Genomic DNA, 54,669 nt, shown 5'->3' with positions numbered 1-54,669 from the left:
TCTGGTTGTAAGTGAGGCTCCTTGTCGTCATCGAAGGACTTTTGGGTGTTGTTTATACAATTGTTGCTTTGACAGATGAAGCTGTGGAAGTGGGGGAACTTGATTCTCCCAGAAGAAGTGAAGCTGATTTCTTCAGAGTCTGCACTGGCAAAACGATTATTTTTTGCATTTTTATGGTCAACGCCACGTGGCTAACCGTCCTTGACTCTTTATCTCTTATTTTGATGAGATCACAAGGTGCAACAAGTATATTGGAGATTCTAAAAGGATATCAAACATTTACACATGCATGTGCTAGTTCTTGCACAAGAACTGGAATCCAAATTTGAAAGTGGTGAGATTGTTGAGCCAGTAAATCAGTAATGGATGAAGAATTAGAAGGGAAGTGCTCGAGATATATGAAGATGGACAAAAACAGTATCTACGATATCTTATTTATCTTGGATTAATGAGAATTTTTAAAATTCAATAATTACTAGTAGATTTTATCTATTTGATGTAATCTTCTTCCTGCGCTACCATCTAATACTATTTAAAACTTGAGGTGAATTTCTTTTAACCCAAGGCAATACAGAAGGATTTGTTGAATTTTTTTATTATTTTAAATAAATTATCATTTTAAATAATTTTTAGATTTTGTAATAATTATAATATTTTTGATAATTTTTATCTTTTATATTTTAAAATTTTGAATCGGTTTAAAATTTAAAATATGTTAAGATTTTTTTTCTATTTCTTTTGCATTTTAAAATTGTAAATCTATTTAAATAATTATTTAGTCGATATTTAAGATTATATATTTTTTAGATTAATAATATTTTCAATAATATCATTTATTTTTTTATTTTTTGATATTTTCTTAAATCAATAGATTTTAAAAAATTTATTTTGATATTTAATCAGTCAATATTACTCATAAAATAATTACTATTTTATCTAACATCAATATATGCATTCATTTGTGAGGATTGGCAACTTGTGTCGATGTGTCTGGTCACTGTGAAATCATATAAAATGATGTAAGTCTTTAAAGTTTCATCGTCAAGCCAGAGTTTGGAGTTGTATACTTCAACCATATCCTACAATAACACTCAGTCGCGTTCATCTTGGATATACAAAGTTAACTTAGATATGATTTTTATGCACTGTTATTGAGAAGAAACATGCTTAATATTTATACAGAAAAGCCTCCCATAGCTAACCAATGATTACTTTTTGAACTTATCTAGCTAGTCGATTGAAATCTTCTTATATGCTAACTCAAATTCAAATAAAATAATCATTATTGCCTTGTATCATCAATTCAGTCGACTTAATAAAATTTTAATTGACTCAAATCATATCCAGTCGACTAAACTCCTTGTTCAGTAATTCAAACCCAACATAGTTTACCCTATTTGCGAGTAGAGTAGTTTGCATCTGATTCAACACCTCAATCAATTATATCAACACCAATTGACTCTCATCTGCTCGAAGATTTCAACTTATTTATGCGTTCGTAGGTCAAAATCTTTAATTCTTCGTTCAAGCAATGTTTAATCTTACATAAATAATCTCATTCACAGCTTACTGTCTTCTAGACAAATTCACCAATTTGCCCAATAATCAATATCTTCAGTACTCCTTACACAAGCTGCACTTTCATGTCTCCCAAGGTTGCACTTTAAGAGTTCCTCTGTTTGCCCCAAAACCATGCTTCTAGGACTTCACATCCATTGAATGCCCTCTATCATCCTTCATGTTATCAACCAAACTTTAAACACAACCTTTGAGTCCTTAGAAAGTGCAGACAAATCATTAATTTAAACTTTTTTCTACACATCCAGGTATGTGATGCCAAGTAGGGAAGATTATATTGCTTGATGAAATGATATTGATGATGGTGGTAGTGGTATAGAAGAATAAGATGCAAGTTGCTGACCCAAATAGTTAGACTTATATTGCTCAACGACATACTGTTTATGAAGAGATACGATCTAAAGATAAGATTAGTTTAATTTAACATACTATTTAATGGTGATATAATAGACCAAAGATGGTTGGAGCTTATACTCCTTGATGGCGTGGTTCCGATTTGCATGGGCTTGTAGTGAGTTGAGAAATAAGATCTATGTAATTGATCCATAATAGTGAATGGAGTTGAGGGATGAGATCTATGTGATCGACTTATAATAGTCTAAACTTATATTGTTTGATGGTGGTGGCGATATATGTTTTATAGTATAATAACGGAGCTAGATAAGACGACTGAGATAATCTCCAACAGCCAGAAGTTATGCTGCTTGATGATCATCATGATGGTGGTGGAGGTCCCCATGTTGTCCTCCATGGCTTGGAAAAAAACTTGGTATCCTCCGAAGGAATCACCATGACGATAGAGATGAGCGTGCTTAGAGATCACGATTCATCAGGATGACATCAAGTAAACAAAAGGTTACAGTTTATTCACAGAGATATATCCCAGTTCGTCACATCCTGCTTCCGTGCACTGTTGCAGTGGTGTACCCGCCTCATTGACATTTGGGTCCATTACTTATCGCCGGGCCGCCAGCCATTTTTGGTGATCTTGGGTGGCATTGCTGGTCGATTACTAGAGCAGAGTTCTAAACAAGTATTCAATAGAGTTTCCACTAATGCTGCATACAGATGGCAATTGCTCACAGGTAGCTAGGGACAGCTACCATCCCCTTTACTTTTTAGTAGTCACTGTTGACACTGAACCTATTGAAGCTTCAACTGCTGCATGAGGTTATGAATGGTGGTGGAGGTTACAGATGCCTTTATTATGCTTTTGCTGTAGCAGTTGTACCCTGAACGAGAGAGGAATTGAAGTTGTATATTTGAAGCAAGTGAATCTTTGCTCTTTCCAGCTTCCCCCGCCTAAACAGGGTCTCTATTGCTTCAGGACCTCCACTACTGTTACTGCATGGCCCTGTCAACAGTCAGAGAGGTAGTCTAGCTAGTACTGTAGGATTGTCTTGCAAATGCAAACTCGGTCCGCTCTAGCTCGTTCCACTTCTTTGGTTGTAATTTCGAAAGTTCACCGGGAATTCCGCAGATATGTTTTAGCTTATTGGGTCTCATTGGACAATACTTCACATCATTCTCAAAAAATAAGAATAAAAAAACATATGAAGCATTCATTTAACATATACAGTTGTTTTGATAAACATTATGAAGTTTAAATTCTGGTCCCGGCTAGTTGTTGGGCAATGATTTGTTTGTTCTTGCACTTTATATGGTACGTAATACACGTGCTTTAAGTTTGAAAGGATGAAAATCAACATCTTGTTTTTTTAAAAAAAATATTCATCGTTATATACATTGTAATAATTATGATTATAACTGAACTATAAATATTTAATTTATATATAATAAGAAAATTTTATCCTAAGTTAGAAATCCTTATAAAGTTTGTTTGCGATGCTTGATCTGATTAATTACGTGCCCTAACTTAGCATATATCTCTCTTTCCTGCTGCAGTCTTTTCTACTGATCTGTAATTTCTACAAGGATGTTGTTTGGAAGTTGTCTTTGTCCCACACTGGCATGCTTTTTGGAAGTTGTTATCATAACGCATCGGATGAATCCAATGGCGTTCCCAAGACCAATGATCAATTTGCTTGCTTAATCAGTTTTACATCCTCTGCGACGACCGACTGCTATCTAAAAGATGATGGAGCTTCGCTGAACCCTTCAATGGCCGGCACGCTCGACAGTTGAGCACTGAAAAAAAGGAAGAAAGAAAGAAAGAAAGAAAGAAAAAGCTAATGGCGACCGATCGTCGACCTGAAGCATGAAAAACGAACTTTCTGCAGGGCCGGTTTTACTTTTACCGTGAGGTAAATAGAAACTTAATTGTCTTGTTTCTGGTGATGCCATTACTTTGGTTCATGTGGTACGTGGCTCGGGACAGGCAACGAGCAAGCAACAGAAGCACTGCACGTCGACGTGTTGCGTTTGTCTTGGCATGGGCGAGATAGGTTCCCTCCTCTCCTCTCACCCAGCCCCTTCCCTTGTCTGCGTGAGTGTCAGTGTCAGTCTCATTAATTTATACTAACGCAAGGCGTCAGGAAAACAGAGGGAAGGAGGAGGTGTCTCTTTCCGGATTCTGCTGGAACCTTGTGGCACTGAAAATGTGGCCATGCTCGATTTATGATGGCTCGAGACTGGAGCGGAATCAGTCAACAGATTTTCGTACGCGTTATCATGAAAACAAGGGAACGAGAAGGAGAATGCTGTCTCAGTCTCTGTCTCCTGTACACATTTTAAATTTCAGCGTGGCCTCTTTTTGGTGTTTTCATGTCACTCAGTTTCTTGGACAATCATTTTTTATAAGAGAAACAGAATCTTCTTAACTTATTATCAATACATATTTATTTATTTATTTATGAAATTGTATTTTGGCTTGAGAGTTCCTTTTGCAAAATGTCTACTTAATTAAGTTCTAAATTGCTGTAGATATTTTAGCAAAATTACATGTATTCTCATAAATTTATGTATGTGTTACGTGAAGTTTGCAAATTATAGTTTTGGAAGTGTGTCGTAGTAAAATTTAAAATCTAATTTTTTTTCTTCTCTATTGCAATATTAGAGAAATGGTTGTAGCTCGCTATTTTTGGCTTTTAAATGCCTTAAACTTTGATAAATATCAATGATTTTTACTAAGTATATATTTCTTCAATATATATATATATATATATATATAATATTTTAAAATTTCCCCTATGTGAATACGAACATGTGACTAAGTGAATAATTGAAGAAAAGTTTAATTTAAATTAATGTTATTTATGAGATATTTATAGATAAAGAAGGATATATATATGTAATATTAAATTTTATGATCGAACTAGGCCATTTTAAAATTTCATTATTTTCGAAAGGGTATAGTACATGTATTTGCCCCAAATATTTTTTTTTATTTACAAAATGCCTCATTTTTTTTAGTTTTGTCAAAGTACCTCACAAATGTTATAGACCCTAGTAATTATATAAGTCATCACATCTAAGATTTTGTAAAGTATCAAAGAGTGTTATTTAATAAACAATAAACTTTAGGACAATGTATTTTGAAAACAAAAGATAAACAGAATGCATTTTACGACGAAAATCCATTCTTTCAAAAGTAACTTATCTCGTAGCCTCCTTTCCCATCCGAAGAGTTTATTGTCAATTTATCATATCATCACTACCATTTTTCTATATCATGCACTATATATCATTCTTGTCATATATATTGGAGTATTGATCATAATTGTAATTTTGAGCCTCATATGTTCACAACAAGTTTTGATTGCACTACCATGTTAAAGCAGTATCCAGTACTAATGCATGCTAAAGAGTACTGTTATGGGAAGTTTAGAGATGATTTAAATATAATTAGGCTTTGGCATGGAGGACTTCACGTAATTAAACCTAAAAACAATGTTTATGTTGTCACGATAGTCAATTTGCCTTTAAGTGACATCTAGTGAATTCGAGTCTTTTAGGTTTCAAATATTCAAGGAGTGTGAGAAGCTCTAGCTATCAAAGATTCATTTAAGGAGTGCCAAATGTGCATTAGAAGTTAATTATATCTTGTGAATTGAGGAGTGAATTCCAGTTAGTTTGAAGGATTGAGGAAAGTTAGCTAGTTTGAAGTTTGGAAGATGAAGGAAATGTTATATATTTTATTAGAAATTAATTAGTTTGAAGTTTTCACTTTTCATTTAATGTTTACTTGTTGGTTTATTTTCTAAGAATGCATTAGAGTTACATTGAACTAATTAACTAACTATTGTTTCTCTACTTTTTTTTTCAATTTGTATATATGCATTAGAATTGCATGCTAATCCTATCTCACCTAAATGTCTTAACCCTATGACATTCATGAGTGTCAAATTAGGGTTCATTATGGAGACTTTAGGACTCATAATAAGACCTTCAAGTGTTAAATTATAATAATTTTATATATATATAGCCCATCATATAATTAAAAAACACCATTAAAGTAACATAAATACAAGAACCAAGAACTTTAATTACCAGTCACTTACCAATCTACTTGATTTATAGATGGAAGAAGACTGTCGATTTCAGTTCATCCAATTAATCAATTAGTGTCGTGATTGGAGTTCGTGGACGGCCACTGATTCCTACACGAATGGCACGTGATTTGGAGAAGCACCGACGCGATCCTCTTCTTCGCGTGCTCCCTCAACACGTAGGCGTTCTCCAGCTCCGCCCGCGCCTGCTGCCGGATCCGCTTCGCGTCGGCGAACTCCTTCTCCGCCGTCGCCGCTTCTTCGTCTCTCGCTTCCGCCGCCGCATTAGTGTCTCCCGGAGGCCCGATCGATAGCTGCAGCTCCGTGGAGGTCGCCGCTTCTTCGTCGGGCGGGATGGAGACGCGAGGTGCTCGGCGGAGGAAGCTGTTGTAGGAGGTGGCGGGGAGCAGCTGGAGCTCGAGGTTGTGGTGGTGGCGCACGCGGTGGTCATTCGGAATAATTATTGGTGGCGGCGGCGGCGGCCGCATGAACATTGGCAGAAATGGCGGCGCTGATGCGGCTGCGTTTGGAGCCGTAGCTGCGGCGGCGGTGGAGGCGGCGGCGGTGGAGAGGGCGAGTGGAGGCCGCGCTGGGGATTGGCTGCTCGGCCGTCCTGCTCGGCTGGCGTTGCACGAATCTTGGTGCTCTATGAAACTCTCTACTCTGCATGCAGTACATGTATATATATTAAGAATCAAAGATCGATCTGGAAAAAAAAAGTCTATGGTGTTTGAATCAGATTCAATGTTTTGACGATGAACATGTAAATTCCTGTTTGATCACAACAATATCTTTAAAATCAGAATATTACTTGATTCAATTGATAAGTAAGGAACTGGAAGTGATCATTTGATATATATATATATATATATATATATACTGAAACTTTGATATAAAATGGTAAAAAAAAATGGAACCTTTAGTGCAGAAAAGTGTTTTTGTTTCAATTTTCCTTTTAAACTAAGATTTGTCAATGATTTATATATACATGTCATCTAATATATATATATAAATGCCATCTAAAATATTAAGATAATATCTATTAATTAGTGTCTTAATATTAATATATATGTTATTTTGGAGTTTGGATAATACTTTGGGATTGGAGAAAGGATAGTGGGAAAAAGGGTCTCCAATTAAATTCTGGGATTAATGTGGGCATTTAATGGCATTGCAGATAAATTTAAGCATGAAAGGATCCAACGAGTATAATTAGAATTGGGAATTGTGTAGCTTGTGAGTGCACATGATCAAATTAATTTGTCAGAACAAATTCATTAATAATCTCCATTACAAACTCCATTTGAAAAATCTTAACTAGATCTTCCACAAATCTAGCATGCCTTTGGTAAAAGACATCCCTGTTAAACTAGATCTTCACATGGGGAATGCATGCATCTTATGACTAAGCCTCCTTTAATTTAGAATGATAACACTCTTCGAATTTGCAAAGTGATCTTTAATCAAGGATCTAGATCTTCTGTTTTAGTTTTCACTGATTTGGAACGTTTTAGAGTGCTCCAAAGAAAAGCAAAATGATGTGAGATTTGCCAGAAATAGAAAGGGAAAAGATAGATTTTGTTTTTGGAGATTTGAGTGATTAAGGAGGGAGGGAGGAGATATAAAATGGAGTTTTGATAAAGTTGTAAAATTAATGAATTAAATGTGTGGCGGCGTTATACCTGGAGAAGACGCGGCCGCAGTCGCAGGAGTGGCCGCGGGTGCCGCAGGTCTTGAGGTGGGCCTTGTAGTCGGAGTGGACGGCATAGGCCTTGCCGCACCGGGCGCAGGCCCACTGTCGGTGGTTGCTGTGCTTCCGGCGGAAGTGCTTCTTGATGCCGACGAGGTCGCCGAGCGCGTGCCGCGGGTCGTGGTGCAGGCAGCTCGCCTCGGGGCACACGAACACGCGCTTGGTATTCCTCCCCGACGCCTCGCCTCCCTGCTGGCGCCGCACCAGCTTCCACGGCACCTTGTGCCGCCGCCGGTGCATCTGCAGGTTCTGCTCCCTCTGGAACCCCTGCCCGCAGATCTCGCACACGTACCGGTCCGCCTCCAGCAGCGTCCGCGGCGACAGCGACACCACCTCTGCGTCCGGATCTGCACTAGTACTCAAACCCCACGTCAGTAACCTGTCCGACGAAATGCCCCTGTGAGTTTTTCCAATTTTTATGCTATAAAATTCTCATATCCATACCTGGAGTCCCTGCAGGCCTTCTCTTTCTCTTGCCTCCGTTGATCTGATCCATAGAAGCTATCGTAGTACTGTTCTTGGGAGGAAGGGCAGCAAACTTGGCAGGGTTAGAAGAGCTTAGCATTTGTGCGCTCTATGTTTGGAATTTGGAATTGGATAATAGACACAAATCCAATGCGTGTTAGGAATTCGGATATTGGGCGAGATTAAAAAACACTTGTAGTGGACTAGTAGTGCGGGAATAATAGAAAAAGACTTAGACAGCTAGCGGAGAAAGAGAAAAGAGATGAGCAAATAAATAGAGATATGAACAGCAGCTACACAGAGATTTGGGGGAGGAATTTGATCAAAAGATGGTCTTCCTTTAGGTGAGGTCAGTGAACCAGTCTCAAACACCTAAAGTAGAAGCTCAAATCTAGCTCTTTCTGGGCTTACTCATGGGCTTAATTACTCAGTTGAGATGAGTAGGATAATCTTGAGGAGAAACTAGGGAGGTTAAAGAGTGTGTGTGTGTGTGTGTGTGTGTGTGTGTGTGTGTGTGTGTGAGAGAGAGAGAGAGAGAGAGAGAGAGAGAGAGAGAGAGAGGTCACACAAAGCTTGAAATTTGAGCCCACCGATATCAGAATTGGGTGGTGGTGACAGCAACATACTAGGCAAAGAAACAAAAGCACATACATATAATTTCGTCTCATTATTACTCTGCCCATAAGTTTTAATTATTTTCATGAATAAATATCTGTACTTGGAATTCCAAAGTCATTGAATCCAGCAGTTCAAATTAATCTTGCTGGTGTTACTGAGCTAGCTGTTGTCTTGCATATGGCCATAGAATCACTACAAGAACAAAATGACACTGGAAACAATCCATCAACACATTGGCATATGTTAAGCAGTACGTTTAGGCCTTATAAACTCTGGTTCAGTAAACTTAGAATCTTGTTTAAGGTTATTTATCAGTATTATTTATTCCAAAAAAACTGCACAAGGACCCACTACGGCAACCAAAATATAGCTGGATTAGCTTAAACTTGAGCACTGCTATTTCTCAGCAGAATTAATAGGACCAGTTGAGAGCAGTGATGATTACTGGTAAATACTAGTCGTAGTAGCTTAGTGAAGGCTGAAAGGTGGTCCTAATCATTGTTTAGTTAAGAGAACAGGTGACTGGATTAATTAACCCTAGCCAGATACATATCTGACACAAAAGTTTTCGGCACACAACATACAATATAGGGAGAATCATGTGGGTGTTCTAGTGATGCATTCATTTGCCACAGTTGAAATCTTGGAGATTCCATTTTGAATGAAAAGGAAATTAAAGGTGTCTTTGCGTTATTATTATTATTATTTTCTTATATTTTTTGGTCGAAGCCTTTGAAAAGTTTTGAAGTGTATTTTAGTAATAAAAGAGTTGTACAAATACGATAAGGTTTGAAGATAAATTGCAAATTGATTTTTCCAACATCCAGTTATGTATGATACTGATTACTCAACTATAAAGTTTGATCTTTTGGAGGCTTTATTTTTGTCCTCTCACTCTCATTTGGAGTCTGTCATTCAATGTAGTTGATTTAAGGCTTTGAATGCAATGAGTTGTTTATTTTATTATTATTATTTTTACATCTAGGGAAATTATTTTTGTGAGGATTGAAGATATATAGAAAGCAACTTAAGAAGTGGAAACTTTTAGCATTTAGTTAGACATAATTGATATCTTTTATGTCATTACATGAAGATCATGCAAATAAATTGAAAGAATTCACATATCTTTCCACACATACAGATGAATGCTAAACTAGTCAAAGAGAGTTTATCCAAAATGAAAGATATTGCACATTTGATAACACTAGTTTGCTGTTGTATTTAATAATCAGTCTAATAGTGATCATTTTTGTTATTGTGGTGTATGGATAATTTAATTTCGGATGAAAGTTTCACATAAATGAACAAAACTAAAATTCCAAGAGGCAATCCTTTAAAAAATATTAAGGATCCTTTGATATCAAATATGCATGCTAGAGATTCAGTTATAGAGAAGTTGGACTACACGATATTTAATTTTACTAGTATATATATTTTACAGTCAATCAATCCAAATCTAGTGAATGCTCCTTTTTTGCATGATATACAAATATTTTAATATGATGTAAAAATTATAAATTAAATAAAGGGATCTGGTTAAGCTAAATGAAAGTACCCTGTTAAACTAAATAAAGAATTATGGGTGAGATTAGTCTCCTATAGCCATTATATTAGTTTTACAAAATATACACACAAATTTTATTCTCATTGAAAATGAAGTAGAAATTATGACTGATAATCCCAAAATATCTGATTTTTGACCATGCACTGCAATGAATTTTGATTCCCTTAATCTTCAAAATCATACAAAATATGAAGTTTTTATATGTGTTTTATGTCATTGAGCACCTAAAAGCAACAAAATCATGGCTTAACTGAAAGGCATAAAATTATGGTTTAACGAACTATGATGAGTTGCCTTTCAAGTACCCCAAATGATCTAAAATCACATGGACACAATGATACGATGAGAAATAAAGTCACTTTATAATTTTAAGATTTCTTAGCCATTTGGAAATCACATAATTATGGTAATGAACAAGGCACACGAGAGTGGGAAATAATGGAACGTATCACAACATTTAGAACATGATATATCTAACAAACAAAGGAGTCGAAATTATTAACAAATACAAATTCATGTGTTAAAATCCTGATCTTTTTATCCTTATAAACTAATACAAATATTTATTAACATATGTTTATGTTTGTCTTTTGAATTTACTGTAACTTTAATTGAACCAACTGTTTGTGATAAGTCAACTAATTTATTAAACAGTTCTTATTGAACAAATTAGACTTGCAACAGAATCAACTAAAAAATTACACTGATAAAAGAAATTTAATGAAATAATTAAACAAATTGAAGAGGAAAAAAGTAGGATCACACGTGCGAGCCTACTTGGAATTCCATGATTGCTGCACCAAGTGGCCACCCACAATCTCTCCATATATATATATATATATATATATATATATATATATATAGGCTACATGCTAGAATCATATGCTTTTGCAATTTTCAGATTGCCTTTGCGAGTACGAAGTATGGTATAATATCAACTCTTACGATAGCCTTGTATTTGGTAAGACGAATCAAATTAAATCTCAAGTGATGCCACATGATTCGATCCTATTGGATAGACTATTTGTTCAAAGTTTGGTGAGTCGAATGTTAATAGTTGCTTGTGTTACTCAAATGAAAAATAGACATAGCAACCATGACAAGTGTTCATATACTAGCAATAGTTGCCACTCAACATCATCATATTATAAAGGAGGATCATAATGTAAAAGTAGTGAGTAATGTGAAGAAACATTTCACATCGAACTGATGGAGACTGGACTCATAAGGATGGTTATCGAACTGTTTCTTGAGCCGAACAATGGAATAAAGCCATTGCCATTTTCCATCAAATGCTTGAGCTTGGATCCCACTTGAGCTCGAGTACTGTTTACTCCACAATGATTCGTTAGGACAGGTCAACAACAAGGGTCAAAAGGCAGCTGAAACCATGACATAGGGATAGTCACAGTGGATGATGCTCCAGTTCCTCTTGCTTTCTCCCTTAGCTATATATGCCTTTGGTGCTCTCCGGGCTCTACTTTTTGGCTGACAAGTCCCTTTAGCTCGAGGGGAAGAGGATCCCTCATTCCATGTGCTCCCATCCCTCTCCCCTCCTCCCTCTTGGTGCTGCATCACATCACATGAAAGACAAAAAATAATTGGAACAAAAAGTGATCCGATTTATTTATGCACTCAGAGGTAAAGTAAGTGTGTCAGTAACACTGGAAAGAAATAACTGACGAGAAGAAAAAGTGCCACAAACAGCACAAAAGCAGGTCCATGCTCAGCAAAGACAAACAAAGGTGCTCTGGAGGAAAATCATAAAGATAAGAGAAGGATCTAAAAAGGATATGTGTCTTTTTGTGGTACATTGTTTCACATAATAATGTCTTCTCTCCTTCACCCACTTTAAGCAAAGGTACGCCAAATCATTCAAATTGGCATAAAGCTTATGGGGGGTGGGGGCTTTGTTGTCTTGCTTTATGGCCAAGGCCACTTAGAAAAAGGCACAAAAGGAACCAAACAGGCCATGTGACCCCTGCATGATGTTAAATGCAAAAAGTCAAAACCATGGAATCTTTGCCATGGTTACCACATCCCCCTGTAAATGGCAAGCTGTTAAACTCCTTTTTAGCTTGCAGCAAAGATTTTTAGATACAGAAAGTGAGCACAGGCTGCCTCTTTAAGTAGATTCATTAGTCACATCACAAGGAATTTGTGCTGTGCAAGATGCTTCAGATAGCTTTTGCTCATGTTACTTCCAGAAATGTTTAGCCATTGGCCAAGTTGGTGCATGCTTCACATACTTCATCTTAGGATGGAATCTTGTGGCTTTCAAAATCAGTTAGATGTTGAGGCTTGAGAGCTTCTGAAGATGGAACTGAGGATGTGCACTAAATCAAGTTGAGATTGAAGTACTTCAAATCAAGTTAAGAGCTTCATGTTTGTGAATTCCAATTAAGGCTCCAGGGCATGCCAAGTTATCTTAATCAGTTAAGGAGAGAATATCTGCAAAAGTAGGGAGAAAAGGGAAATTATGTTCACGATTTAGTCTCTAATTGTCACTGAATATAAGAACAAGTGATCAGCCAAAACAAGGGGAAAGAAGAGGATTTGTATCAGCCCCAGGACAGCAATGAGGTTATCATGAATGCGCCTTCATGGAAAAAAGCTAAAGTGGTATGGTGAGATTCTCTCACAAACTTCTGAAATATTTATGAATTCTTTGAACTTGCGCCAACCACTTCCCTATGTGAATTTAATGGCGCTCATGTAAACACACAAGAGATAAAAAAAAAAGGTGTGGACTATCCATTGGTGTACTATGGCTTCAGACAAGTTTTGAACAATGGTGAAATTATAAGCTTCACAAAAATGTCATCAATGATAAGCCATAAGCAATATGGTGGTTGTCTTCTTCAGATCATTTTCCTTGTCCAACTGGTACATGAATATGACTTTCCATGACAGAACACTAACCAAAGGATGTTTTGCCTGACAGTGTAAGTGTCCTTGACTGAGTAAGCTCTAAGTAATACATCTTATATTGATTCAGAGTATACCAAACCTTTGCACTAGCAAGAACCTCCGAGTTGTAGAATTGTTTTTCAAACCAACTTCAGATGTTGATGAACCCTACTAAAAAAATGTTCCAATATTGGAAACTCGTTTACTCCAAAACATAGCAAGTAGCTTAACCAAAATTTTGATTTTATATAAAAACAATATTATGTACTAGTTCCAAGATGATCTGCTTCACATTATGAACTTTCTAGTTCATAAAATATTTCTCAAGTCAAATTGGAAATAAAGGAATAATCCCATTCTAGCACAGTAGGAGCATCCCATTAGAACAAAATAAGATTCTATTTGAAGCTTCAATGAATAATTAACAATAATTTGCAGCTATATGAATTCCTGTTCAGCCAAGCTCTTTGTTAGAGGACACAAACAACCTTCACAACTGACGATGGGAGCGACGAATGATCTAAGTGAACCAGAGATCTATTTGGAAACTCAATGGAAAGCTGAATCAAGCGAGTGAACCACAAAAGCCATCATAGAGCTACAAGAAAAGTAATGCCAGATAAACCTGAGGACAAAGATGAAAGGTTGAACTTGATAGAAAGAGTGATGCCGAGTCTGCAGCTCTATTGTAAATACCAATTGATGGTTTTGAAACAGCCATAATCATACTGTACATTGATTGACAATGTTCTTCTTATCAGTCAATACTTGAGCGAAACCCATCTGAAGCGCACTCTTTACTATCGAAGAAACCTCTTCAGATTCTTGGCATCTTTGGTCCATCTCTTCAATATGTAACACTACAGAAGGGAGCAGACATCAACTGTTAAGTAATAATATCCTCATTGTTGGTGACATTAAACTTGCAGATAACACCATCTTCTATTTTATCAACAAAATAACTGAGTGATACCACAAATTCCTCCTGAATACATCAAATATTGTTCTTGTGTACACATCCGCCACTTATTTCAGCATGTTTGACGGTGTACTCAGAATTGGCCTAGTATATGATGAAGCTAGATCTTCTAATGCCTCCCTTTCAAACGAACCTGCCATAGTTTGTTCAAGCAAAGAAGCAAGCAGTAGCAAGGATGTTTTCGTGTTGAAGTACTTCTCAAAAAATTTGATGAGGCTTTCAGGTTTATGGGTTACTGAAACTTCTGCAGTAATGCATCTTTCACATAAGCAGGGACCCATTTTTGCCTAATGTCAAACAGAAGTTGCAGCCATGAATTTTCACCAAGGTCGTACTTCTTGATTAATGTCAACCAACATGACTCAAATTTATCAGTTGTTCCAGATTCATTGACACACTTTTCAAATTCCTGTTTGAAAGTATTTCGAGACATATAAACATCAGACAACCTTTCATTGCATTTATTTAAGATATGCCATTTACAAATTCTATGGCATTTCCCAAGGAACACCCTAGAAATTGCTGATCCTAAAGCCTCATGGTAGTCAGTGCTTAGAGAAACCGGATGGCGTCCACACATTGCTATGATCCAATTCTCTAAAAGCCAAATAAATGAAGCTTCCAACTCATCTGTAAGCAAATCAAATCCAAAATTTACAGTCTGCACATGATTATTTACACCAGTAAAGGTGACAAAAGGAACCATGTTCGTATTCTCCATTATGATGTGTCGACTGTTACAGCATCACCAAAACAGTAGTATTCCATTTTAGCTCGCACGCAACTTGAAGTGTATAATAGTATGCAGGATTTTCTGCTTGCATTCTCTTTAAGCACTCCAAAAAATTTTGTGTCATCCAACCCAAACATGGATGGTACCACATCTCGTACCTCAGTTCTGAAATCATTGTCATTTGAAGGAACATCACTGAACTCCCCAAATTTTCTATTATGTGTTTTTGAGCTAGGAGCTGCTGGCTTTTTATGATTAAGCGTGCCACTTAAGAACAACTGCTTCTCACTTGATTAAGCGTGCACTTTGCTTGGTTGCACGCTTTCTCTTTTTCTTACCATCATCAAATTTCCCTTTTTTTCAAATGGAAACCCTCTTTAGAGAACACAAAGCACCGCATAATGATGGATTCATCATTTCTTGATAGTTGAGACTTGCTAATACGTACAGAGAAACCCACATGACTAGCATTTGCCATATAAAACAATTTTGCATACTCTTCTGATTCAAATTCCATACCAACAGAAGGTTCAGAATTCCTTGAGTTATGCGGATGAGAGGAAAAGAGATTGTTTGCATCATGCCAACTGATTACTGACATCAAATGACATATGTTGATCTATGTTATCATCATTGAGATCCACATCGTTATCCTTAATTAAGTGACTCATCATCCTCACTTGAGGTAGTTTCCATGTGTAAAAATTATGGCCTGAAATCAGAAAACAAAAATCAATCAGAGTGGTGCACATGCCTTTAATATGACAACTTCAACCAACATAATGATGAAGAAAACAAGCTTTCAAGACCATAAAGATAATCATGAGTGTAGAGTCTGAGGATTTTTCTGTCAATGTTTCCCTTGTATGGTTAACCATTTCACAAAAAATATAGACAGTGGCAGACCATGGCCAAAAAATTTGTGTCATATAACGTACAACACAATAAATAATTCACTCAGTTGATAGATACTGCCCTTAAATCTTAACTGAACAAATGGATATGTAACTCTTATGTGCAAAAAGTTGCTAGCGAAAATTCAGAATACAACATGCCAAAATGAAGTTTTACTTATATATAAGAAAGAGAACTAACAAACTAGCCTTATTTAATCACCTTACGCCTGGATATGTCTACCGCAATGTATAAACACTACAGTAAGATTGTAACTTATTTTCCATGGCTTAGAGATAAGAAAAAAAGAGAAGTTTCTCATGTTTGTGCAAAAATTAACTCCATCCACCTTCTAGTTTCTCTGCAATTAATACAATTTCGAGGGCTTATTGACAACACAAAAAACCACAAATATGATGGTAAGGTAAGATAGATGTTAAGTAAAATCCCACAAAGTGAAAACTAACATTACAATAACTATAAAGCCCCAAACCAAAACATTCTTAGGTCACATTTTTGTGTCTAACAATCATTCTATGTGAAAGTCATGATCCTATTTTCCTAACAGACAGGCTTTGACATTGCAAGAGGCCATCAGCCCTAGTTTTGAAGTAAATTCGGTAAACGTAAAAAAAGAAAGAAACGAGATTCAACAGGCTTATTGTGATTGGAAGAAAAGCTTCGCTAGTTTCCCCTCAACATCGAAAAAAGAGTGAAGATGTACATGGATTTGCAGAACCCGTAGAATCCCCTCCCAGCTAACTCTCTCTTCCACACTCTTACCTCCTTGGTCGGAGCGCAATCTCAAACGACGACCTAGGACGCCGAGACGAAGATAATAAGCTGATAAAAAGGAGAAGAGGAAGCGAGCACACCGGCCACGAGGACCAGATGCCCGCGACATCGAGGAATCTCCAGAGATCAGCAAGCACCGCTGCCGCCGGTACCGGAGAAAGGGCGAGCCCTAGAGCAGTGAAAGTAGGAGACTGTCCTAACTCCTAACCAGGTACAAACTAGCAATGGAGCTCCGGGGCGTTAGCAATTAGCATCTGCCCGAGCGAAGACCGTTAGGCCGATTCTAATTTTAAATAAAAAATCATTTTTCATATGCAAATACCACTACAGCATATTATCGATAAATTTGTATAAAATTTTCATATTTTAAAAATAAAATTATATTTTACTCAAAACAGTGATTTATTTCAACTTTAGGATTTAGTTATGTTTTTGTTTAGGATTTAAAGTTTAGGGATTTAACGATCGACCATTGATTTTAAAATTGAACGGTCTAGATTTCTATCACAAAAACTATTGCACAGAAACTATTGCACAGAAATTATTGCGATTGGTCCCAACTGTTTTTCATATGCACATACCACTACAGCATATTATTGATATTTATAAAATTTTCATATTAAAAAAATAAAGTTATATTTTAATCAAAACATAACTTTTTTCATGGTTATGTTTACGTCACAATAGCTTATTAATAGGGCTATAAATTAATGAAATTATCGTGAATAAATTTAATATCGAGTTGATAAAATTTTATTTTTATTTATTCAGTACATAGATAAATTAAATTAATAAATTTAAATAATTCATTAAACTAAATAAATAAATTTAAATATATACATATTCAGTTCGTTAATATTCGTGAACATCATTCATAAACAATATTTATGAACAACGTTTGTGAACAATATTTATAAATTATGTTCATCAATAAACTCTTATAAATATATTAAATAAATAAAAAATTTTAAAATAAATAAATAAATTTATATTTTCAAACTTAATAATTAATAAATAAATTTAAAATATAAAAATTTTAAACAATCAAATAAATTTATATTGAAAACTTAATAACAATTAAATGAATCAAATTTAAATTCAAAAAAAATAAAATTAAATTTTAACGATCATTTTAATAATTTAGTTTATTTTAAATTTAATTTAATTTAACTTAATTATTTTATCAAATTTAAATATTATATAACTTGATTGTAGCCCTAATAAAATATAATTACTTTTCAATAAAATATAATTGTTATAAAAAATCTGTGTAAAAATTAGGAACGTTATTAAATAAAGGATGCGGGAAACTAACGCATATTTCTATGGTATAAAATTATGTTTAACTTAAAATATAATTATAACTTATGTATTTCTTTATAATTTTTTTTTACCTTTACCTTTACATTTAGATATAACTTATGGATAATATTTATCTACAAGTCCTGTTTTGTTTTCTCAGTGAGAAACTGCAGGCATTTCTCATTACCATTCACAATTGTCACTGAGAAAAAGATAGAGAAAAAGGAAAAAGACTTTCAAAGTTAAGGTGAGTATTCCATTAAAATCAAATTAAATTTAATCGAATTTTTACTCACCTCTATCCACACTTACCTTTCGAATTCATTTGCAGATGAACAACATGCAAATTTATTTTCTTAGCTTAGAGAAATACAAGGAAGCAACTTACCTCGATGGAACGCTGGTTCTACCTCATAAAACAAAAGGATCTTACGTCATCTTGATCAGAGTTTAGTAAACAAGTCACTAGAAATCATTGAGTAAGATGACCAGAAATGAATATGGTCTTAACTTGAAACAAAATAACAGAAACAAGAAGGCTCACTAGAAAATGACATTGCATTTGTTTTAATAGACATTAATGCCTCTTGGAATAATATTGAACGTCCAGAATAATCAACAAAAGTAGAAGACAAAACATATGTATATACATAGCACTATGTTTAATCCAAGAAGATGGAATCGACAACTCTTTATATATAATTTCAACACTTTAGAAGGTAAAATGCAGAAACTTAAAAGCTCAAGTTAAAAAAAAGACAGTAGCGCTACACAGTACTCGGAAGCCAATACCTAACCGAAGAGTAGCATAATGTGTACATAGTATGAAAAAGATATTTTTCTTCCCAAGTTACATAACCTGTCTAACATAAGACAGCTAAACTAACGATTCTGTTATCATTATAATTATATTGATAATGTAAAAGCTGCTAAGGAAAAAAAACATTCGACAAATAATCCTGAGTAAAGGGGTGGATACAGTTTTCCTCCTTCCTTTTAAGTGTGCAGTGGAAACTACAGAATCCTAATTCCTCCCAGCCTTCCAGGCTCCACATTGGAATCCCTCGATCCAAAAGTTCAAAAATGCCACAAAGTTTCCCTCTTGGAGCTTTTATTATCTGTGCAGCTACTGCACATGAGCATATTTTCACTAACAGATTAATGGGGCAATACAATAAAGCTTCGCATGTTCCTGCAAATTAGCAAAACCTTAATAAAGCAGTGTGCAGGTGCAAACCATAGAGGGGAAAAAAACTTCTTTAGAACTGTCTTTCGAACCTAGTCCCTCCCTCTAGGCACCACATCCAAATCCCTCAATTGAAAACTCAAAAAATGCCCCATAGCTTCCCTCTCAGAGCTTTATCCTATGCAGTTATTGCACATGAGCATATTTTCACTAATAGATTCATGAAGCAATACTATAAAGTTTTAAATGAATTCAACAAATTAGCAAAACCTTAATCAAGCTGTGTGCAAGTGCAAACCAGATATTGATTCTGTGAAGAAGAAAAAAAATCTTTAGGACTGTATCAGATGTTTGGTATCCTAGCTATTTATCGAATCTTTATCAAAATAACAGAACTTCATATGTAAATAGGAACATTGTTTGCAAAGACAGTAAAGTCCAAAGTGATCAAGCAATAATACATATTACCAAGATCTTGAGTAACAAAGGGGCTCATAGAATAAAAGACAACTGCTAGTCCAAAATGACAAAATAAATGTCATATTCCCAAGGCTTTAAATTTTGATTGGGAAAGAATTTACATTCCTGGTTTAACCAAGATTTCTCTACAAGACCACTGGTGTGTTCCAACCAAAATCTAAAAGCAGCAAAGTTAGTCATGATGCATAGTGCCTTCTTGGTTAAGAGCCAAAACCACAATTTCATTTAGAAATTACCAATCCTGGTGCAATAATACAGTTGCAAATATTTTAAACTCTCACTATGTTTATCAAATGGGAGACATCTATGATCTGCCTTAGAAACAATTTCTATTACACGGAGAAAGTCAAGCAACTATACCACTGTATAAAAGAAGAAAATAAGGCATAATCACCTACTTCAAAACAAGCAAGTGATTTTACATTATTTGTCACTTTCCATAAACTAGATGCTGCCAGCACCAAGTGCACAAAGTAAAGACTACCTGCACTTCATAGCAAACGTAACTATCATAACTATCACCACAGGTCAAACAGCAGAAAACACACATATAACAAACTAGATCACAACGAGGAAGAAGAAAGTGAACTGTTATGCATTAGATAAAAAAGTCATTTAATTAAGACAACATTCTTTTGATTGAAACTACAAGTTTTGTTGAGAAGGAAAGAAACTAAGGTACCCATAACCTGAGTGTTGGAACCCCAATAACCATTTCAGGTTGCTAAAACAGAAAACAACGCTCTAGCTATTCCAGAGAACCTTTGCATTGAACAGACAAACATTCACCAAGGAGAGATCCAATGCAAAGGACTGATGAAGCCGCCCAACCTTTTAACCGTTACCTGATAGTGACAAACTTATTGGTACCATGTTTGGCCCAGAATGTTCTCAAGTCGATGGGATTAGAAAGGTTGTATCCTTCTCCAGCAAGCTTCTCCAGGACCTTCTTAAATGCACCGTGACTCATCTTTCGACCAGCTATTCGTGCTCCACGCCTCTTGGTATTCATGGGGAGGGGGTACATTGAAATGCTAGTGGTGCAGCAAGCCGATTGCCACCCTCCAACACCCCACCGGTAGCACTGTTGTGGCTTTCCAGTGCAAGAGCAAACTGGAGTTGGAATCCTTGAAATATCAAAATCAATCCCATTAATGACCATTCCTGTGCTCTTCTTTGCAACCTTCCCATGTGAAAGTGAGCCATTTGGAAGCTCATTGTTTGGTGTTGTGGCTTTTTTAGGCTTCTTTGATTTTGGAGATTTAGGTTGGCGACCCCTTGACCTTTTCTTTGTAGGAGACTCATTTTTACTACAAATGATCCCCTTAACTGCTGAAACCTTATCATCCGTTGGCTGCGGATCCTGATGCTGAAGCATTTGAAGATTGTGCGTGGTGGGTGGTTCAGGAGGGAAGCCAAAACTAGGGTGGTGCAGGTGACTCATTGGCAAAATGTGAAAATTTTTGCCATTGTCATTACCATGGTGAAACCATCCATCTCTCACAACATCGTTCTTGCTGGCTTCGCTGCCATGAGGATTCCATCCGTCTCTCAAAAGTTCGTTCTTGCTAATGTCGCAGCTATGATGATTCCATCCATCTCTCAAAATGTCATTCTTACTGTTGTCAAAGTTATGATAATTCCATCCATCTCTCACAAAATCCATTTGGAGTGATGGCTCAGGAGTGGCGCAGTGCCGACGAATAAACCCACTATTTCCCATCAGGGGCTTCACATCGCGCTCCACCACCGACGGCATGAGCCGAAGACCAAGATTTCCCTTTAAAGAAGGTTCATAGTAGCCCCAATTCCGGATGCCTAATCCATCTTCGTCGTCCATTTGAGCCGATAGAAGTGACCAAGGAGGAAGGAGAATGTTGGGAGAATGGGAAAAAGGCCTTTTTTTCACTTATTTCGATCAGACATCTGATACATTGCCATCATCTCACGAATGCCGTCTTCTGTGTAAATCCAACAAAATAAAAATGATCGCTACCGGGTGCACTAACAATAAGCAACAAAAAAGCGGCATCTTCGAAGAAACCCAGTCGTTTAAACCCGATCGAAAGACATCAAAAAGATTAAAAGATCGATCAGATCCCGCCGTGAACAAATCCAAGCCCTGTTCTCCCACATGCATACGGAAAGGTTGAAGTTTTAAATTTCCAAGCCGAGATCTCGCAATGAAGATGCTGAAGCTAGGCAAAATCTAAAATGCGATGGAAGGAAAAAAGAGAGAGAGAGAGAGAGAGAGAGAGAGAATGCAGCATAAAGTTTGAGAAAACAAACAGTGCAAAAGAGGCGAAAAATTCAAAAACTTACCTGAGATTCAAGAGAGAGAAGACAGACAGGACCGCCCTTGCAAGAGAATCTAGGGTTCTTTGCGTGCGGGAAAAAAGGGAAAAGGGGCGGAGATGGATTTTTGACGGATGCTTCCACGATAAATGAATAATAATGAAGGAAAGACATTTGAATAGACATAACAGTAAGACAAGTTATACACGTGATTTCATGACAGAGCCAAAATCAAACAGAAGTTCAAAGGACACTTTTCATTTTCAAAACATTAAGTTATTTCATTCAGAATATTCTATCATAAATATTATATTATATATATATATATAATAATTTAAAAGTATTTACTATAAAGCATTTTTGTTTTCTTTTATATAAAATTATAAAATGCATTTTTAATATTTTAAAGAAAAAGGCAATTAAGAGAAGTGTTACTTCCACGCTAATCTGATTTCTTCAATTTTTTAAAAAATATTTTTTAAATCATATAGAAAATAATTATTGTAAATTAAATTAATATTGAATCACCTAAACTTCATATTCTTTTCAATACATTTAATATTTCGTGAATTAAATTATATTATATTCATTTAGTTCAGCTTAATCGACTAGATTAATTAATTTAAAAATATTTTATTATCTATATATTTTGTACAATCGATTGTTAACTTTTCTGTTTGTTATAATAGTGAATTAAGTTGATTATTTATCGATTGTTGTTGCTAGTCGAGTGAATAATTACTTATTTTTTATTTATTAATTAGTGACTATTTATTATTTATATAAGAGTTGAATTTATAAATAAATTATAAATATAGTTTGTATGTCTGAGTTTTAGACTTTTTACTGATAAATTTAATAATTTTCTTTTTGAAAGTTAATTCATAAATTTGTCATAATCATTATTATATCTGTTATAATATTTAAAATTATTCAAATCTATCACAGTGATTAGATTTAAGTGGGAACATATTTGCCACATTAAACTAGTGTTTACTGACTATCAACAACACCATTGACTATCACTTATTAATGACAACTGATAAAGATTTAATTTTATCATTTCTATCCTAAAAAAATATATCTCACAATAAACCGCCGCGGTTAAAGATAAGAAAATTTATATAAACTATATTTATAAAAATTAATTAGCTTAATTTAACTTGCTGTTACATTATATTAAAAAGAAAATGTTAATTAAATAGTTGGCATACTTTGTGCACCTGCCACGATACTAATTAAAACCTGAAATAAATTATATTTTATTAATAAATCAAATAAACTCGTACGGTCATACTGAATACTGAATGTCACTATATATCATATCATGAATTTTATTGTGCTCTTAAAAATATCAAAGAAATGAGTCAAGGCCATTTAATAAACATTTGAAAATGACAAATATAAATGTTATATATATATAGACAAAATTAGATGATAGATCTTCCAATCATTTCAAATCAAAATTAAGATGTTCATATAAATTTCTTTAATGTATCTATCATGAATCCACAGCATAAATTTCTTTATGAAAGCTGTGAAATGAATAATATTAAAATTTTCTTAGTAAAATTCCATTTTTAATTATCATGATAAAAAGTCATTTTTTAATAAGATATGCCATGTTAATGACATCACTTGCAAATGCCATTTTCATGCATATTAATAATGTCATATTATTAATAATATCAACTGGCAAAACAGAATATCATCGTCTACCTTCGGATTATAATTGTATACTTAGTTATGTATAAAACTCACTCTCACTGTAGCTATCATAAATAAGCCATAGTGAAGCGTGAATGTAAAGTTGCAGAAAGCTATAGAGTATTATGTTCATGAAGGCTTGTTGATCTTTCAATACTACTGTAATCGTCTTTCTCAGATAAAGTACTTCTTTCCGAGTGAAACCTTTCCGAGAAGAAGCTTCTCAGCGAGTTAAAACTCCTGAGGACCTCAACATTGACAGTGAAGGTTCCTCGCACTGGCCGATGGTCGGAGAGCTTGGACTCGCACCGATCATATCGTTCTTGCTTAATTCCTTCACCAATATGCCAGAGAATTCTATCACACCTATACAACACCAAAGTTAATGTTGTGAAATAACATAATATCATCGGCATATATAGACGACTGACCATGCCGGAGCTCGTCTTTTATCGCCTTTTTGGCCTTGAATGCATCCGTAGTAGTTATCGGAGTTTGGGTAGTATTTATATGTAGGGGAAAATGTTATGCCACCTTCTTGCCAATCTTCAAACGCCCTTCCTTTGGAGACCTCTGCTCTGAGCTGTAAGCATTTGTTTGAAGGTAAAAAGAAAGAAAGAAAGAAAAATTAGACTTCGGTGTCAACAGAGTAGCAACGATTTCAACCAAGAGTGAGTATACCTCATCTTTCTGAAGCAGCGTGCTCCACTGCTCATCCTCTACCAAGGATCTCGTCATGGCCTCAGGCAAAGAGATTCTATAATTCAAATCACCAAACAAGACCACTCGTCTGCATGCATTCAGTACCACAAGAACCAAATTATTGGTTTCGTTGATTTGCAAGTATATATGAAGGAGCTTGAACAAGATGATCAATTTGCTGCCTAGATTAGGGGATCCTAGTTGTGTTTTTATTTCAAAAAGTAATATAAAATCTATTTTCTTCGTGTGTTTTTGTTTTCTATTAATTTTCTGAGGGAACTTCACTTCAAATTGCATGATGATGATCGGTTTAAACTTACTCATGATCTAATATCTTTTGTGGCAAATCAAGGGAGGGACCTCGAGGGAAGCTGGTCCTTGAGAGAATCTGCATGGCGTCTGAGTTCCTGTTCATCTTGTCTCCTTCCTTTCCCCCTGAAGCCAGATGACAACACACGAAGCAGAAGCTCGTCTCATGCAAGCAAAACCTCACTGAGATAGCGCCCTGCGTGCGAAAATTGTTAATTTTGTCATGATCTGTCTAAATGAGGAGCTTGAAAGACATGGAATACCTTGTTTCCAAGGCATCCCATGATGCCACATCCAATGCAAGAGACCCCTGGGTGGCGAAGGTAGCACTGCAGCTCACGGCGCACCCACACTGACACCAGAATGCCCACCATCTGCTTACTTATAATGCAGCGAAAATCCCTCACAAATCCGCACTTGGAGCTGCCTTCCTTGACCGGGTGCACCTTTTGCTTCTCCCCTGCCTTCCCTTCTCTTCCTCCTTCAAGCCCAAGGCCACATGAAGTCCTGTTCAACGTCCTCCTTATCAGCGAGTTCCACTGCACAAGGATCCTCCTCTTCTCTTTGCCCAGCACATTCTTCGCGCTGAGTGGCACGACTTCTTGAAATCTGCAACCAAATTTTAATCAACTTGTTCAGTTCAGATTGCAATCAGATGAGGAGATATTGACTAAATCAATTCGATAATCACCCCAACACGTAGATATCATAGTAGTTGTTTATGTCCAGCCAATCCTCCAAGTTCACATCCTCTGTAGGCAGAATTCCGCCAACATTCCAAGTGCTAACAAATAGTCTAGAACAAGAAGTACTGCTGGCATTAGAGTTGTCCAAAAAAAAAATGACAGATATAGAGATTTCTGATCATTTACTTGTATTTCCTAGTGTCCTTTTGAGCACCATGTAGCTTCTTTGGGATCGCCAGTTGGTCGAAATCGATGAACTTGAACGGTGTCTGGGAGCATGGGATGTCTGTATCAAATGAGTTACCACCGACAGGCCGCCTCAGCAGCTTGTTTGCCACCAATCTAGGCCACATAACCTGCTCACGATGGCATATGAACTTTTTGATTGGTGTTGCAAGCAAATTGCAGTGGGGAAGAGTTGAGTGCCTACCTCTCCTTGGTTTTCTTTCTCTGGCATGATTTGGTGTTTGCAGAAATGACAGAGGAGAGGAAATAAAGCTTACGGCTGTGACCCAGGAGCAGAAGCTTCAAAGGGATGAAAAAGGCAGTTTAAATAGATAAACCAGAAAGAAAGTCTTCTGAATTATTGAATACTACGAGAGCATGTGTACACATACATTGCACGCCAATGCATGCAAACTGATGAGAATCATTTCAGAGAGAAATAAGTCTACTAAGGAGAGACAAAGGAGGGACTGGGGACCATGTCCATGGCCTCACCGAAAGATGTTGCTGCTGGCTTCATGTGGAAAGAACTTTGTTTAAGCTGAGATAGTCTTACAGCATAGGTTGGAGACAACTAGCTCGAATCCTGCAACTTGTTCTTAAATAATCTCTTCAACTTGGGCAAGCTAGCCAACTTGTATCTCTGAAACATGTAGTGATTGGTATACAAGTATAATAATCTTGTTTCTGTATTTCTATATCAAATTTCAAATTAAAAAAAATACTTAAAATAATAATCGGTGTCTGGCATTTGACTAAACGATGGTGAGGTTGTGGTGATGCCAAGTTGTGAGAAGGCAACCATACTTACGCAGTCAGGAGCATTGGCCAAGAAGAAGAGAACAGAAAGTGGAGATGAAACGTATGCATATTTGATGTGTACGTATACTGAATCTTGTGGATTTTAATCAAGAAACAGCATATTCCCCCACAACATTAGATCTTCCAAAGAACAAGATAATAACAGAGTAATTTATCTAGTAGAATAATGGCAATGAATAAGATTATCAAGTACCAAAGTTTGTATGACTAAATTTTGAGTTAGAAGCACTATGCACTTCAATATTAGCAATAATACCAATTTTTTTATGAGGTATGAGAGTATCTATAGGAGGAAAAGGATATTTGAGTATTGGAATGATAACAGGAGAAGATTAATGAAACATGTTGGCCGGTAGAGCACCAATAATTATGCAGAAATAATGTTTGAAGAAATTCAGAATGGTAGATGTCGGTCTGTATAAAACACTATTAGAAAAATGTCCTACGATCTAGCCGATAAAACTTCTGATCTCACACCTGCAATAGACCAAATCAATCAGTTTTGGTTGAAAGATTGTTCAATTGCTTTTATGATTCAAACCGAGGGCGCAAGAGATAAAGATAGATTCATTAGTTAAGTGTCTAGTTGCAAGTGATGATGCAGGAGAAAGATCTTCCCTGAATGGTCGCCAATTGATTTAATAAAAGAATCCTTAGCTTGCTCTCGTCTTATCTGTGTGTCTTAAGTGAAATTTGCAGCTGATGCATCACGTAAAGAATAATATTAGGGTTGACCTCGAGGCCGTAATATTGTAATGACCATGAACTTCAGCTTGCAGACTATATGACAATTAGATTAAAGGATCTGTATGTGTTCATCAAATTGGAACTTTGTGAGATAGCATCTCTGACTGTTAAACTGAGTTACAGAGCAAATTAGCTACCAACGTCGGAACACTAGGAAATTAAACAATAAAATACAGTTGATTTAGCGAGAAAAGGTGAATACAAGCTGATGTAACAGCTGACAAAATCTCCCCAAACAACCGCAAACATCAGGAAATTTAATTGGAGATTTTATCACTCATAGAGATCCTTATATATTACTCCTAGCTGATGCATTGCCATTGAAAATCAATGGTCTTTTCAACATTCATAGTAGAAACAACCAAAGTAACTCCTCTTAAATGATTAAAAAGTACTATTGTAACATACTCAAAAATACCAAGTAATTATATTCAAAACTATGTCAATATTGATTAAAACTAATCTAACTTAATTGTTAGAGTAGTTTTATTAAAATTGTTATAATTTCAGTAGTTTTAACTAGAACGGTTAAAAATGAAAATTCAAGCTACTTTGAACAGTTTTAATAAAAAATATTTTTAAAATATGAAACACATTTTTAAATAGAATATTTTTTAAATATAATAAGAACAATGGGCGCTTTTTAATTTTGCCCAAGTTTTATTCCTCATGGCGGGCCAAATTTATCAAACCCGGCCCATTCCAACCCGTAAAGAAGAGATTGGCGCGCCAGGTTGCCAACAGCCAATAAGATTGAAACAGGACCATCCATGCAATCCCTCTGTAACTGTAAGGCCGTTACTCGTTGTTCCTCTACGCTTCTGTCGTTTCGAATTATTCTTTTCTTCGTTTAAGTTCGTTTTACTAAATTGATTAAAAAAAGAAATTCAGAAAAATGTAATTAAATGCGGCATCCGACGAAGATATTTCATCCCGCTACAAAGTTCCGTTATAACAGGACCTGGAAAAATGTTATTTTGTCGGCCTTGAGGAGCGGCACAGCGCGATCTGCATCGGCCCGTTAACCAATCAAACTCATAACGGCACGAGGGATCGGTGGGCAACGTAGTGTGACGGGCGTGATCCGGTCGGAGTAACATCTGTGTCACGCAAAAGGGCAACCCAACAATAGTGGTAGTACAGCCAGGCAGCGTGTCGCCGTCCCCATCGCCCCTGTGGGCCCCATTCTGCTTCCCCACCCCGCTCCATGTGCTCTCAAAACTCTCGCGTCTCTCTCTCTCTCTTCTCTCTCTCCGCGTATTCTTCCACACCATGCTGCTCCTCGAATGCCCACTGAAACCCTAGAGCTTCCCTGACCATGGAGGATTTCCCGCCGCCCCGCCTCCCGGCGACACTCCTCCATTTTGTGGCTTGCGCCGCCGTTTTAATTCTCCTCGCCCTAGCGTCCGGCACCACCGGCGCTGAGACCGACCCCGGTGATCTGGCGGCAATGCAGGCTCTCGCCTCCGCTCTGGGCGCCGACCGCGCCCTCTCTTGGTCCCCCTCCTCCGATCCCTGCTCCTCTTGGAGCGGCGTCGTATGCTCCGGCGTCCGTGTCACTGCCATCCAGGTTGGTAATAAGAACCTCGCCGGGTCACTCCCCCCCGACGTACGCAACCTTACTCATCTCGTCCGCCTCGAGCTCCAGCAAAACCGCCTCTCTGGGAAGCTACCTTCGCTAGCGGGGCTATCCTCGTTGCAGTTCCTCCTCCTCCACAGCAACCGGTTCTCCTCCATCCCTGATGACTTCTTCTCCGGGCTTTCTTCTCTCCAGTCCGCTTTCCTTGATGACAACCCCTTCGCCCCTTGGAATCTCCCCGCATCCCTTGGCGATGCCGTTGCTCTTGTGAACTTCTCCGCCAACTCCGCTAATATCACTGGCTCCCTCCCTGACTTCTTCGCTACTTCCTTCCCTGGGCTTGATCACCTTGGTCTTGCCTACAACCTGCTCTCCGGTCCCGTCCCTGCAGCTTTTGTTGGCGCCCCTTTACGTTCGCTCTGGCTCAACAACCAGAAGGGCTCTGCCCGTCTGTCGGGCGGGATCGCCTTCATAGAGAACATGACCGCCCTCGAGGTGCTATGGCTCCAATCTAACGACTTCTCCGGGCCTCTTCCCGACTTTTCTAGGCTCACTAATTTGGCCGTTCTTGAGCTCCGAGATAACCAGTTTTCCGGCACTGTGCCCAGTTCTCTGACTGAGCTCAAGTCGCTGACTAAGGTCACGCTCACCAATAACTTGCTGCAGGGCCCTTTGCCAGTCTTCCCTGCTTCTGTGAATCTGGACCTCAAGCCTGAAAGCGAGAGTTTTTGTCTCACGAAACTAGGGAGGTGCGATGACCGTGTCAATCTCTTGCTGTCTGTCGCCAAAAATTTTGACTACCCGGTTCGTTTTGCGCACAACTGGAAGGGGAATGACCCTTGCGGGTGGGAGGCGATCACCTGCGACGGCAATGGCGACATCACTGTGATCAATTTTCAAAAGATGGGCCTTAATGGTACAATCTCACCGGATTTTGGTTTGTTCACCTCATTGCAGAAGCTGCTGTTATCAAGTAACAATCTCACCGGGACAATCCCCTCCACGCTCACCAATTTGATGGCGCTTAAGGAATTGGATGTGTCCAATAACTCTCTTTGGGGGAAAATGCCCAGATTTAGTCAGAATGTACTCGTGAGGACTGATGGAAATGTACATATAGGGCAGGATACTGTTGCTCCTCCAGGATTGCAACCTGGTACCATTCACAACGGAAGCAATCCAAACCCGAAAGTCTCTGCTGATGGGAATAGCAGCGGCAGTGGGAAGTCATCTTCTGGGCCTGTAGGTGTTATTGCGGGTTCAGTGATTGTCATGGTTGTTGTCGTCAGCCTTATTGCACTGTCAGGCTTTTGCTATTACAGAAGGAAGCAGCAGAATTTTGGTAGAGTTCAGAGTCCAAACACAACAGTGATACACCCGCGATATTCAGGGTCTGATGATTTGGTTAAGATCTCAGTTGTGGATTCAATTGCCAATGGAGGCACAAATGCAAGTGAGTCTTACAGCCGGACAAGTAGTGGTCCTAGTGATGTTCATGTAGTTGATGCAGGAAACATGGTGATCTCAATTCAGGTTCTTAGGAATGTCACCAACAATTTTAGTGAAAAGAACATATTGGGTCGTGGTGGTTTTGGTACAGTCTACAAGGGTGAGCTCCATGATGGTACCAAGATCGCAGTCAAAAGGATGGAAGCTGGCATCCTGGGGACAAAAGGCTTGAATGAGTTTAAATCTGAGATTGCAGTCCTCACCAAAGTTAGGCACCGGAATTTGGTTTCACTTCTTGGTTACTGCTTGGATGGGAATGAAAGGCTCTTGGTCTATGAATACATGCCCCAAGGAACATTGAGTCGACATCTTTTGGACTGGAAGGAAGAAGGACTAAAGCCTTTGGAATGGAAGAAAAGGCTAAGCATTGCACTGGATGTGGCAAGAGGTGTGGAGTATTTGCACAATTTGGCACATCAAAGTTTCATCCACAGGGATCTTAAACCTTCAAACATCCTCATTGGGGATGATATGAAAGCTAAAGTTGCAGATTTTGGCCTTGTACGCCTTGCTCCAGATGGAAAAGGTTGTTCTGTTGAAACAAGGCTAGCTGGTACATTTGGTTATCTTGCTCCAGAATATGCCGGTAATCCTGCCACCCAACTCTGAAATATTATATGATATGAACCTGCATGCTCAGAATTTCCCTTGGTCTATTCTGTAATATACAATCCTGATTAGTACCTCAATTCCCTATCTCTCCTACAATTAGTCATGCAACTAAGATGGTTTATAATCTTTGAATTCAGTCTTTATCCTATATATATTAGTGTTGATGTCAATGGTTACTGCTAGCATGCAACTAAAATGCTCATAGCCCTTGAATTATATGTTAATTCTATATTATTGCTATTATTTTCGTTCTAGTGTGCACCTGAATTACTGCACATTAACTAACTTTTCCATTCCTCCATTTTGAGAAAGCTAGTCAAGGAATTGCATGCTTAGTTAATTAATGCTATATTAGATACTTGTGATTTGGAAAAACTGAATACCGTAATCTTATGTTCAGATAATTTTTACAACTTATTATCTTATCTAGAATTTTTGTATTTTCTTTCCTTATTGTGTGTGTTAAATCAATATTTGTCATCTGGGTTTCTATCCTATGCACATTTAACCCTAGATCTATTATCCTAGTTCATAATGAATTATTTTTGGCTCTGTTTTTGAGTTTAATCTCTATACTCGAATTGGGGGTCAAGTACAATACACCATTCATAAAGTATTGATGATAATTGTTTATTGACTTATTTAGTTTGTATAGCAGGACTTACCGTAGAAATTTTCCTTAAAAAAAAGTCAATGACATTCAATGTTACTATGGTAGGATTGGCATCCCATCAATCAACATCTTTTAAAAATCAATCATAAAAAAGAAAAAAGTAGTTCGAAAAAAGAGAATTTTGCGGAATGCATGTGACAGTGGGGGTTATAGCTACAGGCTGTTTTTAAATTATTTTTCTGTGAATATACTTCTATGGTAGAGAAATAACTATCAGCCTCTAGTCGCACATAACTAAAAGGGGAGATTTTCATTTGTGGTTCTTAATTATGATGCCCAATTTGTTCTGGTCTGGATAAACTTAACAAGGCAGGGGTTACTTACCTGGCTTCCAGGAAGAACTCTATGTTCCAAATACATTGATCTTGATGTTTTGTTGTAATTGGTTCGCCTCAAGTTGTTATACTGATCATCTATATACATTCTTAGTGACGGGTCGAGTGACCACAAAGGCTGATGTTTTTAGCTTTGGAGTGATATTGATGGAGATAATCACTGGTAGGAAGGCTCTTGATGAGACCCAGCCAGAGGAGAGTGTGCACTTGGTCACATGGTTTCGAAGGATGCAACTTAACAAGGACACATTCCGGAAGGCCACTGACCCAACGATCGATCTTGATGAGGAAACCTTTGCAAGCATCAGCACAGTTGCAGAGCTAGCTGGTCATTGCTGTGCTAGAGAACCTCACCAAAGGCCAGACATGGGGCACTCAGTCAATGTCCTTTCATCACTCGCGGAGCTCTGGAAGCCATCCAATCCAGATTCTGAGGACAGTTATGGAATTGACCTTGACATGTCTCTTCCTCAAGCACTAAAAAAATGGCAGGCATTTGACGACAGCAGCCGTTTCGATGGAGCCACATCATCATTTGTGACAAGCTTGGACAACACTCAGACCAGCATACCAACAAGACCACCAGGTTTTGCAGATTCCTTTACCTCAGCTGATGGAAGATAAAATTAATGGAAGAGAACGAGAACTATGCAGTTCTGAGCTCTGTTCATTCTTGTGTATTGTTTGGCTTTGTTCATCATCACGTCTCTGTTTTTCCGTCTTGTGAATGTATTATGAAGGCCATCTGAGCTTGCTTCTCTTAAAACCTTCTCAGACCACTTCCTGCAGCTTGCCTGCTTTTAGTTTTATTAGCAACAGCTAGAGTTATCGACTTGCAAAATTGCTTTTCCCTCACTTATCTACCTTTTTATATGTGTTTGCATGTAGGCAATCATGCAGGTAATTTGCAGGTTTTATTCATCTACTCTCCTTGATAGCTTTAAATTAGCAAACCGGAAGCCGACCCACGCCACACGGAAAACAGTACATGGAGTGCTTCAAAAGGGTGACTCGGAGGCTCCTGACTTGTAGCAATTGGACCAAAAGGTAGTAGAGCACCACTGCAGGCTGGTGATGAGTATTGCTATCTTTATTTCAAGAATCATGTTACACATGTAATGTTCTGCGTCGGTTTCCAATTCTAATTTTTATAATCCACAGTTAGTTTTTAATGCGCCTCATTCGCTCCACTTTGTATGGATAAAAGCTGGCACTTCCGGATTCACTTTGTAGGCCAACGTGAGCACGGCCAAACGTGATGCTGAGTTTATGTTCTAGAATCAAGAAATCAGATGAGGCAAGCGGTTGACCAGAGGTAGTTACAATTAACTAAGTTACATTACTGTCATTTAGATTTTAATTATGTTATTTTTTTCGCATTTAAATATTAATTGCATATACTATCATTTAAAAATATTAATTATATATTGTAATTAAAAATTTCTAAAAATTAATAATTGATTAAATTCAGAAGCAATTCATACTGTATTATGTTATGTTAGATTCTTTAGGTCTAGCATCAACCATATGTTACTTTTACTGACCATGTGATGATGATAGGATGCGTTTCGTCCATTGCGGCGAAACCCCACAAAAAGTGATGAATGGTGTTATCATGTGTTAAATATTTAATTTCTTTGGCCCATCTCAACTTTCTTCCTTTGTTAAATCTATTTAGTTTTTTATTCAAGCATAATGATTTCTACTTGATCAAATAAGGATCTTATTGAGGTAATCAAGTGACCTACCTGAACAATCGGACTAGGCTAGCTCGATTGATTGGTCAGTCAAACCGAACTGATTCTTTGTCGAGTTAAGTCAGCTTCAACTAAAAGCATGTATCAGGAGCAGTCTACCTTCCAAGTCAAGGAAACAACTTTTCTTTGCATGAGTTGTCTTGCTGCTCCAGATTTCTTCCACTATAACTTGTTTGTTTCTACTTTTCACAATAATATGGTTGCTTAATTCAAACAAGATTTAGAACACTTGTTTGATTTTGCAATTAATTTATTGAAAGGAAAACAACTGGTAGCCTATAACAGCTTCATATGCTCTGAAAAATCTGCTAGTTTCGAACTGTATCGTTAATAAAATACCTATAGGTTCCAACAATGGGTCAGAGCTAGAACCAATGTAGGAAATTTATGAAATATCTGCAATGAAAGAGGAACTAGGCATGGAGCATTCGCAAAAGTAGAGCATAACTATTCATGCAGTAAATAAACCATTTTATGTCTTTTGAAGTTTAATCTTGCACAATCCAGAACATGCTTTTTCTTAGACGTTTGCAGTATAATTAATCAAGTATGCAAACCTCTTCATTATTTTAATATAATATATTGAAATCCTAGATGTAGCTGCGAATGCTCAAATGGTAGGCATGATTCAATTATTCCAAGCTCACCACCGTCTCTAGAACCTAAAAGCTCACATGATTTTCTACATTTAGTGTCATACATTACCTGTAAAAGGAGAATTAACACCTATACATACTGTAGTTAAGTTGAACAATATGATTAGTCACTTAATGACTCTCTGACCAAGAGCCATAGATGTTGACCTCTTAATTCACAAAGTGAAAGGTTGAATGGGTTTATATATGGAAGAAATTTAAAAATTGCAGTCTCTCTTCTAGATGTTGCTTGGTAGGTAGAAGTTATAAGTCAGCTTCTGGAGATGTTAAGATTCAAAAACACATGGATGCACATTCTTCATCTCAGTCACGGGATTCTTTTCGATATGAGCTGTGCGATATGTTCGATTTGTCAAAGTTCCATACTTTGAATCAACAGTGAATCGATCAATTGTTTGATTTTTGTATTGGCGCTTAGGCTATCAGGTATATAGATTAACCTGATCAGCTATCTCTTTAGATATCATTTTTATTAATTCTTTCTAATTTGTAAACCAAAACAGATAATAAAAAAGGAAGCTGCTATTATACTGATAATATCGATTGTCATGGGACATTATTTTTCTTATGCAAGTTCTTTTTCCTATGAATTAGGCTTACCTCAATCATATTACTACAAATGAGGAATCGAGAAAAAAAATATTTGTTAATAAAAACTCTATATTATAACTAAGATAATTGACTTAGCCATCAGATAAACTTATGATCAATAATGATCGTATCACAGAAGAAAAAGATCATTTAGTCTTCTTGCAACCCTAGGTAGATTAAGTACATAAGCTTTGTTTTTTATTAACATCAATTTTCTTGCAACTAAAATCATTATCCTATAACCATCTTTCAGATGGAATAGTGAATCTTTTTAACACGAATCTATTATTTTAAACATTTGGACACGTTTATATCATAAAATTTTATTTGGATAGTGATCTGGTCTGAAATAAAGGAAGGAACCAACAATCAGAGAGCTGATGATAAATTAGGGATCTTCGAGATTGTACTCATTGGTCGGAAATGCACCAACTTCCAATGATCTCTATGACACTCAAATAGAGTTAGAAGAGAGGTCAAGGCGGACCTTGATGTCACCACTCCGACGTTTAAATCAATTTCGATGATCGAAAAATAAAAGAGAAAAAAAAATGTGCATATCTATGTCCGTAGGAGTAAACTCTTCTTTATACTATCTGGTAGAGAGAGACGCGACCTCTCCGACTCCCACATTTGTCTCTCCACATCCTCACTCACTCATGTTCGGATTGAATGGATGTCATGTTCTCCACTTATGTCCTGGCACTTCGTGGTCCCACGTTCTTCGCATCCTTTGCTATCCACGTCATCTACACTCAAGTACATGCTGCGATAATACAGGGGCATTTGGAACTGAGTCAAGCATGAGAAATTAGGAAAAATCACATTGAAGGACTGAGGAGTAGGGTGTAGGAGAGTTGGACGTCGAGGGGTCAGACGAAGGGAAGTTGGGCGTCAACGAATTGGATGTATACTCCCACGTGAATCGATTAGTACCCAATCTTTGACTTGATCATACCTAGATGTCGATTTGGATCGAGTATGGTGTAGTCTTATCTTTGACTCCTAGCTCAGCTTAACTTTTAACTTTGACTTGGCCACGTGGGTGGTGCCGATGTCTCACCGCATCATATAGAAACCAATTCTAAGCTTTCCAAGTGTGAAGTTAAAACTACGTGAATATAATCAACACCACGTGTGAAAGTTGTTGAGAAAACCACATACATGATTATAGTCAGCGTTCATTTATTTGTTCTTTATGGAAATTATGATTCAGAGCATTCGAAGACTCTCAGTTAACTCTCAGGTGTCAAATCAATTAGCGAATAGAAACTAGATCAAATTTCACATATGTGTGAACTCTTGCAGACATCAAATATCGAAACAAAATAATGTGAATTGGAATTCAGTGGCCACACCACGTAGATACTTGGACTATCGCAACCTGCTCGAGTTTTGTGCTTGCTGCATGCCAAGCACAAAAACAAACGTGTCACACACATCTCAAAGCCTGTGACTCGTCATATATAGATCAAAACCAAGCATGTAGATTGACGTCTAATTAAACCCCTCCCTACTTATTCTATATATTTATAGACTCGTAAACAAGATTAATTCTAATTAAATAATGACATAAAATATATAGATAACTTTAAGCTAGCTAGCTAGCTAGTTTGTTTGTATGCCTTATTGTATAAATTTTATTTTAAAAAACTTAAATTAAAAAATATATAATATCTGAAATCCTATCAATATTGAGATCAACAAGTGGCACCAAAACGCGTTAGACAACTCATCAATAAATACCGTTCTAAATCTAAATAAGGGATGAAACAAAAATATAATTAAAGACACTTCGGATAATAATAATTAATACCGATCGATTTCTCAATGTGAATAGAAAGTACGCGCGTGATGGAACCTTCAACATTGAATAATTGAAATAAAAAAAGAGATTAAAAAGAAAATATGATCTTTGTTGAATAATATGATTAGTATAATATACAATTGAGATAAATAGATAAAAGGGCAGGGAGTTCTTAGGACGGTAAAGAAGTCAAGTCTAAAGTTGTTCAAGTTTATTTAATAAGCTAATCAAGCTAAATCAATTGAGTCTAAAATGAATATTTAAGCTTGAGTTTTGTTCATTTTGATATTTTAAATTTATTTGATTAATTAGAGAGTTAGATGTTATAATTTAGTTTTTTCTTTTTTAAAACTTTTTTTATTTATGTATAAATTTTATTAATGAATATAAATTATAGGTTTTATTTTTATATATTGTTCATAAATATTATTTATGAATAATTCATGATCTCTATTCATGAATAATAATAAATTAAATATATGCATATATATATATATATATACACATTTAAATTTATTTATTTTAATAATTTATTTAATATTATTTATTTAAAATAAATATAGATAACTTCTTACTTTTAAATTAGTAGAGAGAAAAAAATGTTAAGGAAACCGTGAGGCTTTATCTCTTCAAACTAAGTCCTCTAGTAGTTTTTAAAATATCAATTTTTAGGTTGGATATTCTAATTCTCAGCTGGATATTTTGGTTAATATTCTCGATCAAGAATTAAATTTTCATTTATAACTTCTGTAAAATAAGAGAAAGGATTAATCTGTAAATCTAGGAGATGAGCTCTCCTGTTTTTTTTTTTTTTTTTTTTTTTTTGAATTTCACATTCTTTTCTTTAAACATTTTGCTTATTTAACATTTAAACAATTTTCAATCTCTCTGGACCGAAGCTAGGCCGGATGAATTGAGCCGTGCAAGGCTCTTAAACCCCAATAGCCTAATTAACACTATTAAAACCACATTAAATGTGAAATTAGTGAAGGAAAGCCCCAAAAGATTAAGCCTAACTGCTTTTTAACAGTTCTTCACACCGTCTTAACACTACAACAAAAATGACTTTCCGCAGCGCGCAAATATGCTATCCGCAGCGCACATCGCACGCTGCACAGTTGCAAGCTGTTAAAAGTCATTAGGCATCCGCAGCGCGCAATGCACGCCGCGGATGATCTCATCCGCAGCGCACAATGCGCGCTGCGGATGTGAGCTTCCGCAGCGCGCAATGTACGCTGCGGATGTGATCAATCACAGCGCGCAATGTGCGCTGTGGATAAAATAAAATAATTAAACCATTCAAATCACAATTGTAAACTCAAAACTCAAATAATTAATAACATAAATACCACACACAAATACCATATAAAATTACACATTTATAATCCAACAATTATATATAACATTCACATCTGTTTTGATAAGCTTACAAGACTTTGTTATCTTGAACATAAAGAAAAACAGAAAATACATGAGGTTATGTGTATATATGTGCTGATACTTAGCACATATACACTTGTTGACTGGAAGAGCTTTCTTGCTGATGAATCTATCCTTGTTGATAAATCTCTGCGAAAATACAGAGTCTCTGCGAAGGAACATCTTGCTGATGAATCTATCCTTGTTGACTGGAAGAGCTTTCTTCTTCCCCTTGCCCGTCTTGGGTATCTGTGATCAGGGTAAAAACCATAAGGAGCCATGCATGAAAAGAGATGATGAATTGTATGCATTTGTAAAGTTGCAATACCTCGGTCCACATCTCCCTAACATTTTCGAGAACCATGTTGCAGTGGCGATCAAATGCTCTAACTTGACCAAGTAGTTTCTTGTTGTTCCTGCAATTAATAAGCACCTGTTGCAGAAAAGCATGGATGATCTTCTAACACTAAAAGTTTGTAACAGCAGAAGTAGAAAGCAAAGACAAATCACATAATTCATAAAAACACAACAGATGCCACAAAGCACACTTAGGCACTATATATGTTTCTATAAGTGATGGAAGATGATTTGCAGATAAGTATGAGGCAAAAGAACTCTTAAAACAAAGCCATTGATTCATTTGCAGATAAGTAAAGATGTTTTATAATCTATAAGAATATAAAGAATCCATTTACTCAAACATAATTGATTCAACATGAGACATAAACCGATAATATGGGTGGATCAGAATGGATGACACAATAAATTTACTCATTTTATTCACACAAAGTAACCACTACAAATTTATTATCATGTGAACCAACCAAATACCTACAAGTTTAAACCAGAGTCTAATAGTGAACAATTTTCTGGAAAAGGTTTATGGTTGAAGGGCCTCCCCCATTGTTTTCTTATTGTCCTCACAGCAACCACATCATAATTTTATGTAGAGTGAAGTGTCTTTCATCAGAACTACAAACAAACTCTTAGGAACCTTCAATGCATTTAAATGTGAAGTCAAGTTCAATGTGAATGATGTATCCAATATTGACAAATGTGAAGTCAAGGAGTTCTAAACAATAATACTTGATCATATCCTTTTAAAATGTTAGGTTTTTTTCACTATAAATGCACTTGAAGTTAGACAATAGGCCACAAAAAAGAATACTTTGATGCCAATTGAACATTTTCTTCCCCAAACCCATCACCATCAGGTCCATCAAAGAGATCAATCCTTTTATTTTCACTTGCATGCCTGTATCAACCAAAAGCAATTTATAAAGGAACTATTGCAAGGTTTAGTTAAGAAATCATAGCCAAATTGACAACTTGATGTGTGTGCAAGTGAAACAGAAGGATAAACAAGGAATCTTTAAAACCAAGTGTTTTTTGTCAAAAAACATTTAAAAGAATAACATTCAAGTTATATAGAACATTATATTCGCCTTAGTGGAAGGCCACATATTTTGTTCAAAAACTGCAAAATCAATGATGTTGCTATGAGCTCATAAACCATAAACTCAACAAAAGATAAGCAAAAAAGCATGAACTGGTAACTAGACTACATGCTAGAAAACTTAGAATAACTCAAGTTATATAGAACAGCCCAAACTAGTAAGCATTGAAAACTTAGACCAAATCAGCCCAAACTAGTAAGCATTGATGGAACCGTTTTTTGTGATTACTCTAAATAAGACAGACAAACAATTCATAAAGAATAACTCAAATTGCCTTAATAAATGAAAAATTAGTGATAAAACTATTAGAGTAAGAAAATAAAGATTGAATTGTTAACTAGACTAAATGCCACTAAATTTCAACCAGACCAAACCCTAGCTAGTATATCTATTTGCAAAAGCATTGATGGAAATGTTTTCGGTAATTACTCTAAATAAGAAAGAAAGATAAACTAAGAATTGCATTTATGATAAAAGGAAACATAAAGACTTTGCTTCACACGGATTCATCAGCTTGTGTTTGTGGTTCTCCAATTTCCAAATTGTAAACCTCACTAACATGGACTACCAAGTCTCAGAAAAGCAAGATGTTGATATTCCACTCCACATCAATGGTACATTTTATCAACAAGAAGGTCACCATGTTTTAACCAATCGATAATTAAGGAAAAATCATTACAACATTCTGCTGTAAACAGGATGAACTTGAAAAAAGAGGATAAACGCAAAAAATTTCATCAACTTCAGTCAAGGAAAAAATAAATAGCAGGGACAGAACTACTCACTGCTTTTTCAGAGCAACATATGAGTTCAGTTCTTTAATCTGTTCAAGCAAAGCGAATGAATTAATAAGTTGATGTTTGCAATAAAAGGATTATGTAATCAGATATTATAGGAGTTTGAAGAAAATGGCACCATTGATTGTTTTCATGTGAATTCCTAGTCTCCTCTTCCTTCATGACCCTTTCAAACTCCTTGATAAGTCTGATATACACAATTATGATTATAGGGTAGAGGCAACAAAAACAGTGAAAAAAAATATCACAGAGGAAACTAAATAATCATAGATAGTGACTATTCTTTAACAAAGAGTATATCTATGAGTGTACCTCTTGCATTCCCTCATCTTGTCAGTCAGTTCCTCTAACTGTCTACTTCGTCTGTTGGCATCCTTGATCTTATCCAGTTTCTGAAATCCATTTCTGCAAAACCATTGACCAACGTACTAAATCATTACAATATATATCCATAAGAAATCAGGACAATGAATCATTGTTATATGTCACTTAAATTATCTAAACATACTAAAATTTCCTCGAGCTTGGGGCGGAAGTCGAGGGCCTTCTCCTCGAGCTTATCATAGTCGATGTAGCCGGTCACGGGGCTGACCTTGTAGGGGAGACTCTCAAAATAGATGGAGGTTGCGGAGATCTTCTTACCTTCGGATGTGTAGTATCCGTGGGTGAGGTGGCCGCCGGATGGGAGGTCGAGGCCCATGAGGCGATCGTGAGGGTTGAGCAACGCGGTGTAGGCAGCGAAGTTCGCGGGGCTGCCGGAGTAGGGCTGGGCGTTGACGCCCCACTTGGAAGGATCGAGTCCATAGGCGGCGAGGGCGCGGGAGCGGCAGAGGTTCTCAATTGCATCGATGTGCTCGTTCCCGCAGTAGTAGCGGTTGCCGGACATGCCCTCGGAGTACTTGTTGGTGAGGGCGCTGCCGAGGGCTTCAATAACGGCGAAGGAGGTGAAGTTCTTGGAGGCGATTAGCTCGATGCCATGAGACTGCCGCCGCTTCTCGTGCTCGATCAGGTCATGGATCTCTTCGTCGGACCTTTTGAGCCGAGCGGTGCCTCATGCTTCTTACGCGGTGCTACGGTGCGGAATAAGGAGGATATGGTGCTGCGGTGCGGACGGTGTGGAAGACCCCGTGTTAGGGTTAATTAAATGTTATTTATTAATTAATTTATAAAAATATAATTATGTAAAAATTATAATAAATTATTTATTTATTTATAAAATATATAATTAACGTAAATATTTATAAAATATTTAATTAAAATAATTTTATAAAACATAAATGAAAATAAAATTTTTATAAACATAACTAAAATTTTTATTAATTCATAAATATAAATTTTTAACAGCGCACATTGTACGCTGTCAATATAAATTTTTAACAGCGCATATTGTACGCTGTTAAAAATACTTTTAACGGCGCACAATATGCGCTGTCAAAAATAATTTTAACAGCATACAATGTGCGCTGTTAAAAGTATTTTTAACAGCATATTATTGTTGCGCGCTGCGGTTGATAAACATATGATATTATCCGCAGCGCATTTTATTGGGCGCGCTGTCAAAGCAACTATTAACGGCGCGCCTATGATGTGCGCTGCGGATGACGCGCTGCGGAAAGTCATTTTTGTTGTATTGATGGAGTTGAAAAGAGCTGCCACGACGGTAAATTTAATGGCCTTGTTGGTGCAGGCTTAGGATTGGATTTGACGTCGTTAGGTCACCAGCAGACAGTACACTGTCTGGGGGCATTTCACCACTCTCAGTTACTATGTTTTTTTGCTTGATCAGTTTAATCTATATGGATTCCACACCAGAGCCATCGAGCCAAACTTGTTTTTTCTCGCATAAAATTACTTAGGTAATCATCTAGAATCTATATAATGTGAAGTTGTAGCTAGCAACATCACCGCCAAGTTGCCTCTGTTACAATATGAGAAACCTTGTGGCCAAAGAAATTACATGTAAAGGGTGGAACGTACAGCAGCATAAAGCAACTAACTAAAACCCTGCCTACCTCCAAGAACATGCATGCTTATATAATACATCTACAAGTAAATATACAACAAGAACTACTATCTACAAATAGACAGTTTGCCCCATAGATCGAGACATAGAGGCACAAGGACCACCATAACAGTCAACGAAATCAGGTAAAGAGCAACTGAATGGCTTCGTAGTACTTTCGGATGAAAAGATGAGTCATTATGGAAACAATTATGGTCGGCAGTCGATCTTGTAACTGTCTTAGACGTCCGTTTATACGGTTTATAAGCATCTGAAATGCATGGGGTACGATCTGCATGTGGAGAAACACAATATGTAATTTGTTGCTTCAAGGCTAAGATTAACTGATAACCAGAATTCTTAAGTTTCACTTTTTTACCATGAACAGAAAAACTCTCAGATTTATCAGGAAAAGCACAGCTTGAGCTTTGCTGGACTTCAGAAGTAATATCGTTGGCAGGGACGCCTTTCTGCAGAAAACTTAGTGTTAATGCTTCAAGAAGAGCAGAATATCCTGAATTTGTTTATGATTTGAATAACGACAATCCATTACCTGCATTATTGTGACTTCCTGTACATGGTTTGAGCTACTTCTTAATTTACTATTCAAACAAGAAAACAACCTAACTTTGCATTTCCTTCGTAAAATGATTCTTATTGCTGAATAATCATACTGGGTTAAAGACTTCTTGGAGTTTAGGTAGTGCCGACCTTTAACTGACTTTCCTGTCCTGTTATTGAGCAGTTTACCTTCCTTTCTAGCAGATCCATCAACATCCTCACACACTAATTCCAAAACATTTGTTGGTTTTTGCTGTTTTTCATGATCATATATACTGGTGTTGAATTCACTATCAACACTGGGAAATAGCACAGCACGCTCCAAATGCATCCTTCTTGCAGTGGTTCCCTGCAGGACATCTGAATTTGGCAGAATATCGGAACCACGAGATCTGATCTCAATTCCATTCCCATCCAAATTATTACTACTGCCAGCGATATTTTTCTGGCTGTTTGAGTTATCAATGTTACCGAACATGTCTTGTGAGGGATGAATAAAGGAGGAAATTGATTGCACTTGTGTCTTAATGCTGCCATGAAGATTTAAACTTGCATTTCCTGTATCCAACTGGGGCTCCAGAATATTTGAGAGGGAAAATGTACCATCAAACCAATCAAAAGATTCAGCATCTGCAGGTCTCTGTATTTTGAAGATAAATGAAACAAGAAAGTCAACAGTTGTTGCTAATCATCGCTCAATTCAATTAGTAACTTACCTGAGCTAAAACTACTGTAGTATCTAAATCACCAGCCAACCCTACATTGTTCCTTACAGATGGTGAGTCCAGCAACCTGTGTCTGACCAAATTCTCACCAAATGAATAGTTTTCAAAGGTTGCTGTAGCAGAAACACTTTCGTCTTCCTTGAGCATCGAATTCAAGAGATCATGTAGAGAATCTTGCTCAGCTCTAACAACAGGAACCAAACCATTATTGATATTACCAAAGAAAGGGTGGTCTGTGTAAGGTAGCATTGGGGAGCTGATGTCAGGGAAATAACTGGAATCTGTTTGTTGGTACTCTAGATTGGAAAACTGAGCTAAAACATCCTGCAAAAGTTCAACTTGTGATTTTGAAGATTGCATATGCATTATGAGTCAAGAGCAAAGTGGACAAAGATAGTCATACGAAACAAAAGACACCTTCTCTCCGGCTTTCAACTCCTCTTTCTCTTGTGAAGCCAAATGGCAATGGCTCACATCTGGCTGCACAGAATAAGTAGTTGAATGATCAGCCATATCCTCAAACTGCTTCATGATACTATCTGGTTTCTTTTCAAATGGATCCATTGAGGACTCTGGTTGTTCTTGCGAATCTGATTTTGGAGAGTGATGATTAAGTGAAGTTCCATTTTCCTCCAAGTCAACTGTTCCATGCTGAAAATTATCAGGAGAGTATTTCTTCGAAATTGGAGAGCAATCACCAGTTCCTGTTTCCTCAATGTTGGAGTTGGAACTAGTTTCTTCAGGTTTCTTAAATAAGCGATAGAGAACATAACCACCCTGCAAAATTACAAAAAGACAATAACTCTTAGTCTCTTCCCAAACAAAGAAACAACAACTACTTCAGCTAGTATTAAGTACCAGACATAATATCCCCAAAACACTATCCACAAACAGATATGATCTAAAACTCAATACAACAGAACATGAATATCAACTTCATGTACACATAAATATGATCTTAATGTTGTACTACAGCAGAACATGAATATGATCCGGTCCGAGATCAAATTGATGTGGTGCAGAAATCTCACCGCGGTTACACGGCAGCAGAAATCCTTCCCACAACAAGGAGAAATGACATCGATGTTTTTTCCTCGCTGTTCTTCTCATGGCGGAGTTGAATTTGCGGAGAATAACAAACATCAAAAGGTTGAAGTCATCATAGTGTTTCGATGAAAAGGGATAAAGTAATATGAGAGGTTGAGTTAGACACCCCCTTTTTGCGCGGAGCATATACTTGCCCTTCTATAAGTGTGAGGCAAATGAAGAGATCATGGAAAGGTGGGGAAGAAATAGTGGGCGAGTGGGGATCATGACCCTATCTGCCTTGGAGATGTGGGGAAAGAGATAGTGGGCGAGTGGGGATCATGGCTCCTGTCCACCTATGTCTAACTGAATCGGGTGAATGGAACTTGGTCGGTCGGTCAGAACTCAGAATGACTTGTAGTAGCCAGGATGACTTCAATATATGGTGAGTCGGCATATCAGGAGTCGGAGTGCTCAGCTTGTCGGCTCGGCTCGGCTCAGGAAGTCAATAAGTCAAGAAGCCGGGAGTCAAAGTGCTCGATAGGTCGGATCGACTTTGTTAGTCGACAAGTCAGCATTAGAGCGCTCAACAGGTCGGCTTGACTAGGTTTTTCGATAGGTCGGCTTGACTCAGTTTGTCAGTAGGTCAGAGTTGGAGTACTGGCAGGTTGGATCAACTTGGTCGGCGGGTCGGCATCAGAGTGCTTGGTAGGTCGACTCAATTCAAGAAGTCGGGAAGTCGTGAACCTACCACATGGCACCTGTGTAGATCAAATATTGATTTTGCTATCTAGATTCTAAGTTGACCGAGTCAAGGGCCCACAACATGAACCCTTACTTTACCTTCACATCACAAGCATCCCCTTCAAATCTAATTGAAGGAGATGTAGTCCGACTAACTGAACAATTGCAAATCAAAAAGACATGACGACTTAGCTGAATTAGAGAAGTCCTCCACCATGGATGGCAAACAACAATATAACTTCATTAGAAATGGAAAAGGCATTATTAAACCTGTGATTCTGCCCAGAGCAGAGGAGATGAAATGGCATCGATCGCCTTTGTTCGAGATAGAGAGCTAAACCGATAGACTCCTTGGTCCGAGACCAAGAGAGTTATGCCAATGGATGCCTTGGTCCGAGACCAAGGGAGTTAGAGTTAATGCTGATAGATGTCTTGGGCCAAGACTAAGAAAAATAAACTCGATCCGCGATTATGTTTGAGTCGGGCGAGAAGTAGTTCGATCCATGACTATGTCCGAGTCGGGAGAAAAATAACTCAATCCGCAACTATATCTGAGTCAAAAGCGATATGCCGATGGACGCCTGTCCGAGACAGGAAGTTAAAGTCGATGGATGCCTAACCAAGACAGGCAGTTAGAGTCGATGTTGATGGATGTCTTTACCCGAGACTAAGGGAAATAAACTCGATCCTCGACTATATTCGAGTCGGGAGAGAAATAGCTCGATTCACGATTATATTCGAGTCAGGAGAGAAATAGCTCAATCCGCGACTATATCCGAGTCGAAAGAGAAATAGATCGATCTACGACTATGTCCGAGTCAGGAGAAAAATAACTCGATCTGCGACTATATCAGAATTCGGAGAAATATGTCGATGGACGTCTATCCGAGACAGGGAGGTAGAGTCGATGGACGTCAGTCCGAGACAAGGAGTTAGAGTCGATGGATGCCTTGGTCTGAAATCAAGAGAGTTACAGTCGATGTCGATGGATGCCTTGGTATGCGACCAAGCGTAATAAACTCGATCCGCGACTATGTCCGAGTCGGGAGAGAAATAGCTCGATCCGCGACTATGTCTGAATCGGGAGAGATGTACCAATGAACGCCTGTCCGAGTCATGGAATTAGAGTCGATAGATGCCTTGGTCCGAGGCCAAGAGAATTAGAGTCTATGCCGATGAACACCTTGGTTCGAGACCAAGGGAAATAAACTCGATCGGCAACTATATCTAAGTCGAGAGAAAAATAGCTCAATCATACAACACCGAATGCTCGCGGAGTCAAGAAGAGAATAAACGACTCAATCTCGTTACTCTCGAGTACTCATAAAGTCGGAGAGAGTAGGATAAGCTCGACCTCATGAGTACCGAATACCAGTGGAGCCGAAAAGACAATGATAAACTCAATATCATGACTCCCGAGTACCAATAGAGTTAGAGAGAGAATTATAGACTTGATCTCACGATTCCTGAATACTCGTAGAGTCGAAGAGAGTAAGATAAGCTCGATATCACGATTCTTGAGTACCAATGGAGTTGGAGAGAGAATGATAAGCTTAATCTCACAATTCTAAAATACTAGTGGAGTCGAAGAGAGAATGATAGACTTGATCTGATGACTTGGACATTGGAGCTACGTCTTGCTGCATTGACAAGAAGTCCATACCAACCCAAGTATTAGAAGAGAATTCCTACACCGTTTTCATTAGCGGCATCAACTCCAAACAAGCAGCCAATTGGAAATTGAAGTCAGGTCAGATGATAATTGGAGAAGATAAATTTAGAATTCCCTTTACTTACTCTTTTGACATGACTCTGGGCGAGGGCATCCAAATGGCCCTTGGATGCAATTTCATAAGAAGTATGCAAGGTGGACTGCAAATTGAAGGTAATGAAGTTACCTTTTATAAAAATATAACCACTATTGCTACAAATCAGACTGCAGCATCAGCAATTGAGGAGTTAAGCTTGGAGGAGATGGAGTATGTGGAAATACAAGAGAAAGTATTCTATACAGGTACTCCCTCTAACACCAGTATATTGATGAAACATGGAAGACTTTTAGACAGGTTGAAAAAACAGGGCTTCATTGGGGAAAATCCCCTGCAACACTGGGCCAAAAACAAGATCCTTTGCAAGATAGAGATCATCAATCTTAAGTACCCCTGGAGTTAGAAAGAGTAGGATAAGCTCGATCTCACGACTCCCAAATACTAATGAAATCAGACAGAGAGTGATAAGTTCGATCTCACGACTCTCAAGTACTATTGAAATCAAAAAGAAAATGATAGACTCGATCTCACAACTCCCGAGTACCGTGGAGTCGGAGAGAGTAAGATAAGCTCAATCTCATGACTCTCGAATATCAGTAGAGTCGGAGAGAATAATAAACTCGATCTCACGACTCTCGAGTACCATTAGAGTTACAGAGAGAATGATAGACTTGATCTCACGACTCCTTAGTACTCATGGAGTCGGAGAGTAGAAATAAACTTAATCTCACAACTCCCGAATACTAGTAAGGTCAAAGAGAATAATAAGCTCGATCTCACAACTCCTGAAGACCATTGGAGTCGGAGAGATAGTGGTAAGCTCGATCTCACGACTCACGAGTACTAATGGAGTCAGAGAGAGAATAGCTCGATCCATCAACTCCCGAATACCTATGAAGTTGGAGAGAGAATAATTCGAACCCTTACGACTCGACACCAGGGTACCTTGCAAACCGAGGCACGTTAGCCCAATCAAGCGGAAGCAAAGAGGGGATTGTCCAGTAAAAGAAAATGACGACGATTACGATAACATATGAACAATCATACAGAAAGGGGCATTACTTTTGAGGAGACAATTTGGAAAATGAAAAACAAAGGAGACTACAGACTGCAATTAACGCGGCAGAGAGGGGGCAAAGATTTGGATCATACCACGGATCTCATAAAAGAAATGACTGCAATAGTCGCATGCTACGTCTAAGAAGACGACAAAGTGGATGACGTCTCATCACATGAGGCCGCATTAGCCACAAGAAGAAAGCATAATAGATGTGTCCGGAGTTTTCGACTGGACAGTTTAGGAAGACCATCGGAGTGGACACTTCTTCCTTCAATCTTCAAATCCTTGACTTCAACATCTTTCGTTCATTTTCCCACATACGACGCCAATTTAATCCAATTCGAGATCAAATTTGATGCGGTGCAAAAATCTCACTGTTGTGACGCGGTGGCTGAAATCCTTCCCGCAACAAGAAGCGATGACGTCAACGTTTTTTCCTCGTTGGTCTTCTTGCGGTGGTGTCGAATATGCGGAGAATAACAAACATCAAAGGGCTCACCGGGAGTTGCCTCGACAAAACCACTCTGATGCCTAAGTCATCATAGTGTTTCAATGAAAAGGGACAAAGTAATATGAAAGTGATGAGTTAGAAAGCCCCCTTTTTGCGCGGAACATATACCTAGCCTTTTATAAGTGTGAGACACCTGTAGAGATCATGGAAAGGTGGAGAAAAAATAGTGGGTGACTGAGGATCATGGCCCTATCTACCTTGAAGAGGTGGGGAAGAGATAGTGGGGAGTAGGGAGTGGGGATCATGACCCCTATCTGCCTGCACAACCGGGTTAATGGAACTCGATGATGAGTCGGATCTTGGAATCACTTGTAGTAGCCAAGATGACTTCGACATATGACGTGTCGACAGATCGAGAGTCAGAGTGTTTGGCTCATTAGCTCGCTCGGCTCAAGAAGTCGGAAGTCAGAAGTCGAATTGCTCAATAAGTCATATCAACTCTATTGGTCGGCTCGAAATGCTCAGCAAGTCGACTCAACTCGGTTTGTCGACGGGTCAAAGTCAAAGTGCTCGACAGGTCAGATCGACTCTGTTGGTTGGCGGGGTCGGCGGGGTTGGCGGGGTCGGCGTTAAAGTGCTTGGCAGGTTCGTTTGACTCGGGAAGTCAAGAAGTCGTGAACCTACCACATGGCCCCAATGTTGATCGAATACAAATTTTGCTATCTAGATTCTAAGTTGACCGAGTCAAAGGCACACCGCGTGAACCCTTACTTTACCTCTGCATCAGATCTTAAACTTAATTATTCTCTTCTAAAATTCTATGTATTTGCATCATATATGCACCTACAGCAGCCAAAGAACAACTTAAGATACTTTTAGCTATGATAAGTACTGCAAACTATAAAAGTACAAATAGCTTGTTTGCTTGTCTAACACATACTATTTCTCAAACTGAAGTAGATAGTTGTTTACAAGATAGCTTTTTACTATAGAATCACCTTAGCACTTTCAAACGAGAAATTTGCTAATGCTAGCTAGCAAAGCTCATAAGCGTCTGCCAATTAAAATCTAGTTGATGACGGTCAATATCTAGAAATTAAGAATGCTATCTTCTCTTCCATCTACTTGATAATTTCATGAAGCTCTTACACCATCTAACTCATAAAAAAGACATTAATTCCTTTATTTATGATGAAAAAAAGAAGGAAGTAGTAAAATGTATGTAAGGATACCATCATCAAGATCTCCACTACTTCAGCGCAACTAAAATCAGCAAGAATCTTTATTATGATAACTCTGAACTTAGGAGGTGACTCAAATATTAACCCCTTCCCAGACACACAACCAGGAGTTTAGATTCTAAATGATCAAAGTAATTATGAGCCAAACAAGATCCACAATAAAAAGTTAAGAAGTAAAACGTCTTGACATTTTGAAATACTAATAACTATCTTAATGCAACTCCAAGTGTGAGAAGCGGTCATCAGTTCAAGGTAATTATACTTAAAGGTTTATTTTTTAATGACGAACCTTGTGCTGATCAGTCTATTATTTAAGAGGACAGATTTTGGAAGTTAATATTACTAAACTCTTTTTTTAAAAAAAAATTAGCAAAGGGCCACATAACTTGAAAAAAATAAAAAGAAAATACAACTTGAGTCCAAGAATTTACCTTGCAACTTACATGAACTCTTAGATGAAAGGTGTTGAAATACTAGGTTCTAAACAACTAATTGGAACTCCCATGTGTAACTCATGAACATCACACGTTCCCTCCCTTAATTCCTAGGTTATTAAATGCGACATGACCTTCCAAACATACTGGGCCCGAAACATATATGGTAAGAATGAGGACGGACACACATGCATTAAATAAGTACACTTCTACGTGAAGCCGTGAAGGGCCGCTCATCTCATGTATAGAAAACTAGCATTTTCGTGACTCAATGCTAGACATAGAAACAGACAACATTTCTCCAAGCAACACTTTATTCCAGGAATAAATCCTCGAGCAAAAGCCCACCTTTTTACCGGGCCCCTTTCAGCTAAGATTCATATAAAATTAGCAACAGCCATAGGCCAAGAAATAGCAAGAAAGCAGAAAAACATAGCTCCAACCTGGTCACCGGATTCGAACTCCGGCTCAGTTGTGCGGTACTCGTGGATGATCCAGTTGGTGCGCGAGCCATTGGGAGCGCGCCCACGATGGAAAACGAGAGTCTTCTTCATGCCGATGGCATCACGCTTCTCGGTGAGGACGGTGGCCTTGGATCGGATGACGCGGTCTTTCCCCGTCGCCTTCCAGTACCCGGCCTCCGTGGCCCTCTTAGACCGGAGCCCGTTAGGGTACTTCCTGTCCTTTGGCGCGAAGAAAAACCACTCGGGATCATCCGACTTGATCAACGACTTATCTGCGCGGCAAACCAGATCTTTAAAACAAATTCAGCATCCGACGGCGAAACTGGGGAAAACCAAAAGGAAGGTACCGGGGAGATCCCAGGGTTCACACTTGCAGACGTCAATCTCGGGAATGACATCGTCGCCGGGCTCGATCCGGCCACGGATCTTGCGCTTTAGGTAGTGGTTTATGAGCTCCTCGTCCGTGGGGTGGAAGCGGAACCCCAGCGGCAGCCGTTCCATCTTGGGGATCTCCGTCATCTTCGCGGTAGCCGCTCCAGCTCACAGCCGCATAAAGCAAAATTCTCCTACGATTTCGACGAAACCCTTGAATCCCTTGATCGCAATCAATGCTGCAAAGTTGTGGGTTTTATGTTAAAAAAAGGACGGAGAGAAAAATTACCCCGAGAGGAAGAAAGCAAAGCTTGCGTGGGAAGTCACGAATGGGCGCGGCCGTGGACTGCGGTCAAATAACAGAACCAATTAGAGAAAATACCCCCTAGATGTTTATGAAATTACAATTATGCCAGCACGTTTACGTGGTTGAGCTGACGCGGTGTGACTGTGTGAGTGGGAGTCGGGGAGTGGAGCCCGCCTTAACCCGTGATCGTAGATGCTTACCTTTGAACCGACCGATCAGAATCTAACGGTAGATGCAACCTTCTTTTTCCTTTTTTTTTGGCCTTTTTCTTTTTTGAAAGGGACCAAGAAAATGAAATGTTGGGTACGACACCGTTCTAAAAGCAGAAAGGGCTCGGTGTCGATGGGTTAATGGATAGATTCAACGATTCTAGTTCATTTTGATTGTGTGATGTTAATTAAATCATAAAGAATTTGTATTATTTAGGTGAACAAAAGTTGTTTTTATTGTAAATAAAAAAGTTATTTGACATATATATATATATATATATATATATATATATATATATATATATATATATATATATAGAGTCGTGATCTCCTGCGCGACCCACCGTACGCGACACCTGCGCACCGCTCCGACCCACCGCCGTTTCCACCGCCGTCGCGCCGCCGTCCGGTCACCGACGGCCGCCGGACCGGATGCGTTGGAAAGCTAGTTCGCTGGCACTTCGGCAGGGGCCGGATTCCGGCCGGATTGTGGCCGGAATCCAGCCGGAATCCGGCCAGAAACGCGACAGAACGGCTGTTGCCCGATTTCGGCCGGAATCGGCCAACAGTAGCTGTTGGCCGATTCCGGCCGAAATTCGGCCGGATTCCGGCCGAATTTGGCCGGAATCCGACCACCGGACCCGGCGCCGGTGAGTTGCGCATCCATCGGCGCCGGTCCGGTGGCCGGAGATGGCCGGACGCCGGTGAACAGCTGCGGTGAAGGAGCAAACGTCCGAGGAGAAACACTGTGCGTCGATCGGAGAAACGGACGGTCTGGATGGCTTCGCGCACGGGGAGCGCAGGATAACGGAGCGCAGGAGATCAAATCTATATATATATATATATATATATATATATATATATATATATATATATATATATATATATATATATATATATATATATATATATATATATATATATAACTAAATTTATGAGATATAAAATTAAGTCAAACAATATAGAATTATATTAATAACTTTAAATTACTTTTATAAATATGTTAATTTATGTTACTTTATTTATATATTTAAGGGACACTTTGAATTTTGTCTCTATGATATCATGTTTTAAATCAAATTAGATTGGATTGAGTCATGTTTAATAGTATGGCCTCAGTTAAGGAATGACACATTAATTCATTTGGAAAATATTTTATAACTTTTTCATGGAAGAAAAAATAGCCAACAATTTTGATTATTAACAATATGATTAAATTTTAATAATTATTGTAAAATTAATTTATTGAGCAAATGAACAATTAATGTGCAAAATGAGGTATATGAATGATGAAGAAAATTACATATATGTGTAGGCTTTAGTCTGACTTAATTTGCAATTGGCTAAGGGTGCCAAGCCCTTAAATGAGTGTAGTCCATAGAGGTAAAAACAAGAACACTAAATTAAGTATGAGCAAATTTAAATTAAATGGAGTAGGACTAAATTGAGCAAAGTTAATTGGGTAAAATAATGTGGGGCGAATACTCAGAATTAGATTACTAGTCTCAATTGGGTGAATAGTCCAACTTGGACCATGAACCTTGGCTAACAATCCAATTGATCAAAAATCAAAAGCCTAGTTGAACTTTTCAAAAGTTGCCTTTTACAAAGTTTATTAGTGGGTTTCATTTGAATTTTATAAAAGGTGCAATGTTTTGGCCCATCACAACGCCTAAGATTCTGCGTAATATCCTCAAGCTCATAATGCTTGAGAGATCCTTAGTAATCATACTTAGTGACAAGTAAAACCTTTGAGATCATGATTGTTGCAAGTATCTTTATGAGATCATCCCTCATCTTAGCTAGAGAAGTTTTTACCCTTCTGCGTCGTGATCAACTACAATTTCTTGATTTACCTCCTCACAGATGGTCATAGGACCGATCATGTGGGGCCGCTAAGATGGCGAATTCTAGCTTTTACAGAATAAAGAAGTTTTTTCACTTAATCTTCTAGATCAACCAACTATCTAAGAGGCATTAGTTCTCGTCTATCAAATTTCAAGGTTGAGTAGTTGTCCATCCCATGAAGCAAATCTACAATCCAATTGAATTTTAAAAACACAAAAACAAAAACTCTATTGCCAACAATTTTAAGATGAGATTTCACTTGATGGCAATGATGGCTCCATTCATCAACTTGTCACTGCTTGAAAAAAAAAGTCAAATAAATTCTCTAGTATTAAGGCATTACAAAGGAGTGCTTGAACGAGGATGCCCATCATAAACTTGAAGATGGCAATCTGATGTGGTGTGTTTTGTATGGAAATTTTATTTTTTTATATATTTTTCTTTTATTTATTTGTGTCACTTATACCCATCAAAATTAATTATTTATTTATTTATCAAACTTCTTTATTATCGTCTTAAGTGGTATAGAGAGGTGCGGGTCGTCTCTCTCTCGGACTCAATGACAGGATGTTCTATTCTACACTCAGGATGTGGGGTTTTATTTGTTGACTTTATTCATTTCTATTTACAATCAATAATCTTATTTGCATTAGCATACAATATACCAAATTATTCATTATCATACAACAACACATAAATAAAAGAATCCAACAACTTATTTATTTAATACACAATCAATATAGAATATGAAATCCAATAATTCAATATGCATAATCAAACAACATAAATTCTACATCATGGATTATACAACAGTATACTTACAACATACATGGGACCACCTACAACATAAATCCTCATACAACAACTAACATACACATACAACAATCTATACAAAACATACAACCTATTCAATATACAACATTATACAATCTATATACACAATATTAAGTATCATACAACAATACATATTATTCAACTTACATAATGATACAACATGATTTGTTCATGAACATTATTCCCATTCACATAGATTCCAACACAAATATTACAATATCAAGTAACCGGTTAC

The 54,669-nt window shown here is 37.6% G+C and overlaps 6 protein-coding genes, 1 long non-coding RNA gene and 1 pseudogene across 9 annotated transcripts; 1 reads left to right on the top strand and 7 right to left on the bottom strand.

Moving 5' to 3' along the window:
- Positions 1-5,971: 5,971 nt before the first annotated feature.
- LOC141841167 (protein indeterminate-domain 14-like) lies at positions 5,972-8,417 on the bottom strand. The gene is made up of 3 exons (XM_074729295.1): positions 8,221-8,417; positions 7,709-8,123; positions 5,972-6,689 (listed from the first exon to the last, which is right to left on the bottom strand). The coding sequence occupies exons 1-3, from the start codon at positions 8,339-8,341 to the stop codon at positions 6,095-6,097; spliced, it is 1,131 nt and encodes a 376-aa protein (XP_074585396.1). The 5' UTR covers positions 8,342-8,417; the 3' UTR covers positions 5,972-6,094.
- A 5,639-nt stretch (positions 8,418-14,056) lies between these two features.
- On the bottom strand, positions 14,057-16,843 carry LOC141837264 (protein FAR1-RELATED SEQUENCE 5-like; annotated as a pseudogene).
- Positions 16,844-20,275: 3,432 nt separating this feature from the next.
- Positions 20,276-22,125, bottom strand: LOC141840078 (protein Barley B recombinant-like). The gene is made up of 2 exons (XM_074727972.1): positions 22,025-22,125; positions 20,276-21,663 (listed from the first exon to the last, which is right to left on the bottom strand). The coding sequence occupies exon 2, from the start codon at positions 21,540-21,542 to the stop codon at positions 20,544-20,546; it is 999 nt and encodes a 332-aa protein (XP_074584073.1). The 5' UTR covers positions 21,543-21,663; positions 22,025-22,125; the 3' UTR covers positions 20,276-20,543.
- A 1,675-nt stretch (positions 22,126-23,800) lies between these two features.
- LOC141840897 (type IV inositol polyphosphate 5-phosphatase 9-like) lies at positions 23,801-25,858 on the bottom strand. Its single transcript, XM_074728985.1, has 8 exons — positions 25,832-25,858; positions 25,588-25,757; positions 25,407-25,511; positions 24,979-25,324; positions 24,727-24,911; positions 24,386-24,494; positions 24,136-24,287; positions 23,801-24,070 (listed from the first exon to the last, which is right to left on the bottom strand). Exons 1-8 carry the CDS (start codon positions 25,856-25,858, stop codon positions 23,818-23,820), a joined length of 1,347 nt encoding a protein of 448 aa, XP_074585086.1. The 3' UTR covers positions 23,801-23,817.
- Positions 25,859-28,472: 2,614 nt separating this feature from the next.
- Positions 28,473-32,744, top strand: LOC141840776 (receptor protein kinase TMK1-like). Its single transcript, XM_074728838.1, has 2 exons — positions 28,473-30,869; positions 31,998-32,744. Exons 1-2 carry the CDS (start codon positions 28,514-28,516, stop codon positions 32,525-32,527), a joined length of 2,886 nt encoding a protein of 961 aa, XP_074584939.1. The 5' UTR covers positions 28,473-28,513; the 3' UTR covers positions 32,528-32,744.
- Positions 32,745-38,124: 5,380 nt separating this feature from the next.
- LOC141841924 (uncharacterized) lies at positions 38,125-40,983 on the bottom strand. Its single transcript, XR_012602837.1, has 6 exons — positions 40,896-40,983; positions 40,700-40,792; positions 40,506-40,574; positions 40,376-40,413; positions 38,462-38,566; positions 38,125-38,382 (listed from the first exon to the last, which is right to left on the bottom strand). It is a non-coding gene; the product is annotated as an uncharacterized LOC141841924 (long non-coding RNA).
- Positions 40,984-41,015: 32 nt separating this feature from the next.
- Positions 41,016-41,438, bottom strand: LOC141837263 (serine hydroxymethyltransferase 4-like; the record flags this gene model as incomplete). Its single annotated transcript, XM_074724701.1, has 1 exon — positions 41,016-41,438. A coding segment is annotated over one exon (423 nt), but the record flags the coding sequence as incomplete, so codon positions are not given.
- Positions 41,439-42,211: 773 nt separating this feature from the next.
- LOC141841923 (uncharacterized) lies at positions 42,212-51,551 on the bottom strand. 3 transcript variants are annotated; one of them, XM_074730122.1, is made up of 8 exons: positions 51,526-51,551; positions 51,212-51,430; positions 50,844-51,136; positions 44,093-44,452; positions 43,667-43,999; positions 42,943-43,590; positions 42,769-42,859; positions 42,212-42,681 (listed from the first exon to the last, which is right to left on the bottom strand). In XM_074730122.1, the coding sequence occupies exons 2-8, from the start codon at positions 51,381-51,383 to the stop codon at positions 42,458-42,460; spliced, it is 2,121 nt and encodes a 706-aa protein (XP_074586223.1). In that variant the 5' UTR covers positions 51,384-51,430; positions 51,526-51,551; the 3' UTR covers positions 42,212-42,457. The 3 variants fall into 3 exon arrangements, with proteins under 3 accessions (XP_074586223.1, XP_074586222.1, XP_074586224.1); XM_074730121.1 differs by lacking the exon at positions 51,526-51,551 and having other exon boundaries at positions 51,212-51,479; XM_074730123.1 differs by lacking the exon at positions 51,526-51,551 and having other exon boundaries at positions 50,844-51,154; positions 51,235-51,463.
- Positions 51,552-54,669: the final 3,118 nt, after the last annotated feature.

The sequence above is a fragment of the Curcuma longa genome, chromosome 11 (genome assembly GCF_044706935.1).
Source record: "Curcuma longa cultivar G26 ecotype Majalengka, Jawa Barat chromosome 11, ITB_CL_G26_1.1, whole genome shotgun sequence".
In the NCBI taxonomy this organism is placed as follows: domain Eukaryota; kingdom Viridiplantae; phylum Streptophyta; class Magnoliopsida; order Zingiberales; family Zingiberaceae; genus Curcuma; species Curcuma longa.
The sequence above is the reverse complement of the archived record's forward strand: the minus strand, read 5'-3'. Positions and strand labels throughout refer to the sequence as shown.

Bases quoted from the DNA above. Each gene is read 5' to 3' on its own strand.
- LOC141841167 (XM_074729295.1), bottom strand. From the start codon at position 8,341: ATGCTAAGCTCTTCTAACCCTGCCAAGTTTGCTGCCCTTCCTCCCAAG. The intron at 8,124-8,220 runs GTATGGATATGA...GTACTAGTGCAG, and splicing joins AAGGCCTGCAGGGACTCCAG to ATCCGGACGCAGAGGTGGTG. The intron at 6,690-7,708 runs GTATAACGCCGC...TACTGCATGCAG, and splicing joins TGCGGCCGCGTCTTCTCCAG to AGTAGAGAGTTTCATAGAGC.
- LOC141840078 (XM_074727972.1), bottom strand. From the start codon at position 21,542: ATGGACGACGAAGATGGATTAGGCATCCGGAATTGGGGCTACTATGAA.
- LOC141840897 (XM_074728985.1), bottom strand. From the start codon at position 25,858: ATGCCAGAGAAAGAAAACCAAGGAGAG. The intron at 25,325-25,406 runs GTGATTATCGAA...ATTTGGTTGCAG, and splicing joins TATGATATCTACGTGTTGGG to ATTTCAAGAAGTCGTGCCAC. The intron at 24,071-24,135 runs GTCAGTCGTCTA...GGTGTTGTATAG, and splicing joins AAAAGACGAGCTCCGGCATG to GTGTGATAGAATTCTCTGGC.
- LOC141840776 (XM_074728838.1), top strand. From the start codon at position 28,514: ATGGAGGATTTCCCGCCGCCCCGCCTCCCGGCGACACTCCTCCATTTT. The intron at 30,870-31,997 runs GTAATCCTGCCA...ATACATTCTTAG, and splicing joins TCTTGCTCCAGAATATGCCG to TGACGGGTCGAGTGACCACA.
- LOC141841923 (XM_074730122.1), bottom strand. From the start codon at position 51,383: ATGACGGAGATCCCCAAGATGGAACGGCTGCCGCTGGGGTTCCGCTTC. The intron at 51,137-51,211 runs GTACCTTCCTTT...TTTGCCGCGCAG, and splicing joins TGAACCCTGGGATCTCCCCG to ATAAGTCGTTGATCAAGTCG. The intron at 42,860-42,942 runs GTAATGGATTGT...AGTTTTCTGCAG, and splicing joins AGGAAGTCACAATAATGCAG to AAAGGCGTCCCTGCCAACGA.